The 72089-nt window shown below is 47.0% G+C and overlaps 2 protein-coding genes across 3 annotated transcripts in view; one reads left to right on the top strand and one right to left on the bottom strand.

Moving 5' to 3' along the window:
- The first annotated feature begins 9559 nt into the window (after window positions 1-9559).
- ZSWIM1 (zinc finger SWIM-type containing 1) lies at window positions 9560-50153 on the top strand. 2 transcript variants are annotated; one of them, XM_078651901.1, is made up of 2 exons: window positions 9560-9653; window positions 47865-50153. In XM_078651901.1, the coding sequence occupies exon 2, from the start codon at window positions 48107-48109 to the stop codon at window positions 49613-49615; it is 1509 nt and encodes a 502-aa protein (XP_078508027.1). In that variant the 5' UTR covers window positions 9560-9653; window positions 47865-48106; the 3' UTR covers window positions 49616-50153. The 2 variants fall into 2 exon arrangements, with proteins under 2 accessions (XP_078508027.1, XP_078508026.1); XM_078651900.1 differs by lacking the exon at window positions 9560-9653 and adding an exon at window positions 10999-11158.
- Window positions 50154-66042: 15889 nt separating this feature from the next.
- The window catches only part of NEURL2 (neuralized E3 ubiquitin protein ligase 2), a 9775-nt gene continuing 3728 nt past the window's right edge, over window positions 66043-72089 (bottom strand). The window contains exon 2 of the mRNA XM_078650460.1: window positions 66043-66662. Within this exon, the coding sequence (XP_078506586.1) occupies window positions 66547-66662 (116 nt within the window). The 3' untranslated portion in view covers window positions 66043-66546. The remainder of the gene's footprint in view (window positions 66663-72089) is intronic.

Consider the following 72089-nt stretch of genomic DNA (forward strand, 5'->3'; position numbering starts at 1 on the left):
AGGGATGGGGCTGTATCATGGCGAGTGTTTGTTTCGAGCGCAACTTCCCCTGTTGCTCCCTCGCCCGCTTCCTATTGTTTCTCCGGTTTGAATGTAAGAGTCTGAAGGTGAAGGGATTCTGCATTAAGCAACCTTTGTTGACTTGCTGAGATTTTCGATGCCTAACCTGCATAGCAGCGATTAGAACTCTGTAAAGCTTTGTCAACGACGAGTGCACTCTTAGCGTGCGCTTTCTTCAACAAGGAGCCAGTGCAGCGTTATAGGAACATAACTAATATCCTAAAATAGTCTTGATGTACAGCCACAGAAATCATAAGAGCTTTTTAAAAGTGGGTTACCCAAATACTTCCATGCACAAAATCTTGTACCAACCCAGCAGACTCTCCCCGGTTGAACTCAGACACTCCTGGCCCATATTGCGGATAAGGTTTTGCGCAGAGGGAGCAGCCAGTCCAGCCTCCCCGGAGCTCAGCAAGGCATGCAGCTGGTGCAGAGCACCTAGGATACCGCCTGCTCCTGCCGTGGGCTCCACGGACACCGACATGATGGCAGTGGCGCAGCAGCTACCAAGAGTCGCAGAACTAGTAAGCCGCTTCCGGGCTCAGCACACAGTGACAGCAGCATGAAACACGAGCCAGAGGACCGTACCACACGCCACTCACTAAAGGGGACAAACGTGGGGGAAAGGCCAACACACAAATAACGCAATGCTTACTTCCAACATGCACATACTCGAAATACTGTAGGAGTGTATAACCTTCACCAACAAGCACAGAACACTCAAACTGGGCTTTAATAACTAATTAGCGCACCCCTTTTGAGTTTAGTGGAAGATGCCTTATTTTGCAGTGAAACCGTGATCAAACATGGTCCAAACCATTGAGGAAGAGGGAGGGCTCTTTTCAGTCGACACCTAATCGCTAAGGTGGACGCATACCCCCAAAAGAGTTCTTCCATGTATGGGTCTCTAAATACATAAAGTAGAAATAAGGAAATCTAAGGGAGAGAAGTTTGTCCTTAAACTTGGTCATAGTTGAAGCTGCGGAACTGTAGAATCCCCCTCCACTCTTACTGTGCTCTCCCTAGTCCTGCAACCTATTCTCAGTCTGCACCTCTATTGGTTCAGAGTAGTGAAACCCCGGGAGTGTGTATCACGTGTCTGTTTTCGCGCAAAAAGACGTTCACCGTTCAGAAGGAGAAAGAAGAGTTCAAAATTTGCAAACATACGTGACAAGAATTTTCAATTCTATTAAGGACAAGGAGGCGAGGATTATGCTTTCTCATTTCTTTAATGAAATGCTCAGCAGCCAATAAAAATAACCAAAAACTACATTTCCCATGAACACTAGGGAATGACCATAGAGACCATAGTATAAAAGGTCCCAACATTAGTCCTTCTTCCTCTTTCTTTGTCGAGGAAACAGTTCAATTCCAGAATGCAATCCAATGTAGATCAACAATAGCAACACCAAACACACTGCAGAAATCCAAAGGAACTGGAAGCAGGCAGTAGAAGAACTCTGGGTCCGTGAACCAGGAGAAAGATGAAACTCAGGCGGAAGTCGGCGAACTCTACTTCGGGTCTGAACCTGAAAGAGACACATAGCCGTAACATCCAAATAACGCAAGAGAGTCAAATGCAATCCAGGGGGGGGGGGAACAAGGAATAAGAGAGATTTGCAACAGCATTAAAACAGATTACAGTACATAACAATGCAAATCAAGTACAATGGGTGGGATAATCCTCGCCTCCTTGTCCTTAATAGAATTGAAAATTCTTGTCACGTATGTTTGCAAATTTTGAATTCTATGTCAGGACAGGAGGCTCCGATTGTGCTCGTTCAAAGCTGAGCCACCACCACAGAAGCAATACTATCAATTGGTTTGTAATAAAACGTTTTGAAAACTGAATCAGAAGACCAATCTGCGGCTTTCATAATGTCAAAAAGGGTGACACCCATGGAATAAGCTTTAGAAGCCATTGCTCCACGTGCAGAATGTGCACCAAACACAGATACATCAATGCCCGCCTCGGACATAAGCCAACGCACCCAGCGCGCCAGAGTAGCTGGAGTGACAGGGCGAAATGGTTTCTGTAAGGCAATTAGCAATTGACCCTGCATATCTGAACGTAAAGGAGCAGTACTTACCTCATAATCCTTAAGGCACTGCACAACGCAAAGGTTGGGATGAGCGGGAAAAGACGGATAAGTAATGAAAGTAGTATTAGATTTAGTCCGTCTAGAAAGACGAAAAGTAACACCCTCAGGTGTGAAACTGCGACCCGCAAGATCTAATGCCTGGACATCCGACACACGTTTACAAGATACAAGGCACAACAACATGGTCAACTTAGCAGACAATTGTTTACGGGACAACAATGGATTGGAAGGCCAGGCCTCCAAAAACCGCAGGACGATGGAAACATCCCATAAAGAGACATACTTAGGAGTGGGAGGCTTCGAGAGACGAATACCTTTAAGCAATTTGGAAATGAAGGGGTCCTCACCAGCAGGCTTGCCATCAATCTGGACGTGGCCAGCCGAAATAGCGGAACGAAAATTATTGACTGTCCTATAAGCCAGACCTGAAGAGGCCAGGGACGCCAAAAAGTTAATGATCAAACAGATATCTGCTGAAACGGGATCAACTTCCCGTTGAGCACACCAATCACACCACCGCTTCCAAGCACCTTTGTACTGTTTGTAAGTATTGGGAGACCATGCCTCACTAATGAATTTGGAAGCGTCGCTAGAAATGCCCGGGATCGTCCAGCGATCCCCGAGATCCGCCACGCCAGCAGCTGGAGAGAGCCTGACAGAATTAGGGGATGCAGATCTTTGAGAGGATCCAGCAAAAGATTCCACTTCTGGGGAAGAAGGAGAGGAGGCTCGCAACACATTTCCAGGAGAACCGGGAACCACGCTTGAGCCCTCCAGAGCAGAGCAATCAGAATCTGATCCGCTCGAAACCGTTTGGTGTAAGCCAGAACTCTGGGGAGCATCATGAATGGGGGAAACGCATAACACAGAGTCGACGGGTAGACCTGGAGAAAGGCATCCGTGGCTAGAGCCAACGGATCCGGTCTCCAACTGTAAAATAGCAGAAGTTGCGTGTTGAGGCGAGAGGCAAACAGGTCTATGCGACACTGACCCCAACGCCGAATAATGGAACGGAACACTCGAGGGTGAAGCCTCCAGTCGCTGAAATCCCGAAGATGTCTGGAGTGCCAATCCGCAATTTGATTGTGGCGACCCGGAAGATACTCCGCAATAACAGTGATCCTCTGCTGCAGACAAAAATGCCAAAAATCCTTGGCTATCTCCGCCAACACTTTGGACCGAGTCCCGCTCAGCTTGTTGACATAGCGGACTGCGGACACGTTGTCCATCCGGAGAAGAATGCAGCAACTGGTTTGAAGGGGAGAGAAACACTTGATCGCAAAAGAACCCGCTAGGAGTTCCAGACAGTTTATGTGGAGAGACAACTCCTGAGGGGACCAACGACCCCCCGTCGAGACAGGTCTGCAATGGGCTCCCCAACCCCATCGACTGGCATCGGATTCGATCACTAGTTCCGGCGACGCACCGAATAGGGCTCGACCATTCCAGGCCTCCATGTGGTCTAGCCACCATTGCATCTCCCACCGCACTTCCTCCGTCAGAGGAATCTGGTCCGAGTACCTGAGACCTTTCCGGAGATGTTGGATCTTTAGACGCTGCATTGCTCTGTAATGTAGAGGACCCGGAAAGATCGCCTGAATTGAAGACGCTAACAGACCGACCACACGTGCCAACGATCTCAATGACACAGTCTGTCTGGAAATAACAGATGTCAATTCCCTCTTGATGTAACAAATCTTTTGGCCGGGCAAGAGGAGCTGGCAAGCAACGGAGTCTATCTTGAAACCCAGAAAATCTATAGACTGAGTGGGAGTCAAAACCGATTTCGGAATGTTGATCAGAAACCCGAGAGATTGCAAAAGACCGATGGACCACTCCAGATGTTGCAGAAGCCGGAGCGGACAATCCGCCATAAGGAGAATATCGTCCAAATAAATAATCAGTCTGACACCCCGAGCTCGCAGATGTTCCACAACCGGTCGCAGTAGTTTCGTGAAGCACCATGGTGCCGACGAAAGGCCGAACGGGAGAACCTGATACTCGTACTAAACTCCGCGCCACTGAAACTGGAGAAACCGACGATGGGGCCTGAAGATCGGTATCGACAGATACGCGTCCTTGAGATCCAGGCGGACCATCCAGTCCCCTAGGCGCAGGAGATCCCGCAAGAGATGGATGCCTTCCATCTTGAAGTGTCGGTAGACCACTCCGCCGTTGAAGTCTTTCAGGTTGAGAACTAGGCGAGATCCGCCTCCTTTCTTCTCGACCAGAAAGACTGAGCTGGCAAACCCCGTCGGATGACGGTCGGTTGGAAGAATCACCCCTTTTTGGAGAAGAACATTTATTTCCTCAGAGAGGCAAGCTTGATCTTGAAGGGAAAAACTTAAACAAGGGGGAGGACGGGTCTGATGCATGGGTGATAGAACTCTATCTTGAACCCCTGTACTGTTTCTAGCACCCATGCATCGTTGGAGATCATGCGCCAGTTTTCGAGAAAAAACTGTATTCGTCCCCCCAACATCACATCGCAAGCATGAATCAGGCTCACCTGCAGAGTTGGAGTCCTGGTAGTGTCCTTGTTGTCCTCCGGAACGACCTTTTCCATATTGTCCCTTCCCCTTGCGGGAGGGATAGAAGTTAGCTCTGGTGGAGTATCCTGAGTCATGTGCTCCTCCACGGTGAGAGGTAGTACCTCGGTGGGACTGTTGAGCGGAGCCACGGCCGAACGAGCGTTCACGATGTCGTCCGGCCTTGGTATAAACAGGACGCATAGCCCGGCGCAATGACGCCTGCGCCTTGTCAATGCCACTGAAGGTGGAAACAAACTTTGTAAGCTCCTTTAAGAAAGGCTGCCCAAATAAGAGACCCTGCGCCTCCAGACCAGACTCAGAAGTCGCCAGCTCTGCCAGTTTCGGGTCTAATTTCAACAGAATCGACCTGCGTCGTTCAGCGGACACAGCACAATTGGCGTTACCCAATTGACAGATCGCCCTCTGTGCCCATTCAATCAATTCGTCCGGATCCACAAGGGCTGAGGCCTCTTTCGCCTGGAACCCAAGATCCAGAATCTTGGTAAGAGGTCCAAGCATATCCAGCATCTTGTCTTGGCAAGACCTCCAAGACCGGTCAAGGCCCTTTTTCGGGTCCTTAGCATATTTCTTTAAGTAGGTGACCATCATGGGATCGACTTCCGGCGTCTCAGCCAAACGATCAGCGAGATCAGGCCTCGGACATTCAGAACGGAGTCTAGCACGAACAGTTGCATCAAAAGGATGACGAATGTGAGCCTGAATATAGGCAGCGACTGCAGGCGAGGCCAACCAGGAAGATGAATTTGGATGCAAGATATCCGCGGGCTCAAAAGTCAGCACAGGAGGGCGTTCTGGAGCGTCAACAAAATGCTCCTTGCAGACACGCTTTTTGGGTGGGGGAGAATTATGGTCTGAAGAAGTAGAAGAATGAGCATTGTCAGAATCGTCGGTATCCGGAGGTGCAGAAGATCTGGAAGGCGCAGCCGCCAATGTCTTTGCCAGCTTCTGGAAATCAGATTTATGGGGATTAACAGGAGACTTCGCGGATTTTTTAGTCGCAGGCAACCATCCCTGCTGCTGCGCATACATATTTAAATGACGCTTGAGAGGATTAATTGCACGCACCAGTGCTTTATTAACAGATTGTTGGACCCCTTTGTCCAATTCCTCCACCAAATTATGCTCCAAAGAGCCTTCATCCTCATCCCCATAATAGTAGTCATCATCAGCGTCATAGTAGTCTGCCATGATACACAGTGTATCAATTAAAGCCCACAAGATGACTACAGGAAATATAGAGTGTCAAGAAACACAATGCAAGGAGGAGTGTGAGAACCCCACAGCAGGCTTTCAAAAGAGCAGGCACAAACCTGACTCCAAACGATGTAGAACGTGGAGGGAGCAAAGCCTGCACAGTCAAAATACACTTTAGGCAGTGCCTATGCAATAAAGTATCAACCGAAGCCCTCACAGGACTCCAGCGTCGTACGGGGTTAAATTGGAACAGGCTGTGGGCATGGGCGTTAAAGAACGACCTCGTCACTTAACCGGCGCTGTGAGGAGAACAACACAGAAGCCGGAAATGAATCAGCGCGCATGCGCGACACTGCCGCCCGACTCAATACCCGACTCGAGAGCGCTCGCGCTCTCCGTGTGAGCCGGTAACCCCTACTCCCGCTCCACAAGGTCCGCAGGCAACAAGCAGGCGCCCGGACACAGAAACGGAGGTGCACACACGCTCCGAGACGAAATACGCCGAATAGGCGAAAGAAGCTGAAAACTGCACAACAAATAGTCGGAGCCGGGAGCGCTCCAGTGAAGCGTGAACACAGCGCGCTACAAGACGCCAAAGCTGAAACCCAAGCAATAAATACCAATGGCACAGCAAGCACACAGCAATAAGTAAGCAAAAAAGGTAAGCAAATATAGATAAAGCACTTAACTGGCTGCGGAGCAGCAAAGAAAGAGGAAGAAGGACTAATGTTGGGACCTTTTATACTATGGTCTCTATGGTCATTCCCTAGTGTTCATGGGAAATGTAGTTTTTGGTTATTTTTATTGGCTGCTGAGCATTTAATTAAAGAAATGAGAAAGTATAATCGGAGCCTCCTGTCCTGACATAGAATTTATCTATCCCTTGTGCAAGTTCTGCGCACCCCAGAGACAAAGGGAACGGCAAGAGTCACAAAGACGGTAAGTGAGTGGCGCTGAGAGCAACATAGTCTTAAGTTCTTGGTGCCATGCGGTATTTCCCTACGAAATAACTTGTTTGGCAATAAAGGAAAGAAACCCATTAAGAATCGTTTGTGCATTCCTGTGGCCGTCTGACCAGAAAGCGAGTCTCTGCTGTGCGTGCTCTCGTATTCCATGATCGTGCATTTGAAAGCCACTTCATTTTTTTTAAGATCTTAATGTTAAGCTAGAGAAAATGACTTTATTTCCGTAAGTAATGGAGACGGTCATTAGATGAAAGTTGGAACCCATCTGCATTAAGTCAGAAAGCAAAACAGGATGAAATTAGAGTCCTAAATCCAAACAGAGGCCGTGAAGACAGGAACTCGGGGCTGCTTCAAATACAAATGTAGCTGGACGTAAATACTTGAGAACGTTTAAGATGGTTCTAAGTTGAGACTTTAGGTGTGGACAATTACCCATGCCCCAACCTTCGAAGAAACCTTCCTGAAAGTGAACGTTTTCGCTATCTCATTTGTCTGTTTCTCCATCGTAACCTTTACCCTTGTAAATTAATATTTTCAGTGTTACGGCGGTGCTTGCATTGGTAGATGAGGCTGCTTACCACACAATCTTGTTCTTGGTAACTTGTGCGACACCCAGTGTTCTTGTAAATAAGTGCAGTGTTATAGTACTAACTATCGAACCAGTGTTATTGTGGCATAAAGTAAAACAGCAGGCAGCACTGCAAAGCCCCTTACAATAACGCATGTCTATTTTATATGCATGGTGATGCTACTTTTTTGTTGTTGTAATTATTGTAAATCAATTTATGTGGAGTTTACTAGTCCTGGGGAGGCATTGAAGCAATGTTATGGTGATGAGCACGCTACTACCATTGCTGGTGGTTCATGGAGGGATGTTTTTGTTAGTGGGTTTAGTCTTGTTGCTCAAGAGACCTTTCCATGCAGTACCCTGTTATGATTGAGGTGGGATTAGATGGAGTTTGACATAATTGCCAAAAAATGTGTGAGTTCTTCTGTGGTAACACTGATGAATGGCGTGTGCTGTGCAGACTTGTGGTAGCACAGTGTGGTGATGGGGTAGGATTCAAGGGCAGGGAAGGGCCCTTCCTGTGGGCAAACTGAAATAAAGGTATTGTAAAATATGCTTTGCGGAAGCCGATGGCAGTGTGTGGCTCTGTAATTGTGTGAGTGGCTCTGTGGCTGTGTGTGTGGCTGTGGCTCTGTGTGTGAGTGTGTATGTGTGGCTCTGTGTACGAGTGTGTGTGTGGCTCTGTGTGTGTGGGGGGGCTGTGTGTGTGTGTGTGTGTGTGTGTGTGTGTGGGGCTCTGTGTCTGTGTGTGCGCAAATGCAATAGGTCTCGCATTTGCGAGAGATTAAGCTATTGGCATTGTAAATGACAATGCCATTTATTTATCTGTTTTCAAAACCAACACATACATAAACATTTTGTCATTTACAATGCCAATAGTTTTAACTTTTGCAAAGGCGAGACTGTTGCATTGTAAATGCTTGTTTAAGGGAGCTGAGAGGGATAGTGCTCATGTTGATTTTCTGTGTAGAGCTCTTCTTGAGAGTCCTTCCCAAAAGTCAAATTGGGTAGGAAAAACAGCCACTCCTGAAGTTAATGCTGGTATTGAGTAAACGCAGTGTTTTAAAGGGCTTTCCTTCTCTCCACCCGGTCTTCCTTTCTTGTTCAGCCTAGGAACACTTAGAATGTTCATTGATGTCACAGAATGTGGCGTGACTGATATGGGACAGTTGACTCCTGGCTGAGCTCAAGGGAACAGCTCCTGGTGGGGCATACTTTATAGCCTAATTACCATCTTGGCTCTACCTTAACCTTCTTGTAACTTAACTACAAATAAAGAAATAACTTGGAACCTACATCTTGGCATCCTGAAGATTCTTACTTGCAACACGCGGGTTGGAAGGGAGAGGTCTCCTGAACTGTGCAGCGAGAAGTAGAAACAGACAGCTAAAGAAGAAACAAGCCTCCGTTACCTGAAAAAATGCAAATGTATAAATGTATGCAGTTAGTGTTAGTTAATCAGCAACTCTAAAAGCTCTTGGGGACGATCTCTTATTTTGTGTGGAACACATTTGTAGGTCCAGTCTACCAGGTATTTGAAGTAGTTGCAGAGGTTAACATCCAGCCTACTGCTTGCAATTGGTTGTCTTTATGGTCAATCTCATTTGCTTGCTTCTTGTTTGATGGCTTTCCTTACCAATCTTGCGTTTGTCTTTGCACTGGTATAGTATACCCTCCTTAACTTCTCTCTCAGTGGCTGGCTTTTTTCCCGTTGGTCTAAACATTAGGTGTGTAGCGTATTCTACGAGAAAGATCCGCATCACACTCGGTCTACATACTATGGTATGTAGACAGAGTGTGACAAATGCATTCCGCCTGCTAACATGGTTTGGGCTATGCTGCCAATCGCCCGGCCCGTGAGACTCTGTGCTCACTTTGTTGGAAGAAACCAGAACTCCTCGTCCCGCACATATGCCCCTTGGTTCGGCCCCCCACTCCCCAAGGGGAGGGGATAGTGGCTGGACAGGAGCCTTAGTGGAGGTCACACCCAAAGAGCAGAACCCGAACAGGACTGGGTGGGGACAAGAGAATGGAGGCAGGGAACGAGCTGGATTGGCAGATCACAGCGCTGGATCAGCTGAGTCATAAATGTAATCTGAGGAATTCGGAAGATAGGTGGGGGTGTATTTAATCGCAGGCGCCTGGCACAGGCCCCTCTTTCTCCCGGGAATTTCTACAAGAGAAGAGAGGTGCTGCTGCTACAGAGTGCGAGGTGAGGGGGTGGGGTGGGCTAGGGGAGCAGTAGGTCTTGGGAGAGATGAAGTGCCATTCAACAGGGAGAACGGGTAAGAGAGATGTCCGGGCATCTGCAGGGTTCGCTGATGGTCCTGTAGTAGTTAGGTCACACAGGGGGGGCGCAGCACAGATCACAGTGCCATGGGATAGGTGGGGTGGGAGTGAAGGGGAGCAATCCTGGAAAGGGTGGAGGTTGTTTTCTCGGGTGAGGCAGACGGTCACCTTTAGGATAGGTAGAGATCCCTGGTGGGACACACGGAAATGAGGATGCTTGCAGTCCGGGGAGGCTAGGAGGCAAAAGTAACAGCGCATGAAAGAAGGTGGGGGCATCTGAGCTGAGCGGCAGGACGCGGTTTAGCCCAGGTACCACTTGGTGGGCCTCGCAGCAGCGCGCATTGAGGACTGCCCCCTGCGCAAAAGTCCTTTGGCAACAGTAGGGAAGAGCACATCCATGAGTAGTGGAGGGCGAGAGTTGCAGTGCTTGCCACAAGCCTGGGGCTTGGTTGGGGGGTCAGAGTAGGCACAGAGAGGTGGGTCGCGATCTCATGTAAAAGCGCATCAATACCAGAGTCGGCTGCCTAAAGAACAGGAAGCAAGGGGTCTAATTACAAAGTTAGGGTGGGGGGGGGTATTAGCCTGCCTAAAAGGAGGATCTAGGCATGGATCAACTTCCAGTGATCCTGGGCAGTTTAATAAATCTCGTCAGAGGACAAAGGATATTGTCCTGAGGTGCGCAATGGGTGCTCATGTAAAAGCGCATCAATACCGGAGTTGGGTTATGGGGGAGGCACAGGCGCGCGACGGGGGCCCTCAGTTCGGCAGCCTAAGAAAGAGGCAGCAATGGGTCTAATTACAAAGTTACGGGGGGGGGCAGTTCGGGAAGCTCTTTGTGCTCACTACGTTGGAAGAAACCAGTACTCCTCGTCCCGCAACATATGTCTAAAGCAACAGTAGTTCTGTGGGGAGCGCTGTGCTTTTTTCTGACCTAAAATTCGAAAGACCTTAAAATCTGAAACGGCAACAACCAAGCCCGATATGCTAGGTAGCAGTCACGGCCCAAGAAGTTGTATCACAAAGTAGTCTGCCTAACTCACTCACAACGAAAACATACTCAGCGCAGATCAACTCCAAGCACATCCTAACGTGAGTGAAACTCTCCGATTGGTGAGGGCAGGTGAGACGTAGCGCAAGTAAGGTTCGCGACCAATCAACACTTCGGAATTCAGTGCGCGTACTAGGATTGGCTATGGTGTTCTCAATGCCCCAATCCTAGGCCATTTTACACACTATCAGGCCCGTCCACTCCAATACCATTCTCACGAGACGTGGATTGTTATTTATGCAAGCCGGAAGCGGTGACCTCGCGGACAAGATAAATCCGTTAAAACAGCTCCAGTTTATGGCGGATATCTGAATTTGCCGTCTGACGGTTCGCTGGGAGTGGCGGACTGGTGGTCACCCTCTTCTAAGTATGCATGTCTGGTAAGACCTGGTGTAAATATTGTGCTTAGATCTAGGACCCTTATCTGAGGGATTTGTGCTATCTCTTATTTTTTCCAGTACAGTTCTGTGCACCTCAGCTGGAAAACCCATATTCTACCTCAATAGGAATACTTTTAAGACTTGTGCTGTGTTCAAGAACCTCTTAGCTAGAGTTTTTGTCCTCTTTCTAGATGGATATGGACGAGTCTGCCCATTGCCTGAAGCTATAGTAGGCGTTACTACTGATTTGTGAAGAACCATCATATTTTTCATGTTGATCTGTGGTCCTCATATTCAATGCTGTGTTGAGTTCCGAAGGTTTCCCATTCTGGAGACCCTCTCTGTGGCGAGGTGCGGTTCTGTAGGCTTCATTTGGCCTACGATGCACAGTTGTGTGTGTTCATTATCGTGGCGGCGTATCTTGTCAGGCTATTTTGGCTTCATTTAGATGTTATTTGCTCTAGATGCGTTCTATTGCATGTTGTTCCTTCTTTGAGGGGCACCGTTAAAAGTCCTGTGCCCAATTATGGTATGCCTCTGCTGTATTGCACCCCTTTATGTGGGCTGCCTCTGAAGTACTGTGTGTCTTAGAAACTGAGTTATATGTTGAGGGCGGTAAGGATCCTCCTCAAGTAATACTTTTTTTTTTATTTATTGAATTTTCATGTCAATAACCTACCTAAAGGTGGCAGCAAAAATAATGAGCGTTCATTGCATTTACACATAAAATACACAGTATTTTTTCAGGGCATTGTATAAAGAGAAATTATACAATCAAAGGGACGCAAGATACATAAATGTACTGCGCACCATGGTTAGATAGCAATCAGTGCACTCACTATAGTCTAGACTCTAATCTAGGCAGCGCAATCAAGATAAGCCATTCCTTTCAGTCCCTTCCGGCTCTTTTCCAGCTAAGTAACTTTGATACAGACCATAACAATTTTTAGGGTGGTTCTGAGGAGGTAGCAGTTTACTGTATAATTCCGATTGCGTGTTGCAATATACCCCATCCTTTGACCAGTTGCAATATACCCCATCCTTTGACCAGTTTTCAGTCGTAGGTATTGGTCCTCAAGCTCACGCATACCCACCCTGCGATTTGCAAGCAATAAACCCATGTCAATTAAACGTTGAGCTTCTTTCTTCATTTTCTTCGTATAACCCAATAGGGCCACTAATGAGTCACATTCCTCTGGTAGTCCTGTGATGTTACTCAGCGAGCAAAATATTAACTTCCAATATGTGGCTACCACAGGGCGCGACCTGGCAATATGTAAAAACCCAGCAGGATTAACTCGACACCGCTCGCATTCTGTGGCGTCGCAGAGGCACTATAGGTGTAGCCTCTCGGGTGTATAATAGACCCTGTTGAGAAACTTATAATGTATGAGACAATGTCTCCTGTTAAAGGAGACTGCATGATTTTGCAGCAGTATCGCCAGGTGGAGTCATCCAGCCCCACCCCAAGGTCATTTTGCCATTCCAGTCTAGCTTTAGTGTAATGATTTCTGCAATAGTCTTGTTATGTTATAAATACTATATACTATCGTCCTACGAGAATCGGCGTGTAAAAGGAAAGATAAGGCTACTGCCTCCAGGCGGTTCCATCATATCCTTCCTAAGCATCTCAGGAATGCCATGTCTCACTCTGTGGAAGTGGAATCGCATCAGCGATGTATATTCATGGCATTCTGTCTCCACATCAGCCCACTCACGAGCCTTACCCTCAGAGAAAGATCTCCCCCCCCCCCCCGCTCTATTTTTGTGATGTTGATTGATGCCAATGCACACACCACCTCTCTTTCACAACAAATCAGCAGCCAGTGGCACCACTCCACCAGTGACAAGGCGAGTACAGGACCGCTTCTTCCTTTCTTCCTGCCTTTTTAACAGATATTGCCACACGTGAGCGACAGTTGACAGTCTAATATACTCGCTTGTCTAGTAGGGGCATGAAACAGAAATACTGGGAGGCAAGAAGGTGCAGCCGCAACCCTTTCAATCTGTAGATGGGGGAGACCAGCCTGCCCGTGAGCCCAGTGGTAGGCGTGTGAACTTTGCACCGCACAATAATATAATTCTAAATCGGGGGCTCCCAGACCACTCATGGAGTAGGGTAGCGTGAGCGTGTACCACCTAACGCGAGAGTGCTTCTCAGGCCAGGCCAACTTCACCAATTATTAGCAGATGTCTCTAAATAAATGTGTGCCAGGAGCACCATTAGAACATTGACAAACAGAAATTAAAATTTTGGGAGCACTACCATTTTCATAAGCGATACACACCCCAATAGAGACCAGGGCAATCATATCCACTACTCCACATTTTCTTCTAATTTAGTAATAGCTTTATCATAGTTCTCACTGAGAACCAGCTCTTAGTCTGTGTGCACCTTCACTCCTAAGTAGCGCACAGGGTCAGTGGTCCATGCTAAAGGGTAATCTAATTCAACAGCCTTCATGGCTAAAGACAATGGGAAGATAGTTGACTTAGTCCAATTAATTTTAACTCATGAGAGTTCGCCATATCTTATCACCTCATTCAACACTGGGGACAGACTGGACACTGGGTCCCTAATATACAGGAGAGTGTCATCTGCATAAAATGACACAATAAGATTATGTTTCGGAAAGCGAATCCCCCCCTATGTCCATGGTATGCCCCCAACCCATACCCTGGGGGAATTGTATAGAACCGCCACTAACTGCAGAAAAACCTCTCCCAGTCGCCTCAACACAGCTCGCATGAAGGGCCACTCTACCGAATTAAAGGCCTCTGCATCAAGGAAGACCGCAGTAGCTTTGGTTTCTGGTTTAGTATGGTGTATTGCTCCAAACACAAGTCTGCAAATTATATGCCAGGTTTCGCTCGGGGATAAACCCCGATTGCTACGGACCCACCAACAGCGGGACTAATGGCGCTAGGCGGTTAGCCAAAATGTTAGCAAATAGTTTGGTGTCGATATTGAGAAGAGATAGAGGCCTAAATGATGAACATTCATTAGGGGGTTTATCTGCTTTTAATATTGTAACTATCAGAGCATCTCTAATAGAGGGGGGCATTCTGCCTTCCTCGCCCATTTCCTCAAATAATGTGATTAGGTGCGGGATGCGCAGCTCCTTAAATTCTTTATAAAATGCGACTAAAGCCGTCGTGCCCTGGGGCGCTGCCGGAATTGAGCGCTGCTAGTACTTCACTGGCATCCAAAGGCTTCATAAGATGCTCCCTATGTTCATCTGCCAACCACGCCTTCTGAATATGTTCTAAGAAGTCTAGGATCACAGTATCACCTGGTGTCAATCTGGGGCTGTATAGATCAGAATAATACTGGTTGAACCTATCCGCTATTGCGGAAGGGTCCGCCAACTGCTCGCAGTTCAGATACACAACCGATTCCCTCCTGTTTCTCAGCAGAGCCGCTAAGACTGGACCTGCTCTCTCACCCTCCCCATATTGGCGGCCGGATATTTCCCCATGAACTTCACTTCGCTCTCCGCTGTTTCGTGGTATTCAAGTACAGTTTTAAATTCTTCTGCTGCTCAATCTCCACCCACTAGGGCGTCCCTCTCTAGCTCATCCAAGCGACCCTCCCAGGAGAGTCAACCTTCCCTGAGAGACCGGAGGACCCCAGAGTGTTTAGACATTGCTATCCCCCTTATATAAACTTTAAAAGTCTCCCATACTGTAGAAAACGGACGGACAGAGCCAATGTTTGTCGAAGAAGTTTTCTATGGCCTCAGCCATCTCTGATTTGAATACACTGTCTTGCAGCGCATATGGCGGAAACTGCCACGTAAAAGGAGCTGGTCTCTTCTGCAGGCTTTCAACCACCATCATTATTGGGGAATGATACGAAAAGGAGCTGGGGTGAGTTGAGCAAGCTCAGCTCTGCCGGTACATAAGACTGGAAACAATTCTGATGTGAAGGTCATGCGGAGCGGAGTAGTGGGTGAAGACTCTGCAGCTGGAGAAGGCATTCTACAGACATCTATCCTATTTGACTGGATTGGTGCATCTATAATGGCTCTAGCAGCAGCCGAAGGGCACAGAGTCGGGGCCCCCTGAGTGGTCCACTGCCGGGTCCAGTGCGCAATTGAGATCCTCACACCTGGGTAAAGTGGAAAACCCTCCTAGGCGCCCGAACAATCCATGGTAGAACTGTGAATTGTCTTAGTTAGGACTATAAAAATGAACTATAATCAAGTGAATGCCCTGCCCACGACATCTAGAGATTACAAACCTGCCTTCTGGGTCTGCCTCAATTGCTCCCAGTTGTATTCCCGACTTGGGGTTAACCCACATGAGTATGCCCCTGGCATGTGTGGTGAACCTGCTGCGGGAAAGGCCCCATGCAAGTGCCGGCTCGTGAGCATTCTACTGTCTGTGGGTAAGTGTCTTCCGCAGTAGAGCAATATCAATGTTGTGTCTTTTAAGATAAGCGTGCACCTTTCGCATCTTTCTAAAATCATTAAGGCCCCAGACATTCCATGTTGAGAAGCAGATTCTATAGCCCTGTCCTTGTCATTCCAGACTTCCTTGACTATCTCTTGACTGCTACTTGCCGCCATGGAACCTCCCCCCTCCCAAACTGAAACATTACAATGCACTGCTCATGATTCTGGTAGAAAGCGTATGCATACTGCCAACAAAAACAAAACCCCAGAGAGACCCCCCCCCCCTCCCACGCTATGCACACCCCAACTTAGCATAGTCAAAATTGCCAGCGCTCCCAATTATTGAAAAGAACTCCAGAAAAGATTATAACATCTATTAAAGAGCATTTCTGGCAAACCACCATACAGTGGGCAACACGCAGGGGCAGATGTTACCTGCTTACTGCTTAGAGTACCACTGAATCAGAGTAAAGATATAGCCATCCGCGCCTTATTCTAACAATCATCAAGCATCGATTCACTAGCCTCCAATTAAGATTGAAACAATCCTGCTGCTGCCCCCTCAGGAACCTTCCCACCAGATCGGAGCGAGCCAGGAGCTAGCAGCGACTGTTCTACAGTCTTAATCTCTGTCTTGGTCTGCGCTGCTCTCAGCTCCAGATATGCATATAAAGTTATTTCCACCTTTAAACGACAGCAGGTATCCATATCTCCCCTTTTTTTTTTTTAAACACATTTTATTGAATTTTCAATTACCATGCCTAATCTTGTAGAATGGACATACAAATCCAGCATACAACTTATGTATGATCAATGTTATGTTCGCAACGATGTAATACACGTCAATGGTTCGTATTTGGTAAATACAAAGATTATACAGAACTACCCCAACATCTCCCTCTCCCCCCCCCCCCCCCCCCCCCCACCCTCTGTAACTGTGGTCACATTCCAAGAGCAATATCTGTGTCTGTACATTTTCATTTAAGTATATTAATTTACATACAACTGCGTACCACATCCATATTTTCCGTTGGGCCGTCAGGTGTGGGCAACTTACAAACGTTTATACACACATTACGAACATTAGACTAACTCATTATGTTCCTCTGATTTGAGCGCCTCCAGCATTGCCTCCCACTCTATGGCTATCGGTGTTTTTTCGTAGCCCTCTCGCCTCCTCTCTTCGCAGCGCTACGCCTTCTGCACTACTCCATTTTATCATTTCCGTGTGCCATTTATGTATCTCAGGGGGCCTGTTAGATTTCCAGCGCATTGTGATAGTTCTACAAGCCAGTAGTAACGCCAGGTCAATGAAGCGAAACTGTACCTTGTGTTTAGATCTATGCTGTCGTAAGCCCAGTAGGCATTCCTCCACAGTTCCGTGTAATGTAAGTTGCATTGCTGCTTCAGTAAGTTCTCTAATCTTGACCCAGTATCCTACCAGTGAGGGGCATGTCCACAGCATATGTAATTAATCCCGCTCCCGGGACATGGCATCGTGGGCACAAGTGCTGCGTCTGGGGGAACATCTTATCCAGCCGATCTGGGGCCAGATAGGCTCGGTGCAGTATCATGGTTTGTATAAACTTGAATCTCGAGTTTCGGGAAACCTTTTATGGGTGCTCTGTGATCTTAGGCCGGGACCTTTCGGATACTGAATGGGCTATCTCCTCCTCCCAGACAACACGCAGTGAGTCTAGGTTCATCCTAGTGTGGGCGCTGATCCCATGATATATCCAGCGGATCAAGTGCCGTCCTCTCCCCATATAATGTACCATTTTCACCAGTTCATTGTGGTCGGGTTCCTGGCCTTGTGGTGCCCAGTATTTCTTAATGTACTGTAGGAGAGCAGCGTGTTAAAAACAAGTGTTGCGATGCACCTGTCTCGTGAACGAAATTGTCATGATTCATCAGGAGTTCGTGACTAAAGAGGTCTGCCACCGTCGTCACGCCAGAGTCCGTCCATGGTAGCAGTTTACGTTGCGTGAGGGTACCAGCGGCAAGCGGGATGCCCAGAAGAGGTATTCGCATATGTGGATGGTGTTTTTGTGTATCAGAGTGCCACCTTCCAGCACGTCAATGCAGTGGTTAGTAGTGTAGGTAAGTCTTTGCGCAATTTGTAGCTGGGTAGTAAAAGAGTGTGTAGGGCACCATTGTCAAAATCAGTCGAGGTGTATCCTATTTCGTGGAGATTGTGGCCTGCTGTCCAGTAGGAAAGCCATTGCAGTTGGCAGGCGTAATAATATGCACGGAAGTCAGGAACTCCCAACCCCCCTTACCTGTACCTACTTGTAATTTCTTCATACTAATTCGCCGCCTCCCTGTGCCCCAAATTAAGTCTGAGTAATGTGTTCAACATTCGAAATGTGGAGAGTGGCACCATTAGGGGCAAATTCGTAAAGAAATATAGCAGACGTGGCAGGACCACCATTTTCGCTATTGCGGCCCTCCCCATAACGGATAAGGGCAAGGATGTCCAGAAAGTAATGCTGGAATGCAGGGATCGTATAGCCTTACCAAGATTACCCTCCAACATATCATCGTTTGTCCTATACACCTGGATGCCCAAGTATTTAAATGTAGTAGGGGCAACTTGTAATGAGGCGTCCCCAAATCCTACTTCTGCAGTGACGTCATGATTAGTAAAGAAAAAGGCCTGTGATTTGGTTATATTTACAGCAAGGCCCGACATGATCTCAAAGGATTGAAACCGGTCAGTGAGTGGAGCTAGAGGTTGCCGCAGGTCCCGGAGATAGATAATTATATCATCGGCATATGCCGAAAAAAGGTGCGTAGTGTGTCTAAGTGGTAGCCCCATATCTGGGAAGTTCTGCCGTAGCGCAATCGCCAGGGGTTCCAGTGCTAATATGAAAATCAGAGGTGATAACGGGCTACCCTGTCTCGTTCCTCGGTGTATCCTATATACGCCCGAGATGTGTCTACCGGTCCTTGCTCTCGCTGTCGGTTCCATGTAAAGTAGCCTCAGCCACGCTATGTAGCTATCGGGTATCCCAAAGCGCGGGAGCGCCCTAAACATGTATTCCCAATGAATCGAATCAAACGCCTGCTTAAGGTCTAGAGAGAGGCATCCTACGTGTGGAAATATCTGCGGCGCCTCCGACATTAAGTGGTGCAATTTCCGAATATTCAAGGAGGTGCTACGCGTCGGTATAAACCCTGTCTGATCCACATGGATCAGGTGGCGTAAGAAGGGCTGCAACCTATTGGCCAGCACTTTACTCAGTAGGTAGAAGCGATAGTTAGCCATGTCAGTGTGATCCCTGCCTGGCTTAGGCTGTGATATTACCTGTGCTTGCGCGGTAGTGAGAGGCAGTGCACCTTCCTCCCAGATTGACTTGTATAAGTCTGTTAGTTTGGGTACTAATGTCTCTGCGTATGTGGAGTAAAATTCAATGGGTAGACCGTCCATACCAGGGGTCTTAGAGGGAGTCCTACATAGCGACCTTTATCTCCTGTGGGGTTATGGGCCTCGATAAGTCTTTTTGTGCCGCTGGTGTCAGTGTGGGGAAGGTCAAGGTGGATAGGAAAGCATCTGTTCGGTCCGCGGGTGTCCCCTCCGGTACAGCATATAAAGTGGCGTATTATGTTTTAAAGGTCTCATTAATCTCTCCCTGTGTGCCTAGGCTTGCGCCATCAGCCTTAGTGATTTCAGTTATTACTATCGTGGGAGGGGTATCTCGGAAAAGTCTGGCTAGCATGGTGCCTGCCTTGTCTGCTTCTGAATGTGTACGTCTAGTGTATTCCTGATAATCTATGTGCCTAAGAGATTCCAACAGTTCAGCATGCACAATCCGCTTTTCTTGGAGTGCCCCCGAGTGTGTATCATCCGTCGTTGCTAGCTGTTCTAGTCTGCCCATCTCTGTTTCGGTGTCTACCAGTGACCTATGTAATTCTTGTCGTGCACCCACCGTTGCGCTGATCGCCTTACCCCGCAACACTGCCTTGAATGCGTCCCATTCTATCAATCTGTTGGTCGCAGTGCCACTGTTTTCGGTGAAGTACTGCTCTATCGTATGTAATATGTCTGTACGGAATACCAAATCTTCCAGCAACTGTGGCCACAGGCGCCATGTGGGGACCGGTGATGGTATCCTACCCCATGTGATGGTGACATCCAGCGGGTAATGGTCGAAGAATGTTTTGGGTAAGTACGTAGAGTCAAGCACCCGGTGTGTAATATCTGCAGAGCAAAGAATCCTGTCTATCCTAGTGTGTAGGGAGTGCACTGCTGAATAAAATCAATATTCCAGGTGTTTTCGATTCCGCATCCTCCACACATCATAGAGTCTCCAGCCCGTCATCCAGCGTACCAGCGCTTCTGATTGCTTAAGTACCCCTGCACCGCGCAGGGGCGGGTGCGATCTGTCTAATGTGATATCCACTATCGTATTACAGTCCCCTCCCAAGATCCAGGGGCACGTGTCCCATCCCGTGAGTGTACCACTGAGCACGTCGCAGTATTTGTCCTGGTCAAAATTAGGGGCGTAGATGGATCCTAGCACAACCATTTGTCCGTCTAATGTCCCACGCACAAAGACATACCTGCCCTCTCTGTCAATTTTTTGATCATGCGCCACAAAAGGTACCCCATGCGGTACCCATATCGTAGCACCCCTAGCGTAGCCCGAATAAGAGGTAGAGAACACCTGCCCCCTCCACTTTTTCCTAAGTTTCACTATTTCCCCAGCCACCATGTGTGATTCCTGTAAAAAGGCCATCTGCACCTTACGGCGAGTCAAAAACGCATGTATTCTATGACGTTTGTGCGTGGTGCCCAACCCTCGTACATTCCAAGTGGCTATAGTGTATCTGTCCAGTGCATGCATTTCATCAAGTCGTACGTCCTATGTGGCGCAAATGTGGTGCGTATAAAAGCAACTAAATTATTACCTGCGTCTTGAAATTGACCTGGGCCCCTAACTTCCCCAATACACGGTCTGGGACCGGAACCATACCAGACCACAAAATAACATCGCAACAGGCAAAGCAAGAACTGCAAACTGTGGGCCTCCGCCATGTGGGGGGCGGGTCCTGCACCTTGCATGTACACGCACTTTACCTTGTAGGAACTTAATGGAGCTACAACAGCAACCGAGCCCCATCTGTTTCTTCTTGCAAGAGGCATACTAACAGCAATTATCAGTTACAACGTTGTATTTCAATTATGCCATAAAAATACGGCGTAGAGTGTACTTGCGTGGAAATGTCAACCGAATAAGTCTGTGATCAGCTGTGGTGTAGCAGATGGGAACAGGGCCACGCTGCCCTCAGAGTCCGAACCATGTGTTGATTCCTCTTCCGTGGAGGATTTAGACCCATTATCAATCCGCGGACCATTTGTAAATGTTGCCGTCGGGATGATCGCCTGTAGCTTAGGTTGTTGCAGCCGCTGCGAGGGGGTTCGCTTAGTCTGGAAGGCTCTTTGAGAGTGACCACCTCTGCGAACCGTCAATGCTGTCTGTTCAGATCCCGTAGCTAGGCCCTGGCGGTTAGTGGAGTCTGCTGCAGCAGTCCGCTCCATCACCTCGATCCAATCCTCGACGTTTCGGGGGCTCTCGAAGAAGTAGGCTTTTTGTGCATGCAGGATCTTCAGGCGTGCCGGGAACAAGAGAGCATATTGGACATTCAGGTCCCGTAGCCTTCGTTTCACATCCAGGAATGAGGAACGCTGGCGTTGAACCGTTTGCGTGTAGTCTGGGTATAGGGAGACTCTGGTATTTTCGAAGGTGATCGGTGCCTTCTCTCTGGCCTTCTGTAGTATTTCATCTCTGTCTCTATAGTTTAGCAGTATCACAATTAGTGGTCTTGGTGGGGCGCCTGGTTTCGGTCTGCCAGGTGGTATACGATGCGCCCGTTCTATGCAATATTGCGAGGAGAGGCCTTCCGTTGTCACATGATCTCTGAACCATTGTTCCATGTATCCTGTGGCGTCAGTCCCTTCACTTTTCTCCGGCAGACTGATCACTCTGACGTTATTGCGCCTTGCCCTTCCTTCCGCGTCCTCCACTCGGTCTATCAAGGCGACCATTTGGGTTTGTAGGGTTTTCACATCCGTCTCCGCTTTTTTCTGTTGTGGTATTATCTCCGCCAAGGACATTGCGTGGTCTTTAACTTTGTCCGCTACCTTCGTGTGGGCTGCTTTCAATAGGGTTAAACCTGTAGTTAGAGTACCTATCTGTGCCTCTATGGCCTTCCTGGAGTCACGCACCTCCTGCAGTATACGGTCTAATTTGTCCATCTGTGCCGGCATCCCCGTGGGGGGGGAGTCTGATCTCGGCGTAGCACCCACTTCATCAGTCGCATCTGGTGCGGGGTCAACCACCATTTGTCCCTGTTGCTTCAGTCTGTTCCGGCCCATAATGTCAGGTGTTATTGGGTTTACTAGTATCTCAGCAGCCCCACTGGGCCAGGAAGGGAATAGGCACACTTCAATCGGCTGGCCGTGCCTGTCGTGTCGTAGTCTCTGTACACGGTGGTATTGGCACTAGAGTTGCTCCCTGGGCACAGCACCACACTGATAGGCCACTGCCTTCTGTGTGTTAGAGGAGGGGGGCCTTAGTCCCTACGGGTTGCGACCCTTCAGGATACAATAGTCCAGTGTGCACTGACCTGCAATTAGATATGCACAGGGGTTTGTCTAGGGCGACCACAGGCAGCCACTCCGGGAGGGAAAGAATAAAAGAGGGGATTTCCAGTGATTTCCCTTTTAGTGCCTCCGCACATATGTGCCTGGATTATGGTATTGAAAGTGTCCCCCTCTTGTTTCATAATTCGTTTTAGATGTGCACATAACATGCAGTAGAGTTCCTAGGGCGCGGAGTGCACTCACAAGTACTGTTCCCTCGGTGCTTGGAGTCGGGGGCCTGGGGGATTAGCTGTTGTCCGCCATCGTGCCGTGGCTCCGCCCCTTTTTCTGCAGGCCGTGCAGCCCCGGGCTCGCGTAGTTGTGGCGCCCCTGCAGCTATCCCCCAGAGTCCCAGCCAGCCGTGCGCTCCTCACCTCCACCTCCTCGGCCCAGAGTGGTGCCCCGCAGCCCAGTACAGCGTCGCGACAGAAGATGGGCCACTGTCCGGAGCACAGCGCGTCTCCCGCTGTGGCGTTTCTCTATCCGGCGGTCTGCGCGGGTCCCCTCCGCCGTCTCTCGGTGGTCCCCGCCGTCTCTGGCAGCCGTTAATTTTCGGGATGTCGGACTCGTAGCACCAGCTGATCGCAGCACCACCGGCCGTCGGATAGCGCCGGGAAGGTACTCTCAAAAAGCAGCAGTATGTAAGTACAGGATACTTTTAGGGCTCGGGTCCGGAGCTCCTCTAGAACACGTCTGCCATGTTCAGCAATCGGCCACGCCCCCCCCCAGGTATCCATATCTCCCCTTGAACAATCTTCAAACAGCAGTTCATATTAATCGTATCTGTTCAGCAAAAAAGTATGAAATAACCTCAAAATGAAGTCATATTAGTCCTGCTCCTCCAGCTGAGCCGACTGGCTTCCCAGCAGCTCTTTCCCGCTCGCCACTTTTGAGTTACTTCTTTAGGGCCTTCCGCAATAATTTAGGGTCGGTGAAAATGTTTGATTTGCTGCCCATTGTGACACTCAATCTAGCCGGGTACAGCATTGCATTTTCCATGCTATTTTCTCCCAGCTGGTGCTTCATGGGGACAAACTGTAGCTATGCTTCCTGAACCCTCCTGGTGAAATCCGGCAAGAGTGAAATCGATGAGCCCTCCAACTGTGTCTTGTTTCTCGCTAGCCTGGCACAGCGTCGCATCCTTGTCCCTGTAATTCAATAACTTGGCAATCACAGATCTTGGGGAGATCCTGGCGGAGGCCTAGGACCATGGAGTGGTGGGTGCGCTCCTTGACAAACATGGCCGAAAAAGTATTGCGGCCTAGGAGTGTTACCAGAAGCTGTTCCACGCATATCTCCATGTTACCCTTCGCCGTAGATTCGGGAAGGCCTGTTGATATGAATATTGCATCTCGTCGACCTGGCCTCCAAATCCTCTGCCTAGTCTTGCAGGTGTTCAACAGCTTCCTCAACTGTCTCTAGGCGCTGCTTATTTTCCATCTAAGCCTCCTCGACCTCAGTCACCCCTCTCTGCCATATCAAGACGCTCAGTGTGTTTGTCTAACTGTTCCGACATACGGTCCATGGGGTAGGCCTAGGTGTCGATTTTGCCATCTATGGTAGAGTGACTCCTCTGCATCGCTACCAGGATTTGTCAAATGTCCCCCTCCGCCTCCTCTACCATATAATTCTGCTCTGCGGTGGCCTTATCGGCGTAGCCCTCCTTCTGTCTTGCCATGCGTTGTTCAAACTGCAGCTTGGGCTGTGATTTATCTACCTTGTCCGTGATTCGTAGGCATCTAAACACCACCTCTCCTGCTTCAGGTCACTCGCCACGCACTTCACGTTTTGTTACAGTATGGTGCCACAGTTCAATGCGGGCTGCACACAAGACTGATCGCCGCGCAGGGGATCCCCAGCTTAACTCCAATTTGCTGGGAGGCCCAGTATGTAGTCCAGCAGGGGGCACCAGTGGGGTGGGGGGGGGGGGGGGGGGGGGGGGGAGACCAAGTCCCCAAAAGCCTGCACAGCTCACATCTTTATTAGTTCTGCTAGCAGGTCTGTGGACTCCCCACATTGTATTCCTGTATCAGGGCACCAGATGACGATTCTCTCTCTAAAGCGGTACTGTTAAGGGGAGCCCCCAGTCCAGAGAGCAACAGGTAGCGATAGCACTCATCGGCTCCAGCGGGCCCAATTGGTCGCAATCCGCCCTTCACCTCGAGATCACGGGTGACGATGTTTCCAATTTCAACTGTCTTCTCCATGAGCCCAAGAGGGGCCGCTGACCTCCTAAGGCTTTGCCGCTAGGTCGCAGGCAGACGACTAGTGTCGGAGTTTCTCACTGCTCCGCTGCGAGGCGCTCAGCCAGCTCGCTCCCCTTACACACTAAGGGTCTCAATTTCAGGGCTCAGCACCTCTGCACTACTGCCAGATGAGGCACTGTTACTCAGCGCAGGCAGGCGTCGCTTAGCACAGCACCCTGGGAAGCAGCCACTCCAATCTTCGGCGTCCACCATCAAGTCAGGTACTCTTAGCAAACACGCCGCCGAACTCTGGGACCTCCTCGACTCAACCGACCCAGACGTCGCCTTCCTGAAGGAGACCTGGTTGAACCCCGCCTCAGCACCCGACATCGCCATAGCCACCCCGGAAGGCTACAAGATCTCCCGCAGAGACGGCACCAACAGAGTAGGAGGTGGAATTGCCATCGTCCACAAGAACACCCTCACAGAGTCTCGACCAACACTGACGACACCCCCAGCACCGCCGAACACCTGCACTTCCAGATCCACACCGACCCCAACACCACCCTCCGAGGAACCCTCGTCAACAGACCCCCCGGATCCAGATCACAGTTCAGCGACTCCATCGCCGACCTCATCAGCTCCCACGCCCTCGCCTCCAGACTACATCCTCCTCGGGGACCTGGACTTCCACCTCAAGAACAACAAAGCCAACTCCGCCACCATGATCGACAACCTCGGACTCGGAGAGCTTGTGACAACACACACCCACCCACGCCGCCGGTCACACAATCGACCCCATCTTCACCGCAAGCCCGCACGTCTCCTTCAACCACACCACGGAACCCCACTGGACCGACCACCGCTGCGTCCATTTCACCTTCAAAAAGCCTATCTCACACCACTGCACCCAACTGATGCCTCGCTGGGGCATAGTCACCAAAGAGTAGCTAGTCACCACCCTCGCCCAGAGCCCACCAGCTGACCCAAACGAACTCGACACCGCCGCCCTCAACCTCCTACAGTGGATCAACGACTGCGCCAACACTCTCGCCCGGCTCGTGACACCCTCGAGCAGCCACACCAGCATCGTGAAGGAACTCTCCAACACCAACGACATCCCCCCCTTTGCAGGACCTGTGCGACTCACTGGCCACCTTCTGCCACTGCAAGATCGCCGACATCCACGGCACCTTCAAAGCCACGACCGACCCGCCGACCACCGAGACCTCCACCCCCGAGACCACCTGATCGCCTGGTCCAACGTCAACGATGATGACACCATCAAGATCATGAACTCCATCCACTCCCGATCCCCGTCTGACCCATGCCCACACCACGTCTTCAACATAGCCAGCGCAATCATCGCCCCCCATCTCCGGAAAGTTATCAACATCTCCTTTGAGACCGCAACCTTCCCGGAGAGCTGGAAGCACGCCGAGATCAACGCCTTACTCAAAAAGCCCCAGGCGGACCCCAAGGACCTCAAGAACTTCCGCCCCATCTCCCTGCTCCCGTTCCCGACGAAGGTCACGGAGAAAATCGTCAACAAACAACTGATCCGCCACCTCGAGGACAACAATATCCTGGACCCATCCCAGTCCGGTTTCCGCAGCAACCACAGCACCTCATCGCCGCCACCGACGACATCAGGACCCTGCTCGACAACTGAGAAACCGCAGCCCTCATCCTCCTGGACCCATCAGCTGCCTTCAACACGGTCTGCCACCACACACTAAGAACACGCCTGCACAACGCCGGGATCCAAGAGAAGGCCCTGGACTGGACCACATCCTTCCTCTCCGGCAGAACTCAGAGCGTCCGCATCCCCCCCCCCCCTCCACTCCACCGCCACCGAGATCATCTGCGGCATACCCCAGGGCTCTTCCCTCAGCCCAACGCTGTTCAACATCTACATGGCACCCCTCGCCCACGTCGCCCGACAGCACGACCTCAACATCTACTACGCCGATGACACCCAGCTGATAATCTTCCTCACCAAAGACCCTCACACCGCCAAAACCAACCTCCACGTAGGAATGAAGGCCGACGCCAAATGGATGAAGAACAGCTGACTGAAGCTGAACTCAGACAAGACAGAGGTCCTTATCCTCGGCTCCACCCCTTCAGCCTGGGAAGATTCCTGGTGGCCGACATCACTGGGAACAGCCCCGACACCCACCGACCATGCACGCAACCTGGGGATCATCCTGGACTCCACCCTGGTCATGACTAAGCAGGTCAACGCCGTCTCTTCATCCTGCTTCAACACCCTACGAATGCTCCGCAGGATCTTCAAGTGGATCCCCACCGAAAGAAGAACAGTCACGCAGGCCCTCGACTCCAGCAGGCTGGACTACGGAAATGCCCTCTACGAAGGAACGTCAACCAAGCTCCTGAGATGGCTACAACGCATCCAGAACGCCTAGGCACGACTGATCCTCGACATCCCTCACCGCAGCCACATCACCACCCACCTGAGAGATATTCATTGGCTCCCTGTCAGCAAGAGGATAACCTTCAAGCTCCTAATCCACGCACACAAGGCCCTCCACAACACCGGCCCAGCATACCTCAACAAACGACTCAGCTTCTACATCCCTAACCGCAAGCTCCGCTCTGCCGGCCTCGCCCGCGCCACAGTCCCCCGCATCCGAAGAACAACCGCTGGCGGCAGATCTTTCTCCCACCTCTCCGCCAAGACCTGGAAACCGTCCCCACCAACCTACAGCAGACCCAAGACCTACTGGCCTGCAGAAGACTTGTCAAGACCTTGCTCTTTGATCCGTAGCAGCACCCCCCCTCCCCCAGCGCCTTGAGCCCTCACGGGTAGGTAGCGCTCTTTACAAATGTCTTGATTGATTGCATTAGCGGTAAGGGCAAGTCGCCAGGTGCGTAGCCAGCTCTGCTCGCGCCGCTGCACTCCTGCCGGGCAAAGGCCGTAGTTTGCGCTTCTTCCAGGCCCCTCTCGGCCGCAGTTGTTTTCCGACTGCTAGTGGCTCCTTCAGGCACGATCAGCACACCGCTGTGCAGCTCTTCTCCAGCACTCCCTGGAGCAGTAGCTGGAATAGGGTTTTACCATGCCAATGATGTAGGTTTCCTGTCGGATTGTTGGATGGCTAACGGATCTCTCCTAGGTAGCTGCCATCTTGAGCCCAGGCAAGCTCCAGCCCTCCCCCTCTCAAGTAATAATCACTGTCCCTATCATGGTGGACCACTAAAGTAATTTAGTAAACTTGAGCACAATCCCCTGGTAATTACGGCACAGAGCAGACAGGCTTAACAGCTAATCGTAGAGGTAAGGTGTAACCTACTTATTCAGTTCTAAAACAGTGGTAATGTTGAAATACAAACCAATAAAAATTCCACAAAGAATTGCAAACAAAGTAAAATTCAATAAAGAAAAATGACACAAAAAATCCAATAATTGGAACCAGAGCCATACGTTTTAAAACCATGAGTCATTGGTCGCAGTAGAACAGGACCTAGACAAAATTTGATGCTGACTGCAATGGAGCGCGGGGCAGCTACAGTAACCAGGCTCATCCTGGTCAATGAGTTTACCTTATGTTTAGTCCTTTAAGTCCCAATCCACCACAGGAGTACTCTTCTAGAGCCCCCCCCCCCCTGAGGACCTCAAGGGAGGCACTTGGAGACTCTCAGGGTGTCAGACAGGACAAGGCGCACAGCAGGGTCCAGTCCTGGTCCACTTGCCACTAGTGCAGCCTTTTGGTCATACCAGAGCTTCTGGAGATCTTGGCTGGCCTCTAGAGTTTTCAATGTTTTCTCCATTTAGTCTGCCATTCTGGAACATAGGCCTAGTACATTGTCCGCAATATCTTGCTTAGGTTTTCAGAGAGGCTTCTCCCAACCCTCCTTCACAAGACAAATTGGTCCCCTAACAGGGTGGCCAAACAGAAGTGCGAAGGGGGAAACCCTGCTCTTCTGAGGCACCTCTCTGTAGGCGGAAAACAGGTATAGCAAAAGTACACGCCATCTCCTTTTGAGTTTTTCAGGGAGTCCCATGATCATACCTTTCAATGTCTTGTTGAACCTTTCAACAGATCCACTGGTTTGTGATTGATAAGGTGTAGTGAACCTATAGGTCACTCCACACTCATTCCACATGTGCTTCAGGTAACAAGATATGAAGTTTGTTCCTCTGTTTTACACCATCTCCTTAGGAAACCGTGCCTTGGTAAAGATACAAATGAGGGCCTTAGCTACTTCAGGCGCTGTAGTAGTCCTAAAGGGAATTGCCTCAGGATACCTGATGGCATGATCCACTACTACCAGTATGAATTTATTTCCGGATGCTAGGTGAGGTTTAAGTGGACCAACCACGTCCACACCTACCCTTCCAGAGGGAACTCCAACCACTGGTATTGCGATTAAGGGGTCCTTTAGGGTGGCCACCTGTCTTGCCATTGGCTTGACAGGTGACACAGGAGATGCAAAATTCTGAGAGATGTTTGGCCAGTAGAAATGGCTAACTAGCCTATTCCAATTTTTAATCTGACCAAGTTACCCCGCTAGGGGGATGTCTTTGGAAACTGTGAGGAGGAATTCTTTAAACTACTGAGACACTAAAGCGCTCCTAGTGGTACCAGCTTTGGGGTTTCTGGCTCCATGTAATATAGTCCCTCCTCCCAATAGGTCCTTTGGGAGCCATTGACATCTCCATTTTCCTGTGCCGCTGCTTGCTGTTGAAGGCTTTACAGAGTTGGACAGGTCCTCTGTCCTTGACACAGCTGTTCCCTAGAGGGTTCCCCCTGGCTCAGGAGCTCAACGTGATAGGGTTCAAGTTCCATAAACAGGGCCTTTCCCTGTCGAGAGGGGTCCTGGGCTTTTTGCTGTTCAGAATCTGGTCCCCCAGTCTTCTTACCTTTACTCTTGGAAGATTGGGCCATTATTACAATCTCCAACACTTCTTTTTTTTTTTTTTAACCCGGTGCTCGGCGTGCACACCAACTCTGAAATTCCCAGCATCTCTGCATTGGTTTTCAGTTCTGCCTCAGCCCATGCTGAGGTCTCTAGATCATTCCCTAGGAGACATTCAGCTGGGATTGCTGAAGAGACCACAACCTGTTTCCCCAGTGGTCTGCCTTCTTTCCAAGTTTATGGAGAGAAATTGGACCTAGGTCTACCAGATACTGATGCAACTTTTCATTCATGCAATTACTTAAAATGCGTTCTTTGATTAACAGATTATAAAACCCATCATAGGCATGCACTTCACTTCTAGTTAACCAGCCATCTATTGTTTTCATGGAGAAGTCTATGAAGTCATCCTAAGACTGACTCAGGTTTTTTTCCGTCCCGCACCCCAAATCTAATTCTATATTCTTCAATGGTGACTCCAAAGCCCGCAATCCTGGTACCTTTCATGAGATTATAGGACTCAGCATTTGCCTCAGTAAGTGAACGGAGTCTAATCCTGCACTTACCAGTGAATAGTTCCCAAAGCAATGCTCCCCATAGTGACTTCTTCACCTGTCTTATTCCACATGCCATCTTGACGGATGTGAACCATTTGATGATGTCATCACCTTCCTTATTCTTGAGGACAATCTCTTTGGAGATTTGAAGGTAGTAAGAGTTCTCTCTGTCCCCCATTTATGGCTGCTAGGCTAATTTCTGCTCTTTCTATTTCTATAGCCAGAAATCTATCCTCCAGGGCCAGCCAGTGATTCAACCTTGCTAAAAGGACATCCTCCTCTTTGAGGCTGTTCTCAATGTTGCTTGGGGTGCCTGTCCCACCTGTGTGGGAGCTAGATATCCTTGGCACTACTTTCGGAAAGATGTGTGCAGGTACCATATCTTTAATTTGAGGGGGGTAGCAATTGTTCTCCTCATCACCACTTTCTCCTTCTGGCAGGAAGGTCCTACTCTTCAGAAGGGTGTTCCTTAGCATACTCCGGCAAGAGCGCCTAGAGGATGACCTTGGTAGGAGTTCAACCAGTTTAAATTTTTTTTTTAAGTCTACAGAGTCCTTTCTTAGATCCTGCCTGCCAAGATGGACCACATTCTCTGTATCTCCCATTATTTTACTAAAGTTGTAGCCTTTTTAAAAGGACAAAAAAAGACTTATAGGCAGTTTTACCCCCAACTAAAGTAGGCTTTTAAACTTCTACAAATACTAAAGGGACTTAACTACGGCCCTAACAAGACTTTTAAAATTTGGAAACATTGTGAATTCAAAAATAAAGTTGAATCTGAAGGCAATTTTGGATTGTAGTCATGTGGTCGCTTTTTGTCGGAGTAGTCCAGCAAATGCAAAGTCGTAGACCTCACCGCTGATCTAAAAATGTAGGAAGCTGGCTCTGTATATACTTTACTAAAGTAAGGTATAGTGTGCACAGAGTCCAGTGATCCCCAGAGGATTTACAGAGGATAAAGAAGATCATACCAATGCTCTGTTATGGTAGTGTGGGTGAGCAGTAAGGCTTATCAGTGGGCTGTGTTAAGCATTTGTTGTACACACTCAGACAAAAAATTATTACATACAATCTGACTACATCCAGACCAATGGTTTGTAAAAATATTTTTTTACTAGAACCAAAGAAACTTAGTTGCAGGTAAGTAAAGTTGTCAAACGGGCAATACTATTCAATGCAGTAAATCAATACTTTATACAGGACACCAGTTCAGGAGTTAGTCTTTAGAAGCAGCAACACTTTGCATTTCAAGAAAAATACACACTTAGTGCAATATTTCAAATGAGCAATGTTATTCTATGGAAAGAAAGCAGAAATGCAGTTTTACTGTGAAGTACTTTAATCACAAACCTAGTCTTTAAGGTTTAAGGTCAACATAGGGCAAGGATCAAGTGAGCACCAAGACTGCACCACCAGCGGCACTAGGGTGGCTGAGTGCAGAGGTTGGATTTGGGTGCCCAATGGAGCTCAGAGGCACTCCAAGTCATGCCAATTACATTTAAATAAAGCGGAGTTGGAGGTAAACCTTCAGGGGTTAGGACAAGCACATGAGGGGGATAGGGAGGCCGTGAGGCAGCCCCCAAACATACATCGTCAGGCAGGCCCCTTGAAATCTGGGGGCTCTGGGTGAAGGAGTGTCTTTGGGTGTTGGAAAATCCTTGCCGGCCATCGTCAGGGAGTCCTTTGTCTTGAGGCTGGAGGGGGCAGGTGACGATGGACTCAGGCTCTGGATCGCTGTGGAACCTCACTGGGATCGGTGGGCCACTTGGACTCTTGCCGGAGGTGTCGAGTGCAGTGCAAGATCCGAAGGCGAGGTTTCGCGGGTCCACGGGTCACAAAGGCCTTTCTTGGAGTTTCTTCTTGAATAGGGCTCTGTTCTTGGGAGTTCTGGGCTTTTTTTGAAGGTAGTAGACCTTCCAAAGGTATTTGAAGGCTGCTGGGCTGAGGACAAGTTTCAGTTTTCACAGGATCTCGAGGGCTGCAGACAGGCCGGGAGAGCTGGTGCCAAGCCAGTGGGTGTCTTTAGCCTTCTACTGCACAGCTCTTCTGTGTGCTCTTCCTTCGTAGGTCATAGGAAATTAAGGATTAAGGTTCAGAGGTGCCCCCAAATACTTAATTTAAGGGCTTTGCAATGGGCTACTTACCTTTCGGGTGATCACACCCTTTGTATGTCCACTTCCTTTGGGGACGGGGAATACCCCAAAACCTATTGGCAGAAATCCTCAAACTGTATGGAGGATTTTCAAACAAGGTGGGTTACTTCAGCTCAGGACACCTTACCGGTGATTCTGGCTGAGACGGATCACACCTCTCCTGGTTACTAATTTCCCCACCAACCTTGCCGCTAAAAGTGTGGCTGGGTCAGGGGGTTAGGCATTTCCACTAGCTTCAGATACCTTGGCTAGCATAACAAAAGGGCTGGAAGTCTTTGAGGCTCACTTCCCTTGTATGCTGTTCCTGCTTGGGGGTAGGTGTGAAGCACACCCCTTTCCCCCGAGCAGCTTTGTTTCTGACTCGTGGTTTGTTAGATTTTCAGTGGGCACCTCTGAGGTGCTTCTGAGTGCATTTATTAATGAATGCCACTCTGGCATCCACATGGGCTCAAATCTGAGATGCTGTGTACCAAACATCTTGGTATTTAGTTAAGTCATCATGAAGCAGTGTAACTCGTATTGAGAAGCCCCCAGCCCATGTACTCAGTAGTTCTTCACAAGGCACTTATAATGTGTAAAAATGGACTTAAACATTATAGGGGCATATCTGTTCATGCAGTTATGCCCTCACAAGAAGTATTGTGCACCCTGCCTTAGGGCTGTAAGGCTGGCTGTAGGGGTGACTTACCTAAGCTTCTTGCAGTTGTGGCAGGCCTGACACACATGTTTGTGTGCCGGGTCGACTCTTCACTCTTATCTATACCAAAACACGCAGGCTGCAGTGGCAGTATGCACGTGTTTCGTGAGGGGGTCTCTTAGGGTGGCGTAAAGCGTGCTGCAACCCGTAGAAACCCTCTCTAGTCACAATGCCCTTGGCACCACGGATACATTTTACAAGGGACTTCTATGTGGGACGAAGGTGTGGCAATTGTGGAAACAAAGGTACAGTTTTGGGAAAGCACATAGGCACTAGAAACCTGGTTAGCAGGAACCCAGTGTACAATCAGTCAAAGTGCATCAGAATCAGGCAAAAAGTGGGGGGTAAACATGCAAAAAGGGGCACTTTGCTACATGTGTTTGTGATAGATGCAGGGTTGTCGTGAAGATTTACACATGCAAACAAGTGTTGTACCGGGAGGACAATTTAAAACCGAACTTGTTTTCAAAAAGACATGGATTTTATATCAGCCTGTAGTATAAATCAATTTTGTGTTTTCCGGAAAAATATTTCTTATAACCATGATGCAGGTGTTTCAATTCTCTATTTTAAATCATTCATGCAAGAGATTGATCATTTTGTTGTATATAACCAAATCCAAAATGGAGCTCCAAGTGACGGAGCAGTGAAAAGTGATTATCAGTGACTCATAGCAAAGTGACATTGATGGATCAATATTTGAGATATATAAAATGATCACCCAAACCCCTAGGATATTTTAGTTGTGCAATTGAGAACCCTATCTTCAACGCATTAGAGTTTAATATCCAACAATTAATGTCTGTGGTGTGTGTGAGGTAAGTCGACATTCTACCCCCCTAAATGGACAAAACCTCTGGGTTCTTCATCCGGATAGAACAATGTCATCTATATGGAAAAGAAAACTCTACGGAAAGGTACCAAGTCAGCCCTAGGAGGCTGGAGGAGAGGAGGTGTCTGGAAGGTTTGGGAAAGCAGATGCTATTGTTGAGGTATGCTTGGCCAGTGTTATGTAATGCCTTGAAAGTCTGAGTGAGGAGTTTCAATTATGCTCGTTTGTGTATGGGGAGTCAGTTGATGTCCTTCAGGGGAAACAGTCGGTGCACCGCGCCCTCAGCCACGCATGTTCTGACATTGCAAGCATAACCATGCTTGCCTTAACCATGCATGTGCGTGGTTAAAGCCTATGCAAGGTCTAGTTGCTGGCTGCAGCCTGGCGGAAGAGCAGGAAGCAGGATTAGAAAAGATCGGGACATGGCAGTGAAGTAAGTGGGGTTTTAGGGGGGTGGAGGTAGCTTGTAAGTGTTGGGGGTAGTTTTCAGGGCTTGGAGGGGGTCAGGAGTTATAGAGCTCAGGCAGGGGACCCGGGTGGGCTGTAGTTTGTTTGGTTTGGGGGTTCGGGTAGTATTCTGGACTGGGGGGGCTGGAGTTTAAGTGCTCAGAGCAGGGTACGGGGGTGGGGGTAGTTTTGGGGGCTGGGAGGGTTGGGAGTTTTAGGGCTCAGGGCAGGGGACAGGAAAGGGTGAGTTTTCAGGTTGAGGGGACAATTGGGCAGGGGGAAGTGGGGTCAGAGGCTGGTTTTAGTGCTCAGGGAGGAGGCTGTTGTCAGAATAGTTTTTAGGGGCTGGGGGGACGAGCATTAAGGTTCAGGATAGGGAGTTGGGGAATGTCCAGTCGCTCCTATGTTGTTATCCTCGATAAATTGCCACAACTTGTTTATGTATGTACTTTATATTGTGCTGTGGTTAGTTTTCAATATGACAGACCTTCCTTTTGTCATAAAGACCCAGCACCACCGCTTAAAGGTGATTAGTAAAAGTAGTTGGCTGTTAAACAGGGGTGTAATAGTTCTTCTAATAGTTTTCCTGTTACATAAGAGCACATAATCCTAGTTAAATCGTATTTTTCCGTCATCTTGCTGTCACCCACACTTCTGTTAGTTTATGTTTGCATATCTAAAGTGCTGAGAAGCACGCTAGAATGACTATCGGGTACTTATAATGCTGTCCCCCCCACCCCCACCTCTTGTGAGACAATACATAATTAGCAAAATAAATAGATTCCAAAGGCGAGTGGTGTACCTTTATGGTTGCTCTAGCAGCTGAAAGAAAGTTATTTGGTCTCACCTAGGCAGCGCTTGCTCTGCTTTTGCTGGCAGGACACTTTCTCCTGCAATGCTTTTTCAAAACATTTAACCAGCGTGGCATGCCTGAGCACTAATAATGGCGACCTGCTTCTGTTTTCTTTTTTAGGATCCCGAATGTGGCTCAATGTCCTTTTTAGGGCTCGCACTGCGACGCAATCGCGAAGCGATTATCGCAGTGGAGTCCTATTGCAATCCGGTTTTCCTTTCAAGGACTAACAAGACTTGGGACAACAGACTGGCACGCGCACGCAGCCTGCCGGAATCGGATCAGGTCGCGCGTGTGAATACGCGCTCCGATTCCGGCAGGCTGTTCACAGCACAGGCAGGCACACACAACACACACAGACAGACGCACGCACACACACAACACACGCACACACACAACACACACACACACACTCAACACACACACACACACAACACACACACACACAGACAGACAGACAGACGCACACAACACCGACAGACGCACACACACAGACGCACACACACGCGCACACATCCCCCCCCCCCCCCCCCCCCCCCCCCCACCGGGCTCTTTTAGCGTGTTCCGTGTCTCTGTGCCTCGTCAGCCAGTGGGTCAGTCTCGATCCTCAATCTCCCTCCGCAGCGCTGGTCTTCACCCGGGGCCCCTCCTGGGACCCGGGACTTCAGATGCCGCACTCCGCTTTGGCACCGGGGCTCGGAGCGCGCATGCGCGGGCAGCCCCCTCACTCTAAGCCCGGGCTGCTTTCTGTTTCCCTGGTCACGTGCCCGTAGCCAAGACAACATGCGGCGCGCGCCTGCAGCGAATGGAATGAAAGCATACTCGGTTATGTATAACAGTTCAAGCCTTAAGAGGGCGTTGTGTCACGTCGTCAAAAGAAATCTTCAACAATAAACTGCTGCGGCCTTCCATGAACCTACGTTGCAGATATTTATCTGTAAGTATTTTGTTTTAGCTGGTATTGTTTGCTCGCTGGCCGCCTGATTCGCACGCACTGCATCGCTGTACACTTTTGATGCAACTCTAACTGACCCCTATTACCTAGTTTGCACAATAAATTATATAACTTCTAGTGTATACCTGTAACCGCTGTACGTTTCCACCTCCATTGTACAGCACTCTGAAGCCTGTCTCTATGTGGAGTTTGTGCTATATAAGGAAATACAGAAATAAATGATAAATGTCAGTCCAGCGCTCTGAGTCCAGCGCTCCCTTCTCTTTGGCCTCTCGGTATTTTGTGATCTTTTGCCTCTAGCGACCTCCCTCCATTCAATTAACGCACCTCTCCCAGGTTGTTGGGCAGCCAAAAAGAACGGAGGAGCAAGCAGCAACCTTGACACCGATGACAATACCAAAATTAGGGAAAGTATACGTTGGTTATCTGTTGTTTGAATGCAGTTGCCTGTTTTTAGTCCGGTTTTAGTCAGGTATAATTACCAAGACAAGAAAGAGCGATGATTGGTTGAAACATGTCAAAACACCTTTAACCTTCCTATTATCAGATGGTGATTTCTTTCCTGGTCAGTATGCACTCATTCCTACCAGTTGATGGCTAAGGCGAAGAGTAGAGGTGGGGGCTGTAAAGTAGCAAACTGTGGGTTGTTGCCATCTGAGTGCATTGTCCATTGATGCTATGTTCATACATCACTTGGCACTTCATGCATCTTTGCAAACATAAACCCTAGTGAATCATAAAACGTGTGAAGCATTAATAATTGGTTCCAGCCCAACAGTTTGCTTATGGCCTCAGCTCTTCCTAAAACTGTGCTCTTGTTTGTTAACGAAAAGCATGCGCAGTTTGCCGCTTCAAAAACAGTGTACAGCCGCCGGCGTTGCTCAGATAAGTCTGTTTCTGTTGGAGGGCAGAGTCTTCATACAGTCAGGCCTGCAGCCACTCGGGCAGTAGTAGTTGTTTATTCAAATTAGGCCCTAATCAGAGACAGAGATCCCTTGGATGATGTCGAATTTCCATCCTCCTTCCCACGGTGGTCCTGGCAGGCTAGCACCAGGACACAGACCCCAGCCTTCCAAGCATTATTACCATCCCACAGCACCCTTTCACAGCGTGTCCACTCAATTCGGGCAAACATGCCGTGCCGACAGACGACACTTTTTAATATTAACCAAATGTGGTATATTACGTGACTAGTTTAAAAGAAATTAAGTAAACAGAATTTAGTCAGATCATGTGTAAGATCTTACGGGGTGGCCCTTGGCGTTTGTGCGGTGATTTATGCGGTACATGGGATGCCGAGGAGCGCATCTAGGACTCAACATCTATTTTTGCAAGTTCCCTGGAATCACTCTTTAAAAGGTGTGTGTCTGTCTGTGTGTCTGTCTGTCTGTGTCTGTCTGTCTGTGTGTCTGTCTGTCTGTCTGTGTGTCTGTCTGTCTGTCTGTGTGTCTCTGTCTGTGTGTCTGTGTGTCTCTGTCTGTGTGTGTGTCTGTGTGTGTGTCTGTCTGTGTGTGTGTCTGTCTCTCTGTGTGTGTGTGTGTCTGTCTCTGTGTGTGTGTCTGTCTCTGTGTGTGTGTCTGTCTCTGTGTGTGTGTCTGTCTCTGTGTGTGTGTCTGTGTGTGTGTCTGTCTCTGTGTGTGTGTCTGTCTCTGTGTGTGTGTCTGTCTCTGTGTGTGTGTGTCTGTCTGTCTGTCTGTCTGTCTGTGTGTCTGTGTGTGTGTGTGTGTGTGTCTGTGTGTCTGTCTGTGTGTCTGTCTGTGTGTCTGTCTGTGTGTCTGTCTCTGTCTGTCTGTCTGTCTGTCTGTGTGTGTGTGTCTCGGTGTGTGTGTGTGTGTCTGTGTGTGTCTCTCTGTCTCTCTGTCTCTCTGTCTCTCTGTCTGTGTCTCTCTGTCTGTGTGTCTGTCAGCATCCTGTTAGGCGCATGGGTACTCCAACTTTCTCTCGAGGGGGGGCAAATTTACAGGGTGGTTTGTGGCAATGGGTGGCACCGGTGGGGGCGGGGTCAATGGGGGCTGGGCTAGAGCCAAAAAAAACACTGTGACCAAGAGGTTGAACACAGGCCCCTGCAGTGGAGCATTAGTCCACTGACCCAGCATACACACGTCTGTCTCTGTCCGTGTGTCTCTGTCTGTGTCTCTGTGTCTGCCTGTGTGTCTATGTTTCTCACTCTGTGTGTGTCTCTGTCTTTGAGTCTGTCTCTGAGCTAATGGTGTTGCATTATTTAGCATTGCCAGTAGCTCAAACTTTAATAATGCGAGACCTATTGCATTGTAAAGGCTTGTTTTCTATTTATATACTTCATTTGCGCACACCCTCATGTAGGCTTATAAACAAACACTAATTTATATACATACAACGACTGTGCTAATCTGTAGCTGTGTAAACAGATAAGCTGAATATCTTTTTCATGCATATTTCTTTCCTGATCTGAAATTAATCTTAATACTATTTAATATAAAATAAAAAGCGTAGAGGCGAATGCAAATGTTCTGCATACACAAACCTGTAAAACGGATTTAGAAAGATGCAGTAATTCTTTCTTTTCCATCGCCAATTCTTACACGAAAATCAATGCCCTTTGAAGACACAACCTAGGAAGCTGCAAGTATCAAAATATATTTTGTTTGTCTCTCCTATTGTGTGGGAATTAGACTCCGTTTTAGACGCTTCTTGAAATAGTTACACAACAAGCCAGAAACCCCTCCTTTGAGCAGCTTAAATGTGTTTTTTATGCAAAACATGAAATGATAGTGCTGTCCTGGATTCCCTGCCTGCCACTGCTCAGCACTCGTTTTTGGCTGCCATTTTAACGAATTAGCAGTCTACATACCACGATTGTAACAAAAAAAACATTCAATTCATTATATAAATTAATTACAGGAATTGGACCTCATTTATCTGCACTACTACATATCTGGCCAGAAAGCTTGTCGGGTTAGTGATGTGAATATTTGCTTTGCATGGGCCCTTACCAGGAACAATATTTCGACCTGAGAACAAAGGCCCCCTAAAGTATGAATTATTAATCCATCCGCCTCCCTCAGTCTCACTGTGTAACACATAAATTCCAAGCAAGCAACTACCACACGCACTCAAACACTTGCACATTTCTTCGCACGATATGTTGTCAGCCGAGCCCTACTTCTCTCAAAACATAAAGACCGTTAAAAAGAGCTAATTCCAACGATGTATTTGCAAGGAAGCATAATTCCAGTGGGAATAGAGCATACAAATATTTGGCAAATTTGTCTACTGCTTGACATATGTTCAATGCATGTTTTGAAAAGTGTATTCAAGTTATGTATACTAACTACTTAAAGGACCCCTTGCGGAATTGCGAGATTTTAAATATGAGCAGCAAAATTAAATAACAGTTGACTTGCACAATACTGATCACACTTGACGATATCACAGCACCTAAAAACAAAGCCCCATTCCCCCTCCCCAATACATGCCAAATGCATGTAGAACTGCTCTTCCAATTACAAAGTCGTTTTTTGCTCCACCACTATCTATTACATATCTAAGTGAGTAAGCCAAAATAATATAGCCACATGGATCCACTCCACTCAAGAAACTCATAGGTAAAAGACACTGTCATTTAAGACGTCAATAGCTCTAACTCTCACAAATGCAAGAGCTATTGCATTGCAAATGCTTGTTTAAAAGGATTTGGTCAGTGCGTTTGAATCTTTCCAGTCCTTTGACAGGCTCTGTCAACTTCATTGCCACGCAAGAAAAACTTTTTGGGACTGGACATTTTAGTATTCGTGTGTTGGTTAACACATATTTCAGTGCTCTGACTTTTACAAAACCGTGTTCACACTAATCCTATAGATGCTTGCAGTCAAATATAGGCAAATCTGTATGCGAGTAACAAACTAAATAATTCTTAAGCTTAGCAAAGAAAAGATGCCCATAAGGGGCCCCTTATCTTCTAGAATAAGGTCAGAATCCCTCATGGCACAGACCTCTCATAGGCGCTGGATTTCAGAGCTGTCCCTCAGGTTCAATAAATTACATGGTCTCTTCAGACAGTAGAGCCATCCGACACGTCCATGTCTTACAGAAAACCTATCTTTTAAATTGCTGAGATTAAGATCCTAGAATCTCATAAAGAAGGCCTAACCATCAGGTTACACAGATCTTGCATGCTTTGCCTTCAGATAGCAAATCTGTCTTTAGATTGCACATGTTCTAAAGATTTAATGTTTTGGCATTCAGTAGCAAGGTTAGTCCTAAGTTTGCGCAAATCTTACAGGCTCTAACATCTGACAACAAAGCAACTCTTCAGGAAACCTAGATTTTGCTCAGTCCTAACCAGCGCAGTACAAAACTTCCACTGGCTGACATAGATCAGCAGAATGGGTGTTCTACATTTATGTGCTTTTTCAGCCTTATTCCCTCATAATGGGTGTTCTACATTTATGTGCTTTTTCAGCCTTATTCCCTCATACTGGTAATAGACTATGCCAGTGTTGGGCCTAAATCACCCTCTATTGATTCTTTAACCAAGGCTTCACTTATTTTGTTATTCACAGCTTTAAGTTAAGGGATATCCCAGAAACACGAGCCATATGAGCCAGGAATCAAAGAGCTCCATACATTGAATTGTTTGAAAACCTAATTTCCAGTCGTAGAGCAAAGGAAGTATTTTAATCCTAACCTACAATCAGTTTTTCTCTTCAACATTTCAACACACGTCTCGCCTGTTGTCAGATTGGAACTCTTTCAAATCTTGTTGACTTCTCTGCCTTCAGTCTTGATCTGAGACCTGAAAAACAGAAGGTTACTGCCTACTATCTCTCTAAACTATTCCTTTCAGTCTTTGTTGTAGGAGTACTTAGACTGCATTAAAAAAGTAAGTACTTATTTTCTCGATTTTGAGGGACGGAATGTTTTGGTTTTTCCTACTAAAGGGTTAATGGTGATCCTACCCGGATCCTTGTTCATCCCAAGCCAACCACAGACGCTGAACATGGCAGCTATCCCAGATGCCAACAGTGATTGGCAAAGTCTGTACAAATGAGGCTCGTTACCAGATAATGGTCACATGTAGAAATAGCTGCAATCCTTCCCCTCATGGGTCATATAGTGTACCTCTTCCCTTTGATATTCATATAGAACAGAAAATCCCTAAGAACCAGGTCTTTTGAGAATGGCTGGCTGGTTGGGGGCTTTTCACAATACTTAATTATTAGTTTCATAGTTACTTCTAGCTGCCAAGTGGATTTGGCTACGATGTGTGACGGAAGGCTTCCTTTTCTCGGCCTCTCCTCCTCCTTGAAGATGGGAGTTCAGACACATGGTTGTTGCTAGCTAAAGGCAAATAAAGTATTATGTTGCATGATCTCATTTGCTCCATTTTATTTATTTTCATAGCTTTTAATTGGTTTTAATTTAACATTGCAACAAGAACCGAGCAGGTTCATAATGCACAAAAGTATTGGACAATTCCAAATGCAATGTCCAGTGATCCAAAACAGCAAATCAAGGACATGACTTCGGCATACTTATAAAGACCCATGAGTCGGCCATTCCAAGCTTAGCCCCAGCATTGCGAAACAGGGTGGGTGCAATGCATGGAATCGCATCCACTACCAACTAATACAACAGTAAGCGTTTCATAAGGAATTGTTGTAGCCTATAGTTTCATATAGGGCTCCGATTCTACCATCCCTACGTATCTATGCATTAATGTAGTATACATCAGTAGTAGTTAATCATACATTGAGTTGGTGCAGCCTTGTCCGATTAAAGTAGATAATCCCTAAGGGGTCCCCGAATGTCCCTTGACATAGCATTGATTGGCTGTAATTAAACAAATGCTTCAGTAAGGTCATTGCCCATTGCAGCATCCCTGAGCCAGTAACTTGTTTTTGGTGTAAGGCCCTTAGTCCAGTCCATTGCAACTCTGCTTTGCTCGGCCAGAACTGCCTACAGCGCAGTTGGGGAGGGGAGGCTTGACTTAACCGCTGAAGATGGTGGACTGAGGCTAGCAGAGCTCTGAGGCACTGAGCGGCAGAATCGTCAAGTATTCTACACATCCACTTGCTGACTGCAGGGGAATGGAAGAGGCAGCACATTGGGGCTCCTGTTAGAGCCACCGGCGAGACTCGGTGAACAGCGCCCACACAGCCCCGGCGGGCCTCAGACCGTTTACTGCACCATAGCTCCCTTGTGGCTCGAGCGATTGCATTAGCCTCCTTGAGGGGGTCGGAGGTTGAGACGTGAGCCCTCCGCACTACAAGCACAGCGAGTGGCCTTCGAGGGGGGAAAAAAAGAAGCGTCCAGTGCCTGCAGAGGCGATGGTTCGTTCTGGTGCCACCTGCCAAGGCCACAGCCCTGTATTGGTGACAGCCAGGCCGCCCCTGTGGTAAAGAGAGCACGGTAACTGAGGCTGGGGGGCTGTAAGCATGCATGCTGCCTCTAGCCTGGCCTAAGAGCCCAAGAACCAGCTGGCAGTGAGGGCGGGAAAGGGGCACTAGCCTTTCCCACTGGTGGAGGCCTTGGGTCAGGCATCAACGTCGCCCCTTACACTGATCAAATCAAGATCGACATTGCAATCCATCAGGGACTGGCGGGGACTGGACCCGGCGGGCCGAAACTGCATGGAAGGGCCGATTATTTAAACCATAACTGAGCAGGCGCTGAGGAGGGGGGACGGCCCACAGGCCCGCTACCACAACTCAAGGCTGGAGACTAAGGTAAGCTGGGAGAGGAATTGCTCTCCCCCCACCCCCATCCCAAGCAATGCCTGCAACCAGGAGGCCTGGAAAACCTAAGGAACGCATGGGCGCTATCCGGGGGCGCTCTCCAGAGCACCCCTAATTGAGCTTCTCATCACACAATGGAAAGACTGACAGCAGGAGAGCCCTGCACCCTCGTTTGTTACTGGACAGGCAAACTAGGGCTCGTCTTCTCCTCTGTCCCCCATCCCATCCACTATTAACTGGCCCAAGGGCTGCCCAGTTACCGGAACAGACATTAGGGCAATTTCCAAGAGCAAGTGCACATGAGGGATAGAGGCAATGCCTCAGCAACTTTACATGCCTCCGTCCCTCCACTCCAGTTGACATTGCCTGCAGACCCAGAGAGACTCAGTGAGCCAGGCAGAGACTACCTATGGGGGCTGTAGAGTGACCACAAATGTTGCAGTTGCCGCAACAGAAGAAAGGGACAGTCCCAACCTACACCCTTCCCTAGCAGAGTGGTGCTGTGGCTCTGCTGACAAATTGCACTCCTGAGCGCCACATACCATTGAAAACCTGAGGCTCCCCACATTCAGGCCGCGGTGCGTTTTTCCCACCTGGTGTGATCTTGAGTGATGCGGCACACCTAGTGAGGACATAAACCTCCGCCCTGGGTATCCGCCTCAAAGCCTTCACCCTAGAATGGGCTGTCCGAAACCATTGCGGGATCCCTCTAGGTCCCCCCTGCCCTCTTCCAAGCCAAAATGAGCAGGCTGGACAGGTCCGCCTGCAGACTGCATGACTCCCGGAGTCTAGAGACTGCTGGATGCCATACTATAAGGGATCGAGACCTCTAGATAGTCAGTGGAAACTAATATAGATGAGCTCTTTGCAGTACTCCGGTGCACTCCATGATAATCAGTGAGAACTGGCTTCCAGAGTGACGAGAACGGAGTGCTTACTGCAAGACATCAAGCTCCAACTGAGCAACCAGGAGAAGAGCACCTGGGACCCAGCTGAAAGGGTGAAGCGACTTGAAGACCGTGCGGCAGATGCAGAGGGGCGGGCACGCAGAGCTGAAATATTCGGGTAAATGCGTACATATGCTTCTTCCAAGAAACCCATCTTATTAGTAGAGAACTCCAGTAGCTACGGAAGCGTTGAAGATGCACCATATATGGCACAGTAGGCTCTGCCTATGCATGTGCCGTGCTGATTTGGCTGCACCCTGACACACCTTTTCAGGCACACGCCGCAGTGGTTGACAGTGAGGGAAGGTATGTCTTTGTGGAATGCCACTTGGATGGCACACAGTCCTCCCGTACGCTCGTAGGAAGCTATATTACAGGCATTCTATGGTTACTATTCTGATCTATCCGAGCACCCCCTACAGTACAGCTTGATGTATTATCGTCATTCCTGGCGACCTCCCTCTTCATCTCAGCCATAGATTACGAAGAACTGAATGGTCTTAGCACTGTGGCAGAGGTGAAAAAGGCAATCCATGACTTAGCTAGGAACAAGCCCCCAAGGTATGGACGGGCTCCCTTGGAGTACTACGCAGGAGAGGCCCAAACAGTTAAGAGCAGTGGGGTGGGGGAGGCGAAAGACTACTATTAGGTAAAGTTAAAAAAAAGAAATCCACTTACCTTGTGCTCGCCACATCGCTGGTGTGTGAGCGCAAGGTAAGTGTTCTTCTTTTTATAAAATTTAACTTAGCTTGTCGTCGCCTGTCGACACTCGCCCCTCCACTCTTGCCCGCTCCTGGTACTGCTATAGTATTTTAGTCCACCTGACCCCTAAGTTGACGAACGTTTGTAATGAAGCACTTTACGCCGATATGCTCCCAAAATCTCTTCAGGAGTCTTTCCTCCTCTCCCAGCTTAAGCCCAGTAGAGACCCCATCCCTTTGTCTTCTAACTGACCCATAGCCATAATGCAGGCTGATTACAAAATATGGGGTAAGATACTTGCTGACTGCTACCTTCGGACACTGCCTAACATCATACATCCTGATCAAAATGGATTTGCCCCCAGCCGTAGCTCCTCCAACATTAGACATCTATTCCATGTGATGAACCAGGCATTTATTTAGGTTTTTCACGCTGCAAATCTCATGTTTGACCTAGAGAAAGCATTCAATATTCTGTCTTGCGACAACCTATTTAAGGTGCTGGCCCAGCTCTACATTGGTATGCGTCTCCAAACATACACTAAACTGCAGCACGCCTAGCTGTCCTCGCGGGTTGGAGATGGTGTCTAATTTCTGCACCCTTCATGATTGGCAGGGCCACCTGCCAGGGCTGCCCCCTCTCACGGTACTCTTTGCCATAGCTATGGAACCCGTGGCTATCTGCCTCTGGAGAGGTGGGGGGATTCCACTGGCCTGGACGACCTATGCAGTGCAGCTATATGCTGGCAACCTGCTGCTGTATCTCTGTGATGTTGGTGCAGGGACCAAAGCAATATATGCAACCCTTCAGGATTTTTAGGCGGCAGCTGGTCTAGGAATGACCTGGACCAAGTTGCATGTTTTCCCCTTCTGCCATGATGAACCGCTGCGGGAGCTCGGACTTAGTGATGCTCCACTGACCTGGTGCGGGGATACTGTTCACTTTTTCAGGATCCAGTTCAATCACTTGCAGAACGAGCTGTTTGAGAGGAACCTGAAGCGGGTACTCGCAGCCCTCAAATTCCAGACCAAGTTCTTGAAACACCTGCCTCTGGCCATTACGGGAAAAATCGCCCTACCCAAAATGGTAATCCTTACCAGTTTACTATACGATTTTCCAATGTTCTGACCTACCTGCCAAAGCACTTCTTTCCGGCTCTATGCTGGGGGAGATTCTCTGGGATGACAAGTGGCATTGCATATCTGAGTAAAGTAAAGCTACCTATGGGTCTGGGAGGGTTGGGAGCGACCTCCTTTAAATCATATGATCAAGGAGTAACTTTTATGAGACCAGCACTGGAGACGAGCCCCTACCTTCACAAGGTTCTGATACTAGCTGTCAGACTTAAGCGGTCGTGATCCCTGCTCGTCTGGGTAGCCTGCAAGTGGATAACCAGAGATTTACAACTGACACGTCACATCCAACCATATTCTCCGGCGATTCCCCTTGGAGGCTTGCCGAGATTCCCTGGGTCATTCACGACAGAGGTCTTAAACGCTTTGCATGACCAGTCCATCGGTACCTTTGGAAACCTATTCCAGGACCACCACCAAATGCTCACATTCGACCTTCTGTGCCAGGACCACAACATCCCTTCTGGGCAATTTCTTATGTTGCCTCTTGTGGTACACGTTCAGGGGTGTGGAATTTAATTAAATATCCACTTGTCCATGGGGCAGGTTGGTTCATTAATCTACTTGTCCTGTAATAAAATCTACGTGTCCCTTTTGTGCCATGTAATGCAGTGACACATTATGGCAACAATCTCATTATTAGTAAGCTTGGTTATTAGCCTCTCTGATTATGCCTGGGGTCATAACATAGTAGGGTTTGAAAACTAGCAATTCCCTTATGTTGCCACATTTCCGCAGATCTACATACTGAGACTGATGGTAGGGTTAGAATGCCCTTTTGAGTCTGTGCAAACCTTCTAACTTGCATGTTTTATAGGTTTTCACCACCTCTTCTAATCTTTTCTGATACTGAGAAAGGCTGGAGCTTTACTCCTCCTGACAATGGCAGATGTGAAACTTGGTCCAGGGTTGGGGAGAAATGTGATTGAAGCGAAAGTGAACTTGAAAACACGCAGTTTTGCATGAGCAAATCTACACATGCATGTTTGCTCGTGCCAAAATGCAGTTCTCAAATATTTTGTAGGAGTACTATTCCTTGGCCTACTTCTGTAAATTCTAGTGAATTCATGAAAGTTGTACATCTGCACTTAATGCGAGTACATATAACATGGGTGCATTTTTGAGACTTTTTGTTTAATAATTGGGACCCTGGCGTTAACCATGACATTTTCTGTTTATGAAAATTCTGTCTCTATCCGCTGGCTACACTGTGAGCGACCACATTCTGCAATTTCACAAGGATCATACCAGCACACAAAGTAGTTTTGTTCAGTGCCAGGAACTACTGTGGCAATGTGTGCTTTTGAGAGCAAAAACGATTTTTGCTGGTGAGGGTCCGGCAGCTCCCATACCAACAAGGTTATACAAAAACCATGCCAAAATAAGTCACATATTGACCAAACCAAAAGGCTGACCACCAATTTGAGACCTGCTGACTTAGCCAATACTTGTTTATTTGTGTTTCCCATCATCTTATTGAAACTGGTTACACTGATTTTCCGTTACTAATATCTTTGGGAAATACTAGCATACATCAACACGTTCAACTAGATGACACTGCAAAGAAATGGTACCAACACTTTTACAGTACTTTATCTAAATGTTTTCTCCCTCTTGCATTTTTTTGTGAATATTTTATTTTGAAAGCAAAGACTCCTATATCTTGCTTTCAAGCTTCTGCAAATATTTGCATCGAATCAGAGAGCCTTCTGGAAGCATTATACATAGTCTCCTATTGTTAATTTTGAAAATATATGTACACATGTTTATACTGTCAGAAGTGCAGTCCCAGCTTACAACATTTACTTGGAGCGCTTTGCATTAATGAATGCTAAATACAAGTTTGAGCAGCATTAACACATGGACACAAATATTACCTTAACTGCAGACAATGCCTTCCCTGATCCATAATGTGGTACTGTAAACTGGCAGCCAAAGGGTTTGTGCTGTAGAGGGTTAGGCCTACTTGTCCCAAAGACAAAATTCACATGAAAACTTGTTGCCCTTGGCCCAAAACAATATGTCATGGACTTTGGGCTATAGGAAAACCATATCCCTGCACACTTATTTTTTACGGACCACAGATTTACACTATGACTATGTTGTATAACGTGCCAATTAAACGGCTGAGATGTTTTTCAAGCTGTACAAAAAAACGAGCTCATTAAGCTCTGACTTCAACTTGCCCTTCCACTGACCCTGTACTAGAAATGTACACTAGTCTACAGCTGTGGACAACAGGGACCAGTACACATCTGTCAAGTGCATCTATGTCCTGAGGATCCTTTCAGTCAGGCCTGTTTTTTTAAAACCATACTACTGAGCATGCTGGGAGTTGTACTTTAATTATTTCCAAATTAAAATTAGAACTTGGTGTTGTCATTGGGTGTTGGTGTATTTCACTGCAGCGACTTGGCATGTTTTGCGCTGAAAGACGGAGCTCTCCCTGACTGGTCTTTTAAAAAACACTATTATGTACATATTTGCAAATTCCTTAAGCCACATAGAGCCACGAGTTTAACATTCCACCTAGGAAATTCTGCCCTAATGTTTTTGTGGGTTTGAAATCTAAAGTTTTTTTTCTTTTCTTTTTTCTCCACACAGATATACCCTTGTTGACGACTTACCACTGTCCATGCTGGAAGTGAAAAAGAAATGCAGTTGTGGCCTTTCAGAATCTGCAGAAAAGGTGCTAAGAGCACCACCGCCAATGTGAAACCACTTTCTTTAAGTCTCTACCAATGTGAGATCATCTGGTAGGGAACCTAAATTGACATGAGCGGTCAGCCTGTGCAATTAATGCTTGTACTCACTTAAACTGACTTGTTTCTCATCTTCCTTTAGTCATGGAGCGAGTGGTGATTAAAAACCTGGCTGGCTTTGAGCCTGGATCCCTCGTGGTTTTTGGATTGAATGAAAAATCTGAGCTTGACTCCTTGTATTTTCAAAGCACTCACATGAGGGACACATTCAGCCAATTTCCAAATATTTTGCTTTTTGATAGAACTCACAATGTCCAGGGCAAAGCCCTCTACACTTTTTTTGTCGATGGTCCAGACGTGCAGCCTGATGCGGATCTTATGAAAGTGATTCATTTTGCCGTGCCCAAAAATGAATTAGCTGACGGACTAAGTCATATGTATACAACCTTCAAAAGGTTCAATCCTGACTGGCGCAAAATCAAGGCTATTCTAGTAGACCCCCTTTTTACAGGTAATGCCACCCTCATGCAGGCATTCCCATCAGTTGAGGTTGTGCCGTCTGCATTTCACATTTGCAAGTGCATGCAACAGAAGATAAACCAAATGGATTTGTATAAACTAGATGAATCGAAACTGCTTGATTTCTTAAAAGGTACCATGTGCTCGCCAACACCAAGCAATCGCAAAAATATGTATGATGAGCTGAAAAGATTTCTTTCACCAGAGCTGTTTCTTCAACTGAATCCTCACTGGCTGTTGACTGATGGAATATGGGATGTGCATTGTCGGAAGAGCGCGTCAGAGAGTGCACTGTACTTTCAGGGCCTGGAAATTGTATGCCGAGATTTGTACCAGATTTTCACCAGTAATGCCACTTTGGAATCTAGTATCACCTTGTTGGCTAAGCACATGAGGGATTGTCGACTAAATGTGAGCTCCAGTAATCTTGTCAAATCTTTTGCTCTAAATGGTCTTCAAAGCGATGAAACCCCTTGCAGCAGCGTGGAAGTCGCAGTACAGGAAAAGCAAGCAGGCCAAAACAGCGCAGACTTCGTTCCTCAAATTGCATATTGGTTTACAAACCAAAATGCTCTTACTAAAGTGGATGGTCAGCTAGTCGAAGGCCAAGATCCTGAGGACCAAGTTCTACACTCCTTGCAGAGTTTGTGCACTTTGCCAGCAGCCAAGCTGTGCTTGAAGGAATTGGCAGTAGCCCTGAACAAAGGGAAAATTGTGGGCTCCTCAGGCGACAAGATCCATGTTCAGGTTGTAGACGGTGGTTGCGTTGCCCCAAGGAACAGTGTGCTGCTCTGCACCTGCCTCTTCAGTAGCAAATTCCAGCTACCCTGCCGTCACGTATTGGCTGCGCTTAAACAGAATAACAAGGTCTTGCAGAGAGAAATGGTGAATGAGAAGTGGCACAAAGAAGCTTCAGTGCCCTGTGACCCAAACTCTCTTGAAAGTGACTTACTGGACATACTACAGAGTTCTTGGCAAGCCTCGGACGACAAGTCGTTCACAGTGAAGTTTCTTACTAATGAACTCATGCGACTGATGGCTGAGTGCACTAATAAGGAGTTTGAGGGCAGGTACCACTCTTTACGGGAACTTGCAGACTACTGGATTGGTCCCTACGAGCAGGTTAAATTATAATCCAACATTTTGGGGCTGTAGTGAGCCTAGCCGGCAGTACAGTGCATCTTGCATCCGTGTGCCTTTTTCGTAGAGATTATCCAAAAATATTCTTATGCTTTTCTGTTTGAGCAAAAAAGAAAGAACATGGGCTGAGCAGCGAGCATTGAATTGGTTATACACTCTAGGGAAACTACCAAAGATGCTGGGAATCCAATTTATCTGAGGTTATGTGAATGATTGTTGTACAACAGCCCTCTGTTATTTGATTTCTGTTAGAGCATTGCTTACAACAGGCCATATTTGAGAATATTTTGACTACTAGAAGCACATGAAAGCAAGTCATTTGCCGTTCTTAGTGTTCACGTAATTTTGACACTACTGGTTAATTTTATTATTCATGCACATCTCCGAATTGCTGCAACATCTTGAGGATATGCCATTGACCCGAAATTAAAGGGCCTTTATTTATGTGTGCCTTTGTTAATTCAATAATGTTTTAGACTAATGAAAGGTTTCTGCTGAATACCGTGAAATAAAGTTGTTTTTCCAGAACTAAGAGTATGTGCCTGGGAGTGATACATACTTGAGGTGCATTCTATCAAGCTTAGGCAAGCTGTCTGTTCTACAGGCACTGTATTGATTGCAAACAGTTAGCAGTTGTGTGCCAGGAAAATGTATTTATAGGCGCAGAGGGGATGGTTCAGTTATGTGCCCGAACCATTGAGCATCTTTGCTCTATTATTGATTAGATGTGTGAAGTTGTGGGTTGTCTGTTCGTTGTCAATGGACTCTGTGGTGAGAAACGTGATATAATGCTCTTTTGCATCCGTTGGTAGACTGGGGCGGGGGAGGGGAGGAGGGGGGGGCTACTGGAAAGTATCTGTAGAAGGAGGTGCACCAGGTTATTGTCATTCCTAACCAAAAGGAAGCATTGTTGAGCAGTGGAAGTGGCATGGATCAAGAGGGAATGAAGGTGTTCCGAAATAATCCTTCATACACAGTGGGAGCTCCAGCAGTGGGAATACTAGATTTCTATGTGTCCCAGTCAGTGACCGTGTTGGAATCATCTGTTTTAGCCTGCAGGAGCACTGTAGTTATTTGAAGATATTTAGGGATATCGCAGCATAATACTGAAGATCCCTTTGTTTGGGGGGGGGGGGGGTTGTGGCACTCTGCCATCAATTATGACTATGTCTCCACTTATTTGCTCCCAAGGAGCTTTGCGTCTGTCTTTGTGTTCAAGGAACAGAACTCTTACACACTCAGACAATTTCTTACTTCTGATGCATTCACATGGTGAGCTAAACTTTGGGCACTGCTAAAAATAACGGTTTGTTTATGCAGGTCCACAGGCGCTATCCAGCAAACACTCAAGCAGAGAAGCGGTTCTACACTACAACAAAGCAGTTATTGAAACTCTAGACCTCCTGGCCCCGCTTAAGCTCAAAAACCAAAGAACCGTCCCTTCCAAATCATGGTTTAATACGGAGCTTAACAATGAAAGACGCTCACTGAGACAGACGGAAAGAACATGGAGACTGCACCCATCCCCCTTGCACCTAGCTCGCCTCAGACTTGCAAGATCCTCTTACAAAAAACACATCCTTAAACAAAAAGCATCCTTTTTCAGAACACAACTTGACCAAGCCAAAAACAGACCCAGAGAACTGTTCAACATTGTTCGCAATCAAACCTCAGCCGCTCCGCCTGTACTTATGGCCTCGACGTCCAGATGCGAAGAAATAGCCCTCTTTTTCTCTGAAAAAATTACAAAAATAGAGCAATCCTTCCTGCCGACTCTGACCCCTACCTCCATACTACACATCCCCCCTACCGCACCTGCTTCCTGCCCACTCCCCCCCGCCCCCTCCACGACCCTCCATAATTCTGATCTCATTCCCCCCCCCTTTCCCTCCACCCTCCAAGATTCTAATCCCCCCAACACTCACCCTAAAAATAACGCCGCTTGGCATAATTTCCAGCCAGTCACTGAAAGAGATGTCTTTGACATCATTGCAAAACTTAAACCCTCCTCCCACACTAAAGACCCCCTCCCTTCTAAACTTGTCCAAAACCTCAAACATATCATCACACCTGCCTGGACCTCGATCATTAACACCTCCCTAGCCACCGGCTGTGTCCCCACCTCCCTTCAACTGGGACAAATCACCCCCATTCTTAAAAACCCTACGGCTGACCCTAATGACCTCAACAACCTCCGTCCTATCTCCAACTTGCCCCTCCTCTCGAAAGCCCTTGAAAAATGTGTCCTTCTTCAGCTTGACAGACACATTGAACTTTTTAACTTACTTGACCCTCTTCAATCTGGCTTCAGGAAAGGCTGCAGCACCGAAACCGCCATGCTTAACATTATAGATGACATTCACCACTCCCTTGACAATGGCGAATCTAGCCTACTGATCCTCCTTGATCTCTCCGCAGCGTTCGATACTGTTAACCACTCTGTTCTTCTCAAAGTCCTTAAAGAACGATTCGGCCTTAATGGCATGACTCATAATTGGTTTGTCTCATACCTGCAGCACCGCGCTCAGCAAATTAAAATCCACAATTGCCTTTCGAACCCCTCCCCCATCTCTCTAGGAGTTCCACAAGGATCCATACTATCTCCCTCTCTCTTTAACCTCTTCATGGAACCTCTCACCCTCATTCTCAAACAAGCAGGGATTAACTATCACCTCTACGCTGACGATACACAACTCTACCATAAGATAAAAACCCATGCTGACATCCTCCACCTCAACAACACCCTCATCAAAATTCAAGCCTGGTTCCACTCGAACCATCTCAAACTTAACCCCAAAAAAACTGAAATTATTCTTTTCTCCCCAAAAAACAACCAGCTCCCCATTCAAAAGTGGATCACAGACCTTAACGCCCTCAACTGCTCCCTGTCCCTAGCCACCTCAGTCAAATCCTTGGGCATCTCTCTTGACAACCGACTAACTCTCAACGTTCACATCAACAACTCTGCCAAAGGAGCCCTCCTTACCCTCCGTAACCTTAAGAAAATTAAGCCCTTCATCCCAATTGATGACTTTAAACTGGCAGTCCAATCGCTTGCTCTATCGCGCATTGATTACGGCAATGCCATCCTCACCGGAATTCCCAAAACCCACCTGGCACCTCTTAAATCTGTGCTCAACCTCGCAGCTAGGCTTATCACGGACTGCAAACGATTTGACCACATCTCTCCCGCCCTTAAATCCCTTAAATGGCTCCCCATTGAAGGTAGATCCACATATAAAACCGCCTGCATTACGCACAAAATCCTCCACCAAAACACACCGGCATACCTCTCCAATAAACTGACCAAAGCAGGCTGCACGCGATCACTGAGAAGCTCCAACACCCTCCTACTTATTCCCCCCATTCAGAAAAAGAATTCCACTCAGTCACGCTCATTTTCAGGCAATGCCCCACTTATTTGGAATGCCCTCCCTAAAGACCTCCGCTGTAACCAGTCCTACCCCAGCTTCAAAAAAGAACTCAAACTTCTTCTCCTTAATAAATACTGGGGTTTCTAATCCCTCCCTGGTAGCCTCGCCCCTCTGCATCACCCCACCTATCTGCTCTGCATATGACTTGTGACCATCCCGCCTGGCCAACTCCCTTTCCTTCTATCTGACCACCTTACCTCCCCTCCTCATGACAGTCAGTTCTCTTGCATGTTTTTGTATACCTAAGTGAGGCTTCCCGCCAAACTGTGACCGCTATTTTGTATGACTCATAGTGTCTAGCAATTGTTTTTACTTTTTTATCTAGATGTCATGTATCCTATGTGGACTTGTTCTTTTATTATTCCGTTGTCTGTGCTTATACACACTGTACCTGTATGGAAACACCTTGTAAAGCGCTCTGATACTCCTGGGTCCAGCCAGCGCTATATAAAACCTCTTAAATAAATAAAAATACATGGGAGTAAGGGAATGGAAGTATCTGATGGTTTCATTTGGGTCATCGGGGCATTTCAGTACACAATCTCAAGAGACTGTTGGGGTAATGTACAACTTCATGCTGAATCTTCTGTTGAGGCTCTAAGCCGGATTACTGATACTAAAGAAAGAGGCATTTCATAGGAAGGACATTCATTCTAGAGACGCATCAGAGCATGCAACAATAGTATCAGATAAGCGTATAAACTCATATTCTACATGCAATATGTACTGTCTCTCTTACCTTACCGTCAACATATCCACTGTAAGAAGGAATGTATAAAATGTATGTGAACGCAGACCATACTGATATGCGACCTATGTAAAGATGCAAAATACCAATAAAGTTTTACAAAAAAAAAGTAATATGCCTTGTGAGCGCTGGGCTCAATACACAAAACTGATTAAACCCTGGATAACAGTACATCAATTTTGCATCAGCTTATTACTGAAAAAATACTGGCCTACACCCTACCAACCAACAACGTGAAACATTGCTCAAAGCAGATGTGTACCAAAAGTAAACAAGCATCGGCAAAGCCAAAATACGGAACCTTGCAATGGCATTACCCAACCTGCTTTTTAGTGATGCTGTACCGAACTGACAAAAATAAAAAGGTGAAGGAAGAAAGGACAAAATTAACAAAGGAGGGAGGTAGAGTAATTAAAGTAGGTTTCTTACTCCACAGACTTATATGCATAAACAAAAGGAATCCTCCTAGCAGGAAAGTGTTGCCCAACCAGGTATGGGAGCACTTAGTGTTTTGTAAAATAACCCTCACACACCAAAAGGCCCCTTAGTGTCATGCTTCATCATTGGGGTCTTCGCACCCCTCTAACGGGATGCGGCGTGCTGCGACCTACGACTACGCGGGAGCACTGATAGCGATGACTATGTGTGGTGTGTGCGGTGCAAGTGATAGGGATATTAATGTGAGTGGTGGGTTTTAGTGAAGAGTTAAAAAGTACCTGGCTCGTGGGTGTCTTGGATTTTTTTTTTTTTATTCATGACCCTGAGCTGGCACTACTAAAAGAAGTGAAGTGCGAGGTAGAATCTGTTGTGATTATGGACAGTACCTCATGTGTGTTACCTCGCACTTCACTTCTTTTAGTAGTGCCAGCTCGGGGTCGTGAATAATTTTTTTCTTCTTCAAGACACCCACGAGCCAGGTACTTTTTAACTCTTCACTAAAACCCACAACTCACATTAATATCCCTATCACTTGCACCACACACACACCACACATAGTCATCGTTATCAGTGCTCCCGCGTAGTCGTAGGTCGCAGCACGCCGCATCCCGTTAGAGGGGTGCGAAGACCCCAATGATGAAGCATGACACCAAGGGGCCTTTTGGTGTGTGAGGGGTATTTTACAAAACACTAAGGGCCAGATGTAGGTAATTCTATTTTACCGACTCATAAATACTGAATTTTACCGATTCGGTATTTATGAATCGGTAAAATAGAAGTACAGAGATGTAGGTAAATCCAGATGTGCATTTACCGAATCGGTAAAAATCGGGATTTACCGATTCGGTAAATACCGACCGGTAATGCCCATACATTCCTATGGGCTTTGAAGCCCATAGGAATGAATGGGCATTACCGATTCGGTATTTACCGAATCGGTAAATACCGAATTTCACAAGGGTGCAGGGGGTGTCACTTTGACACCCTCTAGCACCCCCAAAACAGGTTTGGGTGCCATGTGGCAGGCATACGTGCCCTAAGGGCAGGTCTGCCTGTCATATGGCACAGGTGTGCATGCACACATGTGCATGCACTCCGGAATTGGTATTTTACCATCAAATTGAATTTGATGGTAAAATACCGATTCTGTGAGGCTTGTGGGACTCACAAGAGTCCCACCTACATATCAAATTTACCGATTTGGTAAAAATACCGATTCGGTATTTTACAGTTTCGGTAAATTTACCGATCGGTAAATTTACCGATTCTGTAAAATGAAGGCCCCTACCTACCATTTCTCAAATGCCGGTCGGTAACGGCCGAAAATACCGATTTTTTTCGGCCGTTACCGACCGACCTACATCTGGCCCTAAGTGCTCCCATACCTGGTTGGGCAACACTTTCCTGCTAGTAGAAGGAAGAAAGGAGGCATTAAGAGGGAAATATTCTGGGTGACTGATTCCTGGAATGGGCCATTATCCTGTTTTCATATTGGTTTTCACAAGGTTCTTTTAGCATCCATTGAACCCTTCAGATGAAACCAACACAGTATGGACCAAGGGCCAGTCAAAGTCAACCCTGACAAAAATATTCAAACTGTCTCCACACTGAAGTTGGCCAGAATAGGGCAATGGAGACTTTCATTTTTGGATCGTGGAAATCCTGGCAGCCCTAAAAGTAGCCACTTAGGAGTTTAGGTCTCATGGGTTGGAAGAAGACCTGTGATTCATGTAACTTTTTCTCTTAGAATTTCTTTATTCACATTTTGTAATTGTTACAGTATGTACAAATAAATAAAATGAAACTATATGGGTAACGCCCACAGTCAGAACAAGAGATAACCAAACAGATCTGCAACAAAGTAGTGGCCCATCCCCCCAATGCGGTGGGGTCGTCAAGCGTGGGTATCGCAGTCACATAGAAGTAGAGTCTGCCGATTTCTTAAATAAGGAAAGAAAAAAAAAGCAGGGGCAAAGGTGACAGAAAGCACCCAGGAGACGCTGACAGTGAAAGGGGTATGTGTATGGGGTGCTGAGAACTGGAAGTTACTACAAGTGGGCTGGGGACCACGGCAGTTTTTCCTATTTAGAGGACATATCCATAAGGTAAGTGAAAGGTTGGAAAGGGATGAGATGTAATCACTGGTCACCCTTTGCAAGAGCAAAGTACTGTAACTCGCCATCATGGGAAAACATCTGGCCCACAGTATTGAGAACACAGAAAAATCACAGCAATACCACATTGAATCCTTCTGTGAAGGGTGTGACTGAAAGCCGAAGTGTAGCAGAAGAAAGAGGCTGGTGGAAGTAAGGCCTTGCAGGAGGGATGGGGGTGGGGGCAGCTGCCTGAAAAAAAGCATGCTGAATGGGAAAATGGAGTGAGATGGAAGGTGATAGCTGAAGCTTCTATGTTACAGTAGTAGTGGGATATATATGAAAGGGGAGTGGGAGTTTGGTGGTTCCCCTGTCATAAACAAAGAAGTACTAAGCCTCGGTTGTGGACATTTTCATGGAAAGGGAGCTTTTAGTATTCACGGTTAATGTACTGAGTTTTTAGGTTTTGCCTACGCTTGCAAAATCTCTTGTAATGGGGGGAAAAAAATCTTAAAATGGTCTTAGAGCTCGTTCAGTACTTACCATTAATTGCCTCCCACGTCACTCTTGATTCCTTTCTTTAGCGCCTCTTCCTGCCTCCTACTCGGCTCCACGTCTTCATCATTGCTGTGGAGCTTGGACCAAGTACTGCTTCCGGTGGCCAGTGTCCTTCCACTGGCTGCGCACTTGAGACCTACTTTATTATTTGGGTTTTTTTTCTTTCACTTTCTAGCTTTGGCATTCTGTTTGCTGCTTGCCTGTCCCTACCACCACTTGACTTTTTTCGCTGTATGCCACCTCTGCACATTCCCCTTTCCCATTCATTGCTGGCCTATCCCTCCCACCACCTTTCTCCCATCGCTGCATTCCCATTCCCCACCGTCGCTAGTTGCCTCCTTTCTGCCCTTCTTCATAGCTTTTTTTTTTATATAGCGCAAAGTCCACTGGAAGCCTTTGGAGTGCTTTACATGAGTGCCAGTCAAATTACACAAAGACATGTTTACAGTCACAGAGAGGTAGTGATTTGCCCAGAATCCCAGGATTTTGACCTGGTGCTGAAACTCAAACCTGGTTCCCCAGTTCCAAGGTCGGAACCTCTGGCTACAACGCCACAGCCACTCCATGCTCAGTGTTTAAACTAGTTACACTTTGCCATTCTGGTAACTACAATCAGCATTTGTTCAAGAATGTAAATTGCATATTAAGTAGAGGGAAAATTACAATTCTAACTTGTTTGTATGTGCATAGCTTAAAGTGGATAAAAAGGTGCTACGACTTGGTCTGACCATGTCATATTGCATTTATTTACATTGAGCTTCTTCGCACAGTAGCTCGCACCAATGTGCAACATTTAAAAAAAAATAAGAAACCCAAAAGATCTGGAATAGGCGAAACGTATTGACTTTGCCAGTGCTTGTTACTGTTAGTAACTAATTCCCCGTGCTTTTTCTCCAGGATTTTTGTTAATGTAAATAAAGGAAGCAAAATGTTCACAGAATCAATATTTCTTAAGTGTGAACAGTGCCTCACTCTTCCGGAGTATGGGAAGATCTTGTCAAGTTTTGCTGACTTAGAATGTGTTTATTCGCCTTTAGTTACAAAACACTCAACTACTACTGTGGCTCAAGTCGTAATTACAATGTAGTACAGCAATAATGTGAAGTGGATGTCTAGATCAGTCAAAACGATACATTTCTAGAAATAAATTCCAACCCAACAATATGGCGCCACCCCGAGAATCCTCTCCATGCCGTCAATACTGGTAATTTATGCGGCGAGTTTTCAGACTTTTTAGCATGCAGGAGACTTAAAGTATTCTCCCACAGCTGCCTGTAGTCCATGGAAATCTATTGATCTTCTAAGTTTCAATCACTGATGGTGCTTTTTTGTGTTTATATTGTTGCTTCAGAGTGCTGTAAAGAACAAATATTTAACGTTTTTGCAAAAGAGCTGCTGGACTTAAACTTGGGTTTTAAGATTTTGTAACCTCACAAGAAGGTCCTCTATCCCTAGTAGGGTATTAGCTTCCCTCTATTGAGAAGTAGAAATCTTTATGGTGAAGGAAACATGACATACTTGACACAGTGTAAGGCGGCTAGGATATACAAGGACTTAGCCTAGACCTAACCTTTGACTGCAGTGGCATCATGGGGGTCTACCTCTTGAACCCATCCATTGCTCCTCATCAGTGTCCTATTTGTTTAGGGCATCGAAAAAGGAAAATACAATTCTAAAAAAATAGAATGTATTTGCCTCTAACTGTGTTTACTTCTTGTTAAAAGAATGAGGTCCCTAACCCCTCCGACCTATTGCTTTAGATCATCCAGGGGTGCTCTTAGAATCTGGTCAGTGACCGGTAGATAAATACCATATGCTGACCCGCGGGCTGTACATCAATTCAGAAGTCCGGACTCTGCCACAGCTAATAACCTCTCTTCTGTTTGCTTTGCATATAGTAGGGGCTGGGTGCAGCAACCCTTCTCTTTAGCTAAAAAGGCAGAGCAAGTGACTACCTGTACAGCTTCACAGCAAATGACCTGCACAGTTGTTCCTGGACGGTCAGCATGACCAACATGTGGCACTGATCACAGCCCCCTCTGTGCTGTTCCTTACCATCTTGCAGTGGTAATGCATCCTAGTCAATCTATCACACTTCATGTTCTATAATTTGCACAGCCACCAGCCTCTTTCTATGTAGCACCTGTGCTGGAGCACGTTCGCACGAAAGTGCCAACAAACATTCACAGTCTTAATGAAAGAGACTTGTAAATGCTGAAGAGCCACATGAGTAGATGTACTGGAGTGCAGATGGAACCTCGAATAAGCCTAAATGCAAATATTCTTGCATAGTTCTAACCGAACTGTCAGTCCAACCACATTTTGGCAGAAAAGGGAACTAAGGTGCCTGATACTTAGTACACAGTCACACCATTTGATTAAGTAGAATGGAAAGTTTTTAAAAGTCCCCCTTCCGTGGGGACACTCTGCATTTTTTTGCCTTTTTGCTCAATGCTTTTCTTTGCTTGCTGTAGAACTCCTTTTACCTCTGCTAACCAGTTGTAAAGTACTTGTGCTCCTACTTTCAAAATGGCAACATTGGTATTCTCCTGATTGTCATATTTAACTTGCCTAAAAAAGCTCTAGTATATGGTACCAATGTGCACTTGTGGCCTGTAAGTTAAATGTCATGAGTGGACTGCAGCACCCATTGTGCCAGCCACTACATTGACAATGTAAACAGAAAGCCTGCCAACAGTAGCTTGGAAATGCAGGTTTTCAATGCAAATTCAACCTCTCAAAATAACCTGTTTTGACAGGCCAAATCCTTTTTTTAAATATATATGTCATCCCTTAATATGCCTTGTTGCTCTTGAAGGCTGAGTGCATGGCATTTAAAAATAGAACAGTAAAAGTTTAATGTTAAACGTATCCTTACAATGAAAATGCCTTCAAATCCGGTTTTCCCTGTAGCAGGTATGGCAGTTCCATAGGAAAACATTGTGATCAATATTTTTTTAATCTTTTATTAATTGTTTACAGAAACTACAATGAACAATTTGACACGTTCAGGATCCACTTCAATCCCCCTTGTTAATTAGTCAGACCAGTTCCATAGTCCCCACGTACATCCACACAGTGTTCCTAAAATTGCTTTCCCTGTGCCTCATGCTCCTGGTGCCCTAGGTCCCTCTCCATTTCCCCAGCCGGGATGACCTCCGAGAGCCGGCTCCCCACTTTGTCCCACTAGTGTCTAACCCTCTGACATCCCCACAATGTAAGCAATAGGGTCCCAGTGTGTCCGGACCCCCTCAGCCAATTATCGGTGTCAGTGCCATCTGATACTTGGGTAATATGCCCCTTGTAGGATCCTCAGTTGTACTAATCGGAACCCCGTTCTTATTGCCACCTCTCTTGAATGTCTACATGCCTTTCCCCAATGCTTGTCATCTAGTGTTCCCAGGCCTCTTTCTCACTGTTCTTTCAGTGGTGTGAGTGAGGAGTAGATGTTATTCAGCATGGTTATGTATATTTGGGACACAGAGTGCCTAGGCAGCGAGGCCACCAGTACTCGGAATACCAGGGGGTTTTGGCTGTACCTCCCACAGGTCATCCCCATATCTTGCCACGGTGTGTTGTAGTTGTGTCTAAAGCATTGTGGCCAACTCATAACTAATTCTGAAGTTCTTCAAATGGGAGTAGCCCCTCACTTGCCCCACATGTCCCCAAGCTTAGAGATCTCCATCCTGTCCCAGCATTTCCTTCCTTCCACCTGTCCCAGGGCAGCCAGCATCCCCAATTCCCTGAGGGGCATCTCTATAGTTAGTTTTCCTGCCCATCCCAGCCTCTTAGTGGCCTTCTTCCAGATTCCAATTTCCCCTTGTGTGGTAGTTGCAGCTGGATGTGGCTGACCGTTACTATACAGGTCGCATATACAGCCCCCTGGTTCCATATGTTTTTTATTTGTTTAATCGCATTTCAGAAAGAAACAAGCACAAAAAACAATGGCAGTGAATGATGACATTGTGAATACAAACTTAGTTCAAGGATCAATATAAGGATGCAAATGACGAAAAACATTATATGTACACAATAATAGTTCAGACCCACATTGCATAATATCGAAAGGCCCATCAAGTGCAGGCTATCTTCCACATTTGTCCCTGACCGGGGTAAATACATACCATCCCACCGTGGGCCAACAATCCATCTACCTTATGATACATTAGGGGTGGCTACTCTGCTATATATCGTGCATGTCCCCAGTCGTATCCTCCACCCGTGTATGTGTATCTACTTCCTCCTCCGGAGTGTCCCGTGAGTACCTCTTGTCTATATACATTGACCAGAAGTTCTTTGGTCTATTAAGAGGGGGCAATAAGTCGCTATATAGTTCAGTTTGTGTGCAGCAATAAATCATCTCATTGTTCCATTGTGATAGAGTGGGGACAAGGCCTCGCATCCAGTAAAGCGCTACACACCTCTTGGCTAGTAGAAAGGCCATATCAACCAGCCGTCTGTGCTCCCGTCGTAGGGGTTTAGAATAACCCAGTAACGCTAATAAAGGATCCGGTGTCGACGTTAATTCCATGATCCTATTTACCTCCTCGTATACTTTGCAACAAAAAAGCAGAAATTCCCGGGCAAGACCATGCCACATGGAAAAAATCTGCCACCTGCGCCCTGCATCTCTCGCAATTAGGGCTTTCCTGTAGTCCATATCTATAGAGCTGTTCCGGGATGTAATATACCCTATTTAGGTATTTGAAATGTATCAGCCTAGGACGGCCGTTAAGGGAAATTCTCCTCGTACTAGAGCAGCAGTATTGCCATATCTCCTCCGACAGGTCAGCATTTAGGTCCCTCTGCCATGCCAAGCAGGGCTTAGCATAGTCTGTCGTCCTCTCTGAGAGGGCGATGCGATACAAGTAGGTTATCAATTTAGCAGGAGTCTTTGCATTAATGATGTAAGCAAAAGCCGCAACCTCCGGGGGTTCCGCCATATCCTCCCCCAAAAGTTTTCTAAGCGTGTTCCTCACCCCATGGAACTGAAAGCGTGATAGGGGCGGGTAGGAAATACCCTCCGTCTCAATCTCTCCCCAAGTGCGTGTGGTGCCATCTGAGAAGAGGTCACCCATATTACGTATGTGCAATGTATCCATCGCAGCAAGCACCCCCTTAGCCTTACATGGGGCCAGGCATGTACACCAGTCGATGGGGGCTGCAACTATTGACTCTATGCGTATATATGTGGAATGTCCACTGGGCCGTGTATCCAGTGATCAGCATGTGCGCTTTGCGCAGCATGGTAGTAAAGTTCAAGATCAGGGGCATTTAGACTGCCCGCCGTGTACGGACGAATAAGAATTTTCCACGCCACTCTTGGCTGTTTACCAGCCCATGCCAGTCGTATCATTAACGAGTGTAGCTGCTGAAAGAATAGTTGCGACAGCACCATAGGGATGTTACTAAACAAGAACAAAAAGCGTGGCAATACAATCATTTTCATAAGAGAGATGCGACCCAACAGTGACAGTGGCAAAGTGATCCACTTTTCAATATCATCCTCCAGTTTGGAGACAGCCACCCCATAGTTCTCTCGAAGAACTACCTCCGAGTCCGCGTGCAAGCGGATCCCTAGATATGTCACCGCTTCAGTAGTCCACTGAATAGGATATTCTTGTCAAACCTTTTCGTGGCCGGTGTGAGTGGGAACATAATGAATTTTCCCCGGTTCACATGTATGCCCGAAAGGGAGCTAAACAAGACCACCTCGCGCAGCACCGCAGGTAAATGCACTTCCGGGTTCCGAACATATAAGAGGGTATGATCCGCGTACGTGGATACAATCAAATTGTATGTGGGGAATCGAATACCCCTGTGCCTGTGGTACTCACGTAGCGCACAGGCAAGAGGCTCGGCTACTAGTGCGTAGAGGATGGGGGGAAAGGGGCATCCCTGCCTTGTGCCTTGGCTAATACTTATGGGGTCAGCGATCCTGTCCGTATGCGCTCCGTTGGGGAGGTATACAGTGTAGCTAATAATTGAAGGAACAGCGCACCCACTCCCATTCGGCTTAGGACTTGTCTCAGGAAAGGCCACTCGACTGAGTCAAAGGCTTTTTCCATGTCCAGAAAGACCGCGACAGCTGAGACCCCCGGGCGTGTGTGCTGGAACGCTGCAAACACCGTTCTGAGATTATACTTGAGATTACGACTGGGCACAAATCCCGCCTGTTCTGGGGCGACCATCGAAGCAACCATGGGGCTGAGGCGGTTTGCGATCAGTTTAGCGAATATCTTCGTATCCACATTTAAGCATGGACGGGGCCTGGAAATGCTGGGAACAGCAGGGTATCCAGACGGTGGGTGGCGTAATGCTGAATGGTAGTATTATGAGCTTTAATGCTGTACAGCAGAAGTATGGTCTACCTAGTGGCCAAAGCTTCAAGTATCTCCAGGTTTCGCAAACGCTTAAAGCTGCTAGTTCTGACGCCGCCCTCGGCGCCTACTGCCCCACAATGGAATATTTATTAAAAGGGGGGGAATAGGTTCCGGGTTATATATCAGGACCTAATTGAAAGGGTGTCCGACGATCTCGAGAAACATGAGGCCGCCTGGGCAGTTAAATTGCAAGATCCGGATGCGGATCTTGTCAAAGCTTTATATCTGGATAAGCAGGTACTACGGTCCTCAAATTTGAAGGTACAGCATTTTAAAACACTCTTCAATCTGTACTACACACCATCTAACCTACATGATTGGGGTATGAGGACGGATAGCAACTGCCCCAGATGTCAGAAAGGCCTGGGGGATCTCTTGCATATGTTCTTTTATTGTGAGAAGCTCAGCACGATCAAAACAGAGATCGAGAAATTCCTGGAGGGGCTGCTAGGCTCTAAGATCAGTCTATCCCCGACAGTGATGATTCTCGGGAGCGATAGTAAGCCTGGCCCAATAACAGTGAAACGGAGGCATTCATTTTCTTAGCTGTTGCTGTACTGCGTATTCTGCTGTCAGCTGCCGGGAAAGACTCAAATGCCCCAACTTTTCAAATGTGGCTGACTAGGCTTCTCGGTATCCATAACATTGAATCCACACTGTATTTGCACAAGGGTAGGAAATTGCATGATTTTGGCAGTAAAATATGGGCTCCCCTGAAAGATTGGAGGGAGGGTCAGCTATAATTAATTAGGGTTGAGTTGTGGGGACTTGCAGGTAGATTCATCAACGAAAAATCGGCTCGCAAAGGGCCAGATTCTCAGAATCTGGCCCTTTGCGAGCGCAATTTTTGCATTTGGGATTCATCATCCCAAATGCAAAAATCGCTAATAGCGAAATTGCATATTTGCGAGGATTTGCATTTAAGGAATCTCTATTTGAGATTCCTTAAATGCAATTCATTATCCATTTATTTTTTGCAAATTCGCTATTACTGGCCGCTATTTACCACGAATTGTAACTTCGGGGTAAATAGCGAAATACTTTAAAAAATGCACTTCAGTGCATTTTTCTAAGTTGCATGTTACACACACATGTCCTTTGGACATGTGTGTGCGCAACACATGTGTACATTTTCATTTCAGGGGTGCTACAGGGTGTCCTTTGGACACCCCTGGCACCCTTGAAATCGCATCCTTATTTGCGATTAGCAATTTGCTAATCGCAAATAAGGAAGATGTAGGAATCGCAATTTTATTTGCAATTCCTACATGAATCCCGTTTTGCAAGTCCTTAATAGCGATTCCTTATGAATCGCTATTACAGACTCTCAAAACGGGACTTTGATGAATCTAGCTGTTGATGTTTGTTTGTAAATTCCCTGGATATATCTTATGGACCTCCTGTAAATATCTGAAATGCCTCCTCCCCTAGTTAGTCATTTTTATATATATTTATATACTTATTTATATATATATATGTCTTTTATGGATTTATTTACAGTATTTTAATGAACTGCACTATTATATAACGTGATTTTCTAACATTCTGAAGACTTCCTGTATTATGAATTTGATTATCTTGTACAGTGTTTTTTCTCTTGTACCATAAGAATTCTCAATAAAAAGATTAATAAAAGAAAACATGCCAGGTGGCAACCCTAGCTGCAAAGCTCGGGGAAGGGGGCCCACCAGCCCTGGGCCTCGCAGCACTACATAATGCCTAAAAGGCCCAGGGAAGTGGGCCCCCACACCTGGACCTTGCTGCATGATCCAGTGCTTCGAGGCCCAGGGGATGGGAACCCCCTCCGCTGTGCCTCGAAGAAGTAACAAGGCACTTCACAAAACACTCCCCTACCATAGCAGTTCTGCATACATTTTGAATGCACATTCCTATATACAGACAAAACAGTGCTATGGGTGATGCAAAGGTTAACATAAACCAGTTAATCTGGCTGCTTCCTTCTTTCCTCATTCACCTCCCCCTACCTGTGTCGGCCTGTCCTGGAAACAAAGGGGCCTTCTGTTGCCTAGAAATAGCTGACTGGAATGGCTGGCACTTACCAGAGGCGATGCGCCTCCCCTGACACTGGGAGCCAACATAATTGTTGGCCAGGTGCTATGCCGTCCCCTCACCTCTACACCCCCAGGACTGCCACCGCGCCCTGACCAGCAAGGTCAAGACACCTCACATTCGTAATGTGATCGGGGAGTCCAGGGGCCTTGGAAGAGCAGGTGGGTTTAATGTGAAAGTGTGTTCTTTAACAGTGAAGCGGGCCCCCTGTTTTTCAGCTGAGCACGAGGCCCTGGGCAGCTGGTCACACTGCCCATGTCTAGCGCCGGCCTTGTTTACAAGGGTGGCGTATATATGGGGCAGTGCTAAAATTAGGACCCCAAAAAACTTGGTCTTAACATGGCGAAACGAGGAGAAATTATTAATTTCTCCTCGTTTTTGCAAATAAACAATGATTACCTCCAACAGCAGGCACCCTTGCAGGATGGTGAAAGGGTGTCTACGTTGGCGCTGGGCAGCTAGGCGCTAGGCAGCTTAATTTAGCGCCAAGGCTAGCGAAAATGCAGGAGGGCACCTTATCATTGTAAATACGGCGCATCCCTGTGTTTTTGAACTGAGAGGGTGCAGCGTTAGCAATTTTGGAGCTAACCCGCGCTTCGCCAGTTCATTGTACATATGCCCCACAATTTGCAACCATCGCAACCGGGATGAAATGTGTGAATAGACTGAGTTACTGAAAAAGGTAGAACAGGAAACATTATGAGATAGGCTGCATTGTTTTATTAGCACACAACATATAAAAACTAGTTTCACAGATTCAGTGCTCACTCTCCCCTCCAAAAAAAGTGATGTCGTGAGGGAGAAATGCTTCATCGAACAAGATATGATTGTGAACCCCAGATGAACTCATAGGCTTCAGATCCTCAAACCCATATATATATTTTTTTTTTAACAATGAGTTCAGCTGTTCAAATAAGGTCCTCTTCTATGTCTTAAGTGTTATATCCAAACGCACAATGCCAACTCTCCCCTGGCAGTGTGCACACTCTTCGACAGAACTGTCCCATGGAGAGCCCATTCATCACAATTATGTCGATGAGCTGTCAAGCCACATTGCCTTGGTCAGAAGACAACCGAAAGGATTGCTGCTTGGGAATGAAAAGGGAATTGATTTGGCTTTCAGTGAAACGACTTGAATGCAAGGATGCAGTTCTCCTGTGAACGTTATGAGCAAGGGTGTACCATGTTCTTTTAATAGCCCTCACTCATATTTGCAGAAATTCTTGAGAATTGGGGGCAGATCAAGCCAGTCGAGGGCCAGCCTGTGGACAATGTGCTTCTGTATGATCATTCGACAGAGGGTCTGTAGAGACGGGACTGAAAAAAAGAGGAGAAACATATAAGAATATTAGCAAAACAGCTGTGAAGATGCTCTCAGTAGAACAACATAAACTATAAGGGCAAGATTCGAGAACTATGGTGAAAATTACAAGTTTGAGTAGGGTGCATCAGTAGAGTCAACCTCCTCAAACACTATCAGGTTGTATGGCCCTAATGGGATTTCACGTCCAGGTTCTAAAAAGGCAGGCTGCATCAGCCCAAACAGAAGGGTCACTACCGCCATCTACCCCATCAAGCTGAGGGTTAAATATGATGTCTTCTATTCCAAGGTGCAGAACTTGGAAAAGGGTAATATTGAACCTGTTACATATCACGTCCTGCGGCATCTGTTTTTACTGTGTGGGGTACTGCCAATAACCCCATAGTTATCAGGGCTCTGGTAATGAAGCCCAGTGTCTGAGGGCAGCTCCTTATGCTTCCTACCTTTTCCTTATTGGTACCTTTAACAAAACAGTACAGTTTTCTTCTTTGTCAAATTCATTGTATATGCAGAAATGGCAGACGTGTTTTTTTCCCACTAGGTTTTCTTTCTGATTCTTTCCATTATATAATTGAATCATTTTAGTTGGCATTTAGGTGTGAGCTGGAGAGAAAGGTTTACGAAGGGTGAATTCGGAAGGAGGTGAGTACACGCTTCACCCTTTATTTTTACTGCTCTATGTTTATGGGAGGACAGAAACATCCACCTTTGGGGTTTCGCCATCATCAGTGCTACAGGTAGAGTGGGACAGGGCCAAGGGGTATGTGAGGCACACCTCACAACTGTGGCTGTCTTTTATATATATATATATATATTGTCGCTCCAAGGTTGTCCACATTTGAGTAGCACACGAGCAGCAGCTTGATTGATTTGTGAGTGAGGACGGGGATCCGCTTGTAGATGCCGCTCCGTAATGGATCTGCCTGACGCGTTTCGAAGCTCCATATGCTTCTCTTCAGAGGCTTTAACGGAAGCGGTGTGCGCAACTGCTAACCCACTTCTCCATTTTCCATATGACACACCCATTAATGGGAGGCTCAAATGAGACTGTGTATTATGGGAAGTGTGGTACGGAAAGCACACAATCAAGTTGTGTATGGACCCCGCAAGTGGGCCCGTCCTCGATCCCATGTACGGCTGCTGTTTCACTTCCGTGACCCCCCAAGGATGACGGGGTGGTGCATACTCCACTCCAATCTACTCCACTCCAATCCACCCCTCGCCAATCCACCCCACTCAAAACTACCCTACTCAAAACTACCTCACTCCAATCTACCCCACTCCAACCTACCCCATACCACTCCACGCCACTAACTTTTTTGCCATGCTCGACAGCAGTCACACTGGTGTACAACATGAGTAAAACACATTTCCAAAGCCAATAGCTCTCGCAAAGGCGAGACCTATTGGCTTTGCCAATGCTTGTTCAAATACTTGTCAGATTTGAGTGGGGTCGGTCCCATATTGCAAGGGTGCAATGTTCTCATCAAGAATGGATTGTCTGCCCTCAAAAGGAGCATCAGATAATGATATCTGTGCAGCCTCTGGGTGCTTTTGGTGAGGGCATTCAACGTAGGGCTTGAAAGATTGGTTCTGTGTCTGATATTCAGGTTTTGGTTGAAATATAAATTCAAATTGCAAACCCTAAGTGGAATTAACCTGTCAATCTTCAGCTCACCTTTACCAATTGGGGACACATTTGCCACAGGCCTGTTCCAGCTGCCACAAATTACAGAATGCTCTTCAGAAGGTACATTTTTACTGCTGTTCACACTGACAACTTGAATGAGGCTTGTCTCTGGGCTGTGACCACTTCTACGCTATTTACTCTTCCCCTACGATTGTTCCTCACCTTCCCTACTCTGTGCTAATGCGCGCCTCGTTCTACCATATTTTTGTGGAGGAACTGAGAGTCGATCACACGTACGGCATCCATGACAGAGTCTAGATTGACGGCCAATAAAGGTTGAGTTTGAATCATCAGCACCTTCATTCATGGCATCTCTGAGATAATGGCTCAGGGTCGAACAAATTGTATATTATGTAAGTGCATTTTGCCAACCTCCCACTTATTGGCCTCAATTCGTTTTCAGTTTTCTACTTCCATTTAAATGTATTTCTTGCATGTGTTAATGTAGAGCTGAAACTTGAAGTATTGTTTTTCTCGTGAGATTACTGTAAAACGGTGCTTGCTATGTTTTCCTCACTGACTAACACTTGAGATGGAAAAATTCACCAACACATGCATAGAAAGCATCTCATAAGCGCCCGAAAGATTTTCCTGCAGCTCTTGCCAGACGCTGGAAATCTATTTTGGTGAAACTGGAGAGTAGGCAAAATTAAAATTGGTGAAAAAGTTCCACTTTTCCACAAAAGCCCAAACGTAAAGAACTTTCCTATCTTTACATATTTTTCAAAGGTTTTGTGAGAAGTATGCCTTGGACACACAAAGAAAAAAACTCCTCTAACGTGGTCCTTAAACCATAAATGCAGAAAGCAAGGGGTGTCTGTCGCAATACTGATTACCAAACTATTAACTTCACAAATATTGACTACACATTATCGCTTCCGCAATGTCAAGGGAAGCATTTATAGTGAAGTATTGATTTACCATTCTAAATCCACATCTTCTTCTAGAGACGTTATAGGCCAAGTCGATATTGTGGAATAAATATGCTTGCAGGTCAGTATTGATACTATGAAAGTGTTATTCGCTGAAGTAAAGTGAGCAAGGTAGGTTAGAACAGTATCCTTGGATGGACAGCGCATTGAGCGCTATGCTAATAGAAGTGTTAGTCACCAAGGTAAAGACTGTGCAGCGCCTTCTCCTCATCATCATGGTTCCTCATGTGAGGATCTTTATAACAGAGTCATGAGCCTATTGAACATTGTCAGCACACATGCCCAGGTTCTGCAACGAAGGTTGTCTGACTATTAAAACAGCTTCCATATTGCTTAGCTGTTTGGGGCAGGGGTATAGATTCTGTGTGCAGCTCAAAGCTTGCCCATCCGTCTTGTCAGCCTACATCTACGGAAACTTAGCAAACCTGTGCATTTTTTTTAAAACTAGACTCCCAGGGGAATCCAGGGTGTGTTAACTTCTGTCTCTCACAACATGCTCTGAAGAGACTGTGACGGATTTAATTGTGGGTTTATATAGCGCTAGAATCAACTCCCGGAGGAGTATCTCCGCGCTTCGACCGCTGGGGAACCCGTCCTGGCTCACCCTGAGAGATGGTCCCTAATGGGTATCTCTAAGGTGCGACCAAGCATCCCCGGCGGTCTGGGGGGCCGTTGTGAAGATGAGGCAAGCTAATGCCTAGAGTTGCCGAGTGTGGTCCCTGACTGGAGTAGGCACCAAGGCGAGAATTATCGAGCCCGCTGACCCTGGTCCACGACCCTGCCGCATCGGGAATCGAACCCTGGTCCCGGGCCGTCCTCTGCTTACGGGTCTGCCTCCTCTAACCAGTGAGCCACACCACTCCACCGGATGAGCATAGGCAAGCTTTGAGCTGCACTCTGAATCTACTGGAAAGGAAAAAAGTTTTAAAAGGGATCTATTATAAAGAATTGTGGATGGATAATATCCCCCCATTAATCCCAAGTGAACACTGGCTGGAGTCCATGGTTATATTTCCTGGCGGATGAGCGGTGAAACCCCAAAATCGGTCCCAGGATGCTTGTTTCCGCTACAGGGAAGACCTGACCTGGCAGTTCGGACTGGACTGTTCCCATGAGGAACAGGGTCAAGACTGATTTGCATATGGCTGAGTCCAAACCGGGGTAGCTTAGTGAGCAGAAGAACGATGCTGGATTAAACTCAGATGTGTAACTGGGGTGAGTGTCTGAGAAGTCTCAGCACTCCGTCCATCATCTTATTGTGTTTGCTATGTTCGCCCTAAGTCGCCAGGGTGTGCCCAGAAGTGGGCCCCTTGCTCACTTTGCTACTGGAGTCAAGCAAGCCTGGCAGCTGAGGGGTGAAACCCTGAAACCGGTTTCAGGATACTTGTTTCCATTCCAGGGAGGACCTGGCCTGGCAGTGCGGCTGCACTGTTCCCATGAGGAACAGGGTCAAGATTGATTTGCATATGGCTGGGTCAAAACTGGGGTGACTTAGTGAGCAGAACAACAACCGTACATCATCTTATTCTGTTTGCTAATACTGCACATATATCCTAAGACAAACAAACGAAGATAAATGATAGTTTGAACCTTGATACTTGGGGCTTAAACATTTTATGTTTTCATCTTTGTATATTTTATATTTGTGTATATCGTTATTTTCAATGTGTATCACAATTACATTGAGTTATATTTTTTTATGTTTTGAATGTAATCTGGGTAGCTGAAACACAAAAATCAGAAAGAAACAATTTGTTTGCTAGATTAAATATTTGATATATGACGGTGAATATACCAAATCCGAAATAAATCTTGTCGTGTTTGTTTTTCAATTCATATGTTTTTGACAGATTTGCTTTGACAATTAATTTGTATGTACGAACCAAGGGATCGTCTTTCGACCCCTTTGTGTATCAATGTTGAAATTCCAACATCCTTCACAATTTCCCTTTAAATAATTGTGATACCCGAGAGAACTCTTTGTAGTGTATAATTGTAAGCCCAGGTTCTATTGTGTATAAAGAGGAGGGCATGAAGATCTCCCTGTTAGAACAAAGGAGTTGTCCTATGATGGAAGTTATGGTTTTTAAGATTATTTTTACTTCTAAAATTCATTGGACCGGGGCACTAGTATATCGCCCCCCAGGGTCAAGTGCGGGCTTTTCTATTTCCCTAGTGGAATTTCTGGCCCCTTACCTAAAAGCCAAAGAAGATTTTATTCTCCTTGGAGATTTTAACATTCATGCAGATCTTCCTAACCATCCCGATACTGCATTATTACTTTCTGATCTTGCAATATTAGGGCTAGAGATCCAAAATAATGATCCCACACATATTGGTGGACATATTCTGGACCTAATTTTCACTAATTGTTTAAAAATTAAATATTGGTCAACATCTCAAGTGTGCTGGACCGACCACTATATGGTGGAATTCTTCATCTGTGGCTGTGCCCCTCCACATTAGAAGTCTCTTCCTGCTGCTTTTAGAAGATCTTGGCGCAAGGTAACACTGGACGAACTTCAGAGGGTATGGAAGGAACGCATCTTTACGGAGATAGGTGATGTTGAGTCCGGCTTAGCGAAGTATAACGCTGCTCTTTTAGAAGGGGTAGACCTATTGGCGCCACTGAAGCTTTGTAAACAGCATTCAGTAACCAAACAAGAGATATGGTATACTGAAGAACTTAGAGGAGAGAAGCAGAAGTGCAGAAAGTGCGAAAAAGCTTGGAGGAAATCACACAGGGATACGAATAAGAAAGAGTATACTGATGCCCTGGCCTCTTATCATAAAAACTTAAA

This window comes from Lissotriton helveticus, chromosome 7 (genome assembly GCF_964261635.1).
Source record: "Lissotriton helveticus chromosome 7, aLisHel1.1, whole genome shotgun sequence".
NCBI lineage: Eukaryota > Metazoa > Chordata > Amphibia > Caudata > Salamandridae > Lissotriton > Lissotriton helveticus.

Excerpts from the sequence above, each read along its gene's own strand:
- ZSWIM1 (XM_078651901.1), top strand. The coding sequence starts at position 48,107 with ATGGAGCGAGTGGTGATTAAAAACCTGGCTGGCTTTGAGCCTGGATCC.